The sequence below is a fragment of the Syngnathus typhle genome, linkage group LG12 (assembly GCF_033458585.1).
Source record: "Syngnathus typhle isolate RoL2023-S1 ecotype Sweden linkage group LG12, RoL_Styp_1.0, whole genome shotgun sequence".
NCBI classification, from domain to species: domain Eukaryota; kingdom Metazoa; phylum Chordata; class Actinopteri; order Syngnathiformes; family Syngnathidae; genus Syngnathus; species Syngnathus typhle.
Window position 1 is genome coordinate 13,557,827 of NC_083749.1, and position 72,089 is coordinate 13,629,915.

General features: G+C 46.1%; 1 protein-coding gene across 3 annotated transcripts; it reads left to right on the plus strand.

The window, feature by feature from the left end:
• The first annotated feature begins 1,710 nt into the window (after positions 1 to 1,710).
• Positions 1,711 to 9,095, plus strand: LOC133163396 (uncharacterized). 3 transcript variants are annotated; one of them, XM_061293244.1, is made up of 3 exons: positions 1,711 to 1,976; positions 2,112 to 2,339; positions 6,255 to 9,095. In XM_061293244.1, the coding sequence occupies exon 3, from the start codon at positions 6,649 to 6,651 to the stop codon at positions 8,536 to 8,538; it is 1,890 nt and encodes a 629-aa protein (XP_061149228.1). In that variant the 5' UTR covers positions 1,711 to 1,976; positions 2,112 to 2,339; positions 6,255 to 6,648; the 3' UTR covers positions 8,539 to 9,095. The 3 variants fall into 3 exon arrangements, with proteins under 3 accessions (XP_061149228.1, XP_061149227.1, XP_061149226.1); XM_061293243.1 differs by having other exon boundaries at positions 1,711 to 2,339; XM_061293242.1 differs by lacking the exon at positions 2,112 to 2,339.
• The last annotated feature ends 62,994 nt before the right edge of the window (positions 9,096 to 72,089 follow it).

Sequence of the window (72,089 nt, forward strand, 5' to 3'; positions counted from 1 at the left end):
AGGACACAGAAAACACACAAAATAAGACAAATAAACAGAGAGCGACTCACCGTGGCTGCCATCCGCGGCGCCATCATATGACGTCATCAGTAAACATCCAAAAATCTTCCCCCAACCAAATATTTTGGTCACGTCTACAATTTGGCCTATACCGGAACAGCCTAAATCACGCTCGAGGCATGCTACTTAAGGTTATTTTAACTAGGAAAGCTCAAACTATTTAGGTATCCAATTGCTCCCTGACAGCAATCTGAGGCCTCTCAGGAACCACAAGTAAAGAAAATTGAAGTCCACATTATCCAAATGACGATAACCACCCCCCTTAGGTAATAGCTCAACAACGTCGACCATTTGTGAAGTAACGAATTTGGCGTGGCCCGTTAGAAGCCCCAAAAAGTTGCCGGCCCTCCCTCCAGAAAAAACCCTGCCAGTCTAATGACAAGGAAAAAGAGGGAGGCCCTTTCTAACATTCTCAGTGATTCCCTCCACCTGGCGTCAGCCAGGTACTAGGAGTCCTGGCACATATCACAAGCCACAAACCAGTATGAGCTCTCAAAACAACAAGGTAAAGAAATGACGTGTCCACCGACCGCTAAACACTCAAACTGCATTGTCATAATGTTAATATGTGAGGAGGTAAATGAATGAGATAAAGTAATGCAGCATGTAGTCATTAGATGAAGTAATGAAGGATATAATGTTGACGCAATATCACAGCATACTGCAACGTTGAAGCGCCCTCAGTGTTGCCCCCCTTGCATATCTAAGTGCCTGCCGATGCAAAGTCCAGTCCACTGAATGCTCAGTAGTGAATTGCGCCGGGATCACTGCCCAGGGCCCGCCGTCCAACCAAAATCAGAGTCCCTTTCCAGGCCCCGGTCAGCATCCAGGTGTTCTGCAATACTTGAGAGCCACTGCCAGTATTGAACGATGACAACAGCACAAAACTTTGAGATGCAATGGAAAAAGCAGCAATGCCCAACGTAGGCCGGAAGTCCTCCTGGCCCCTTCGGTCACCCCTAGTAAACGACATCTCCATAACCAGTCGTCAGCAAACAAAATCTTCTCTTTTGGGGTTGATTGGGGCACGGGGACGACTGGTGGTCGTCGTCTCATCGAAGTGCTCAGTAGAACCTCCGAGTGATCCCGGCATCTACTCCTATGATTTAGAGGCCCACGTGATCCCTGAAACAAACAAACAAACAAACAAACAAACAAACAAACAAACAAACAAACACTCCCCCAGGAGTTATGAATTATCCCCCTTATTTCTCCTCTTGCCGTCAGTCTTGCAAGATCCCTTCTGTAGCAGAGTAACTTCTACCTGTTCAAGTTAGCATTTCCTGCTGCAGCTGTCACTGTCTGAAGTCCTGTCAATCACATCTCGGCAATCGCTCTTTCCCAGTCCAAATATTAATTTTTCACTCCAAATTTCCTCTTTTATTCAATTTTTTTTTCAGTATTCTCAAATGGGTATCAGTCTCGTCAGTTTTGTTCACCCAATTTGTTTATGTACATTATCTTTGTCTCCCCTTCAAGTCACCTCACTGTTAAAATCAGTCACCCTTTTGAAGCAGTGGACCTGTAATCTTCCCAAAATGATTGAACTATTCAGCTCTTTTCAATATTTGTTATGCAAATTAAGCCTCTTAAAATGTGTTCTAAATACTTTCCCTTTAATAGCAGCTTTAATGCATTCATATTGTGTTGCCTTTAAGGCTGTATAAATAATTTCATATGGTTACAATGTTGTAAAAATGTTTTAATAAGTTAAGTAATCCTTTCGATCTTGTAATAATAGATAATTCATAGTTTAAGTTGAAAAAATATTGTCGTGAAACGCTACTTCCGGTTTCGCCGCGCTACTTCCGGTTTCGCTGAGCCGTCTACAGGATGTTATGAAGTAGCCATGTTGTGGAATGCGGTCAGACTTACATCTGTTGCCATCTGCTGTGATTCATTAACGAGGCAATGCCGTAAGTCGTGTGTCGTTTTAATCTTAATGTTTACGCTGATATTTTGCTATTATTTTGTTAACTTTATTGGATGAGCGCACTTTATTTTCATGTTCTCATCAGCCATTCGCTGACACTATGTAACGTCTGTTGCAGTTTTCACCGCTCAGTAAAGAAAATTACAAGCTAGTACAGTCTCCTGGGTTCTTTGCTGGTGGTTTAGCTATGCGTTTCCTCAAGACGCTACAGTGAAAAGGCAGCATCTGATGTGTCATCGTGGTCAAAATGGCAGCAAGAAATAAATCTGCGACAAGTCAAACCGGCAGCACATGCTCATCCGTAGGAAGCGCTGCTCGTGCCCGAGCTAAAGCAGAAGCAGCAAAGGTGAGAGCGTCGTTTGCAAATAAAGAAGCAGAGCTAAAAGTGGAAAAAGCTGAACGTGAACTACAAAAAATGAAAATTGACACAGCGCTAGAAGTGTTAGCATGGCAAAGAGAAGCTCATGCTGCAGAAGCAGAGGCTGAAGTGCTAGAAAATGCAGAGGCAATACAAGATGAACATGAGAGCAGAAATTCTTTATTGGACAGTGTAAAAAGAGAAAGAACAAATTACTATGTGCAATCACAAAGCGAAATTCGACCTCCAATCGTACAAGTATCAGCTACACCAACGCAACGCAAGGCCTCAGATAACTCATTAGTAACATGGGATCCATCTGAGGAAGATGCTTTTGAGCCACCACCTGTCAGCATTAGGCCAAAGTTCACGTTCAAGAAGACAGCTTTGCCAATTCAAACCAAACTTGGGACAAAACCAAAAGTAGAACAAACAAAGAACGCTCTTAGTCCACACGCATCCCCATTCATGCCTCATTACAATAATGCAGCGAGCTTACCTCACCCAGCTGAGCCGTTTGCCCAATATATGGCACGTCGAGACCTGATCACATCTGGCCTCTATCAATATGACGATAGGCCAGAGAACTTCAGAGCATGGTACTCTTCATTCAGTGGTGCTATAGCTGAAGTCCACCTGACACCGACTCAAGAGTTAGATCTCATGACCAAATGGCTGGGAAAGGAATCTAGTAGTCAGGTGAAGCGCATACGCTCAGTACACGTCAACAACCCCAGTGCAGCCCTAAAGAGAGCATGGGAGAGGCTTTGTGAGTGTTATGCAGCCCCCGAAGTGATCGAAAAGTCACTCTTTCAGCGATTGGATAGCTTTCCAAGATTAACAACAAAGGACAATGTCAAACTGCGCGAACTAGGGGATCTCCTCCAAGAGATTCAAGGAGCCAAGGAAGACGGCTATCTTCCTGGTTTGTCGTATCTGGACACTTCACGAGGAATAGGTCCAATAGTCGACAAGCTCCCGTACCCACTCCAAGATAGGTGGATGACTCAGGGTTCTAACTACAAAGAAGATCATAATGGTTGTTTCCCACCCTTTCATTACTTTTGTGCTTTTATCTGCAAAGAGGCAAAGAAACGCAATGACCCAAGTTTCACCCAACAAAATAGTCAAACGTACATTAAACAAGAAAGATCCAACCCTAAGAGCTTTAACTCACCCAGACCTATCGCTGTGCACAAAACAAACATTACAACTACAAACAACGACATAAACAACAACTGCCCACTGCACAGTAAGCCACATCCACTAAAGAAATGCAGGACATTCAGGTACAAACCATTGGAGGAAAGAAAGGCCTTCCTCAAAGAGAGAGGAATATGTTTTAAATGCTGCTCTTCAGACACTCATCTCGCTAAGGACTGTAAATCTACAGTAAAGTGCACTGAATGTGACAGCACACGCCATGACACCGTCATGCATCCAGGTCCTCCACCTCAAAACAAGGCTCCTTCACCTGCTCAAGAGGACGGCGGGGAGGGAGAAAAACAACCCGACAATGTCGATGTAACATCAAGCTGTACCGAGGTGTGTGCCCAAGGTCAATGGGGTCGCTCATGTTCGAAAATATGTCTCGCCAGGGTGTATCCAAAGGGTGAAAAAGAAAGTGCAGTTAAAGCTTATGTAATCCTGGACGACCAGAGCAATCGTTCCTTAGCTAGGCCTATGTGTGCCTGACTTCATAAGACCAAGTCGGGTTGTTATAATGCGTCTAGTGTGTTGGTGGAGTGCCCAGTGCATGTCACTTCTCACTGTCAACCCTCACCGCTGGCTAGCAGTATGCGAACGGGAGAGCCGAGTGCGTAAGTCTCTCCCTGCCAGTACAAAGCCTCTCTAACAGCAAGCCCTATGTAGTGCCTCCACGCGGCGACACATGGTAACTGGGTACAACACGGACCCAGGCTAAACTACAAGGGACTCGGAGGAGGTTTGGCCCCTAGACGTGCCCACCGGTGTGCGGACACGCCCTGGTGCCCACGAACCAGCCCCCAACTATGGGTTAAATAGTACCACTGCCCAGTGGGCTCCTCGGGAGAGGAATGGGCTAAGGGAGTCAACCCCTACAGAAAATCAATTTCCCCTTGGGTTGGTGTCAGGAAGGGCATCCGGCTGTAAAAAAGTTTTGCTCCAAAAATTTTCTTGGTATAGGACTCTCAACCACGAGATGGCCATGGACTGTCCCCGGTGGAAGAAAGCCATACTGAGAATCGAGTCCAACCCAGCGGCGCCTGGAACACGGACTTTAAACCGATGATGATGATGATGATGATGATGAGCTAGGCCTGAGTTCTTTGAACTTTTTAATATTAAAACCAAGCCTTTCTGCTACAACTTAAGAACATGCTCCGGGCTTGTTGAAACACAGGGCAAGATGGCTGAAGGTTTCCTGATCGAGTCGCTTGATGAATCAGTCATCATCCCACTACCTCCTCTTATTGAATGTCCAGACATTCCCAACAATAGGAGTGAAATCCCAACTCCAAGCGCTGTGCTGCACCAGCCTCATCTTCGTCTCATAGCCAAATGCATTCCTGAGTTAGATCCTCAGGCTGAAATTCTCCTGTTGCTAGGTCGAGACATCTTACGTGCACACAAGGTTAGAGAACAACTCAATGGGCCTCATCATTCCCCGTTTGCCCAACGGCTAGATTTAGGGTGGGTCGTAGTTGGAGAGGTGTGCCGGGGTAAGGTTCATAAACACACGGTCAACACGTTCAAGACGACGATTCTCGAAAATGGCCGTCCAACAGTTTTCGGACTCTGTGACAACTTTCTGCAACTCACAGCAATGCCACGCACTAAAAGACAGGATAAGGCACCTGAACAAACTCTCGGAAAAACAGTATTCAATCGCACAGAAAACGACAACAAACCAGCTCCATCTATCGAGGACATTCTCTTCTTGGAGATTATGGACGAAGGAATGTATAGAGATGACAAGAATAATTGGGGAGCACCCCTTCCCTTCAAAGAACCTCGCCAACAGATGCCAAACAACAGGGAGCTTGCAGTCAGTCGGTTTTTGTCTCTCAAAAGAAACTTACAGAGAAAACCTCAAATGCAAGAGCAATACGTCGAGTTCATGCAAGGCATTTTCTCCAATGGTCATGCTGAAGTGGCTCCTCCACTGAAACAAGGTGAAGAGTGCTGGTATCTTCCAACTTTCGGGGTTTATCACCCACAAAAGCCCAATAAGATCAGAGTTGTTTTTGATTCCAGTGCCCAGTATTCCGGCGTCTCCCTCAACAGCGTCCTTCTCTCCGGGCCTGATTTGAACAACAGTTTGCTTGGGGTCCTCCTACGATTTCGGAAAGAGGCAGTTGCCATTATGGCAGACATACAGCAAATGTTTCATTGTTTCCTGGTGCGTGATGACCACCGAAATTATCTCCGTTTTCTGTGGCATAAGGACAATGATGTAAATAAGGAGGTCATCGAATATCGAATGAAGGTCCATGTATTTGGAAACTCGCCATCACCTGCAGTAGCCGTTTATGGATTGCGCAAAGCCATCCAGGAAGGGGCAAAGGACTATGGCGCCGACACAGTCGAGTTTGTGGAAAAGCATTTTTACGTTGACGATGGCTTGATCTCTGTGCCTTCTCCAGCTGAAGCAATTGACTTGCTCCAAAGAACAAAAGCCGCTCTTGCTGAGTCCAATCTTCGTCTGCACAAGTTTGTCTCTAATTCTCGAGCAGTCACAGAAGCCTTTTGTCCTGACGATTGTGCAACAATCATTAAAGGCCTAGATCTGGAAGGTGAAGAAACTCAGTCACAACGAAGCCTAGGTCTCATTTGGGAAATAATGACAGACACTTTCACCTTCTCAGTGGCCACTGCAATTAAACCATTCACTCGCCGAGGTGTTTTGTCTTCTGTTAACAGCATCTTTGATCCTCTGGGTCTGTTGGCACCTGTCACTATCCAAGGAAGAGCGCTACTCCGTGAACTATCATCAGAGTGTTCAGAATGGGATGCACCTCTTCCGGAGAACAAGCAAAACAAATGGGAAAGTTGGAGAAATTCCCTAGAAGATCTTAAAGAGCTTCACGTCCCAAGAACCTACACATCAACTTCTCTCAGGCAAGCAGAACGCAACAAACTGTATTTATTTTCAGATGCTTCAACCAAAGCAATTGGTGCTGTAGCCTACCTGAAAGCAGTCCAACAAGATGACAAGGTTGAGGTAGGATTCATTATTGGCAAGGCAAGACTTGCTCCTCAATCAGAACCCACTATACCAAGGCTTGAACTGTGCGCCGCTGTCTTGGCAGTCGAGATGGCCGATCTAATTCAGGAGGAGTTAGACCAACAGCTGGATGCAGTTCATTTTTACACAGACAGTAAAGTAGTTCTCGGCTACATCTGTAACGAGTCAAAAAGATTCTACACATATGTCCACAACAGAGTGCAGCGTATTCGTCAGTCCTCCAAGCCAGAACAGTGGCATTATGTGCGCACAGAGGAAAACCCTGCAGATCATGCTTCACGATCACTCACACCATCTCAACTGGCAAAAACAATATGGTTCACCGGACCATCCTTCATCTATCGTTCATCTGCAGAAACAAACCAAGCAAGTGGGAAGTTTGAGTTAATTGATCCAGAAAAAGACTGCGAATTAAGGCCACAAGTTAAAACACTGGCGACTAACCTTCAAGTCCTCACATGTAAAGGCTTCCAACGCTTCTCTACCTTCAAGTCATTGGTCAGAGCGATAGCTTTCCTCATTCACATCGCAAAATCATTCAATGGCAGTAATCCAAACAGAAAATGCAAAGGATGGCACAAATGTCACTTACCTCAAACACTGGACGAAATGACTCGCGCTAAACATATCATTCTCAAGGAGACACAACGAGCAACGTTTGGAAAAGAACTGTTGGCTCTTCAAGCTGGAAAACCAATTCCCACACAAAGCCCTCTACAAAAACTCAGCCCAATCCTGGATGATGGCCTTATAGTTGTCGGAGGCCGAATCAAGCACTCTGATTTTGAGGACTTTGAAAAGAACCCAATAATCATTCCCAAGGACTCTCACATTTCTCTCCTGCTCACTCGTCACCACCATGAGCAAGTAAAACACCAGGGTCGCCACCTGACAGAAGGCGCAATAAGGGCTGCTGGGCTTTGGCTTATAGGTGGCAAAAGACTTGTCAACTCTGTGATCCACAAATGCATTATTTGCCGCAAACTACGTGGTAAACAGGAAGAACAACGCATGGCAGATCTGCCATCAGAACGCCTTAAAATGTGTCCTCCTTTTACTTATGTGGGCCTTGATGTTTTCGGGCCATGGACAATAACTACCAGGCGTACTAGAGGTGGACAAGCCCAAAACAAGCGCTGGGCCATCATGTTTAGCTGCATGAGTTCGAGAGCTGTACATATTGAGGTGATCGAATCCCTGGACACATCCAGCTGTGTAAACGCCCTGAGACGCTTCTTTGCTCTGAGGGGTCCCGCCAAAAGTCTTTTATCTGATCGAGGTACAAACTTCATTGGGGCATCCAAGGAGCTAAGAATGGACAGTACAGTACAACAGTATCTAAGTGACCAAGGGTGCATCTGGGAATTCAATCCACCTCATGCCTCCCACATGGGAGGCGCCTGGGAGCGCATGATTGGTGTGGCTCGAAGAATTCTGGACTCCATGCTGCTTCAAAACAAGGTAGAACTAACTCACGAAGTGTTGTGCACTCTCATGGCGGAAGTTACAGCCATCATAAATGCAAGGCCACTTCTCCCAGTTTCATCGGATCCAGACAATCCATTCATTCTGTCTCCGTCAATGCTCCTCACACAGAGATCGTGCCTTCTACCACCTCCTGGAGAATTCTTGGAGAAGGACTTGTACACTAAGCAATGGAGGCAAGTTCAGGCTCTTGCCAACCAGTTTTGGATGCGTTGGAGGAGGGAGTACCTGCCCTTACTACAAAAGAGACAAAAATGGACTCAATCTAGAAGAAATCTGCAAGTCGGTGACCTTGTTTTGCTCAAAGACAAGCAGGTCACACGCAACAGCTGGCCTATGGCCCGGGTCACTGCAACATTCCATGGAAAGGACAATCGTGTAAGAAGGGTCGAAGTTAAAGTCAGTGACCAAGGCAACATTAAGACATTTATGCGACCAGTGACGGAAATCATCCTCCTCCTCCCCAAAGACTGATTCTTTCAAGGTTTAGTTAAGCTTATGGTGCCCCCTACGGGCCAGGCGGGGAGTGTGTTGCCTTTAAGGCTGTATAAATAATTTCATATGGTTACAATGTTGTAAAAATGTTTTAATAAGTTAAGTAATCCTTTCGATCTTGTAATAATAGATAATTCATAGTTTAAGTTGAAAAAATATTGTCGTGAAACGCTACTTCCGGTTTCGCCGCGCTGCTTCCGGTTTCGCTGAGCCGTCTACAGGATGTTATGAAGTAGCCATGTTGTGGAATGCGGTCAGACTTACATCTGTTGCCATCTGCTGTGATTCATTAACGAGGCAATGCCGTAAGTCGTGTGTCGTTTTAATCTTAATGTTTACGCTGATATTTTGCTATTATTTTGTTAACTTTATTGGATGAGCGCACTTTATTTTCATGTTCTCATCAGCCATTCGCTGACACTATGTAACGTCTGTTGCAGTTTTCACCGCTCAGTAAAGAAAATTACAAGCTAGTACAGTCTCCTGGGTTCTTTGCTGGTGGTTTAGCTACGCGTTTCCTCAAGACGCTACACATATGTTAAGAAATTTTCCCTATCCCTTGTTTCTGGTCCAGTTTCCTATTTTACTTAATTACCTTCCAAACATTTGTTGTCTATTGTGCCACAGTCTAATCCAGGGGTGGGCAAACTACGGCCCGCGGGCCACATCCGGCCCACGGGACCGTTTAATCTGGCCCGCCAACCCTGAACAAATTGTATTATTAAACTTTTTTTTTGGGTCATTTTGCCTGCAATGACTGCGTTTCCCCAGTAGATGGGGAAGCGCTCGCCTGCGCATTTACTACCGGAAGCCGTGTCAGAAAGCTCGGTGCACACTCACAAGTGCGTGTACGTACTCAGTAGTACGGACATGGCGCACTCGCGCTCTATTTGTATCAGTGCCGAATTTAGAGCGTGGGCTGTGACGACAGCATTCTTGTAATTCGCGCGCTGAGCTTTCAGATGCAGTTTTGCGCTAAAGCCACCCACAAACCTTCCCCTGGAATCCTTCCATTAAAATGAGTCGCCCAAGGAAAAGCAAGGTGGACACAGTGCCGAGTGTTTAAAAGAGAGTGGCCAATTTGGCTCGACGTACGCGATGTGACGTTCAGCTACATGAACGTCAACATCAACCCGTCACAGATCGAGGTAAACGGACCAACACCTCGGATCTCTCCTAAGAATTGCCACAACAAATTTTACTCCAGACTATGACGCACTAGCAAAAAAGGGAGACAAACAACACTGTTCCCACTGAAAATGAACGGGAGGCGTTTTGAATATGATTTGTACACATAGCAGGGATTGAAACTAGCGACCATTCTCATTTTCAAACAATGCAGGATGCTCAAGGACATTGATGCACCACCTGTTTGCGACTACTCTTAACCTGCAAAGTTCTTAGGGCTTACTTTAAGGAAGTGTTTTCCGTTTCCTCACCTCTGTTACCAGGTGTTTGCGAGTTAAAACTCTGCTCTGATTTTCAGATACCCCTCACCGTGTTGCCGTTTCGATTACTTTATTTGGGTGTATGCTTTCACCGATTCTTCAAGATGATATATTTGGTCAGACTGTTTGCTGTTTGATGTGATCTCATAAGATAAACATCTTTCATTAATCTGACCTGCAGGCACTGAAGTGATGGAGACTGTTATTCATAATAACAGTGTCGTATTTTATGAGAATCACTGATAGCAGTTTTTTAGTGAAATCTTTTTTTTTTTTTAATGCTGTTAATAAATGCATTTGTTTTCAAAAAACTTGTTTGGAATATCCATGCTTTACTACCTACTAAAGGCCAAAATCTTTTATGCAATGACCTTTACAGGTCGCTTATATTACTTCACACAAACACTACGTCCATCTGCTCCTGGTTCGGCCCTCCGGTCCAAATTTAGAACCCAGTTCGGCCCGCGAGTCAAAAAGTTTGCCCACCCCTGGTCTAATCCCTATTAGCTGTATGATTTGTCATCATTCGTGTTTTTCCGTTGAAACACCTTAACCGTTACTGTCGCTAGATTGTTACCACGCCATCCATTCCAGATTGTTGTCTCCCATTAACTCCTTTCCTTTCGAGATGCTTCTTCTGCTCCTTCCATCACCGCCTGTTGAATTCTGGCACGTCCTGTTAAACGCTCAAAAATAAGTGAATCCGAAAAAAACATTGAATGTTACAATTACATTTTATATATACTTACTCATTCAAATGTAACCCCACCCCCCTTTGACACATTCACCCAATGTGTCATTAGGCATTCAAAAAGGAACCGGCAAAATGTCCTACACATCATCATATACTTTGCAGCGAGCCCTGTCGAAGCTTTCACTCATCCAGGACCGTCATCCCCAAGTTCCTGAAAACAACACAAACAAAAATCATCGCACTCCTGCTAGTGAGCATACAGCCCTGCTGACAGGGGACACTTGTACTCACAAAAACTACACAGGCATCGAGTATCAAAATAAAAAGACACACAATGAATCATGGCGCCCGGGGATTCTGTTCTGAAAATCATCAATCATCATAAAAATCAAAAGGGTTAGGGTTAACATTTTCCCGTGAATTCAACATAAACTCTCCAAGACTGCAATCGACAACCTGCAAAATTAATACAAGTTATAAAACAACCAGCAATCTGCAAAGCTTGCACTTGCCACAAGCAAACTTATGTTACGTAGTGACGGCTTCTCCAATGATGATGGAGGCTCTGAAATCTTTTGTGTATGTTTTACTGTTCTTTTTATTGTATGGAACGAAAAGGAAGACTATGTTGTCAGATAACAATAGACAAAGTTGGAATGCAAACATTTCCGCAAAACACCTTCAAAATAAAACACTTCCGGTGTGTCAAAATAAAATTACATAAATTCCAATCATGCAAATCAATAAATGTATGATGAGCAACTTAACAAGTTACAACATCCTCCCGCCCGATGAACAAATGTTCATAAATTTGGGCTAATCTTTAACACACTTCTAAGGGATACAATAACTGAACAGGTCTTCTTAATAAACTGCCTGTTGAAGTGCGAACATTGCATGAACGTACAAGACCATCCCTGCCTGGAAAAACATCAACAATTCTACCCATTTTCCAAATCTGTCTGGGTATTTTATCCTCTCTGATCAAAACCACATATCCTACTTTAAGGGCTGTTGGGGTAGGAGTGTCCACCTTGTGAGCTGATCTTAAGTTCATCAAATAGTCTCTGCGCCAGCTGTTCCAAAAGCTGGTCAAAAGTCTCTGCCGATATTTCCACCTTTTACTGAGCTCCTCTCGATTGGCAGTACTTACATGAGCTGGTATAGAACAGTCTTTGGTGGCAAGGAAGTCAGGCGTTTACCAACCAGGAAGTGTGAAGTAGTAAGTGGCTGGGGTTCTAAAGCATCACTATGTACATAGGACAGAGGCCTAGAATTCAACACTGCTTCAACCTCGGAAAGTACAGTTGTGAGCTCTTCAAAGTTCAGGGATGCTTTCCCTAGTACCCGCTTTAAGCAAGTTTTCGTAGATCTCACTAGCCTTTCCCAAAAGCCCCGCCACCAAGCAGCTCGCTCAGCTATGAACTTCCAAGTGATCCCTTTGTTCGCAAAGAAATCTCTGAGCTCTGACTCCTTCCTAGTGTTCCATAACTCTTTCAAATCTTTGTCAGTTCTTTTGAATGTCCACTCTAACTTATTTTGAAAGAACCACTCAGAGACAAGTGAGTCGTTTTAGACACCTGCAGGCGGAGAGTTCACTCGTCGCTGTGCTTACAGCGATGGTCGAATGAAGTCTGACTCTCGCTTCCCACAAGAGCATCTTTATTAAGAGAAAAAGGGTGGGGGTGACAGTGGACAGAATAGACAAGTTAAAGCCCTTGACCTCTAGATTAGCGGAGCAGGGGATGTTTTACGACATTGTGTAGGATGGGACAAGATAGGTTATTTATTACTGGTTACACACCAACATAAGCATAAAACTAATCTACCTAGGTTATTTATTACCGGTTACATACATTCCAACATAATCATACGATCAAGATAGTTTTGGAAAACCCTGACATATCCCTCCTGTTTTATCATATGATTATGTGAACCCGATCAACCAAACACAAGGAAGAAAATATAAAGAAGAATAGTAAAAATAATAAAAACAATAATAAAAAAGATCAATAAAAAACTGAGACGACAGCGGACGGGTCGGGGAACGTGTAGCGTGAAACACGACAAAAACAACAACCAATGATAGCAACAACTTCCAGTGAAGATGAGTTTTTTCCTCAATACTCCAGTTCAAACTTATTGTGTGATCTAAAAACCTGCTGGCCGATGTTAATATGCAGGAAAAGTCTCACACGGTCCCTCTGCCTTAGGCAACCAGAATGCTCTCAATAAAAAATGAAAATAAAGCCACGATCGGTTCCGAATGAAGTAGGTCCCGTCCAATACTGCAGCCATGTTGGCAGGAGAGCCCTTACGCCTTGAAGTGGCTCTCCCATCCTGGCACACAGCGGTGATGTCCAAAGCTCCCATCCAGTTTCCTCCTGGAGAGCAGTTGTCGTGAATGCATTTGTGGGTCTTGTTTTCTTTGATGAAACACGTGTAGTCCATTCCAGGTAGCGTTCTGGTTTAGGCCACTTGTGGCATCTGTCGTCCTCCAACAGTCACATTGAGATTACCGTTTTTTTCCATGTATAGTGCGCCCCCATGTATAATACGCACCCTAAAAATGGCATGTCGATGCTGGCAAAAAGCCTGTACCCATGTATAATACGCACCAAAATTTTGACTCCTACTTAAGTCCGTGAACTTAAAATTATTTCAGAAAAAAGATCATCTTTGGGAACAACCGGATGTTATTCTGCCGGTCAGTATCACTGCGCATGCGTTGGCATACTCAATACCGAAGAAATGTTTCGGATTTGTGTAGGGTACATTGTGACAGCAAACGAGCAGGTGATCTAGCAAGCGTCTGATACGAGAGCATTGTGTTCGTATGAAGCGTGTTTGAAGTGAACAGCAGAGAAGAAAGCGCATCTGTAATGGCGGCCTCCGTATGATATCCGGATTTAAAAAAAATATATATATATATATATTTTGTACCCATGTATAATGCGCACCCCAGATTTTAGGACAATAAATTAGTTACATTTTGCGCATTATACATGGAAAAAAACGGTAATCCTAAAGAGTTTGATCACAGATTCATTCCTGCGAGTCCAGGGCGGTAGGGGTAGCGTCACTGACTGTGACAGCACAGTGTTGCTATCCAACTTCTCCCATGGATGCCATACATTTCGCTTCAGTGACATTCATTGCTTTGGCCTCCAAGTGAACTTGTGTGGAGCAAGGGGAGTTTTTGAACACACACATAACATCCCACCTGTGTGTGCGCTCTCACAGTGACCTTCACATACCGGTACCAAGCGTTGGTTTCGTATGGGTTTCTGGGGTCTCATGACCAGTCCTCAAAGTTCTCATCGTGTGACCATCGTTTTCCACGGTCAACATTATCACTTGGTCTGTTCAGATGTGTCCATAGACCATAGCATGCTCCAACCACAACGCAGCAGAGGATCCACCTGGCATGTGGAGCCCCATTGCTACTAAGATGATAGGAACACCGAGACATACCCCCGTCTAGCGGAGTTGGGATCGTTGTTCGTAGACTTCGCCACCACCCCGAAATGAGGGGTCCAGCACTACTTGTAGCTTGCAGTGGCTAAGGTGAATCCAGCTGCGTCGTTCAGCGATCTTCACTGTGGTGGGGGTAGTCAGCAAGACTTGGAATGGTCCCTCCCACCATGGCTGGCCCAGTTCTTTCCTTTGATGACCCTGATGTAGACCCAGTCTCCTGGATTGATGGGGTTGTCGACCTGTGAGGAGGAAAAATCAGGCGGCAGTAAATTTGCATTTGACACATCCTTCAGCCTGAGTGCCCTGATCATGCTACCTATGTTCTTCGTCTGCTTTTTGCAACTCTTGTAGTCAATTGTAATGCCTTTTTGAACGAGGCAGATAGGAGTGTTTGAAAGAAGAGTTTGAGCACTTCCTAATGATTCCTCCTAACCAAAGACCGTTCATGACAGGGGCTTTCCCATTTATTGCCTCCTGTCTTAAAGGAGATTCCCTTATCCATGCCGTCTTCTTCCTAACACGTTCGCACCCACACAGGTTGTGCACAGAAACGCACACACCGAGCGGCGAGCGCGCACCCAAGGCTCAGACAAACGACAACAGCCTGACACAACTTTACAGAGATTACGCGCGAACACAGAACACAGACAAAGGGATTCTACATATCTCTCATGTAGCTTCTTTTGATAGAACCTCCTATTGGTAACTGTATAGCGGACTGTTCTGCATATAATCCCTTACTCAACTCCCTTGTGTCACAACCGTGCCAGAGCACGTGCTGCCTGCACTTCCCTCGGCCACACCCCTTTCGTTACCGTAATGTCGGTCACCTGGTTCCTCTTGTTACCCTGTGTATTTAAGCCCTGCCCGTGTATTTCTCCCTGTCGGTGTCTACTGTTGTGATCCGTCCCTGTCCGCGCCCAGTGTTCCCGTCGTTTGGTTTTCCTCGGTCTGTCTGGAGGCTCACGGTCAGAATTTTATCCTTGTCCAAGTGTCCAAGTATCCAAGTGTCCAAGTGGACTTCTGTCTGTTTGCTGGCCGTGAGTCTCTATCCCGTTTGTGTCTTCGTTTCCCCACCTGAGTCCCTTCCCACTCCCTTTCCCTTCAATAAATCCTAGTCCAAGCTGCATTTGGTCGCCCTGGCTCACCTCATTCGTGACAGAAGACACCGACCAACACAGCGACCAGCGCTTGGACCCCCCTCCACCACCAGCTTCCGTTGTCCAAGCCAAGCCAAGGAGCCAAAGCCAAGGAGCCAAAGCCAAGGGAAACCAAAGCCAAGGGAAACCAAAGCCAAGGGAAACCAAAGCCAAGGGAAACCAAAGCCAAGGGAAACCAAAGCCAAGGGAAACCAAAGCCACGGGAAACCAAAGCCACGGGAAACCAAAGCCACGGGAAACCAAAGCCACGGGAAACCAAAGCCACGGGAAACCAAAGCCAAGTGAAACCAAAGCCAAGTGAAACCAAAGCCAAGTGAAACCAAAGCCAAGCCAAGTGAAACCAAAGCCAAGCGAAACCAAAGCCAAGCAACCAAGCCACGCCAAGCAACCAAGCCACCCCCCATCCGCAACGCTGGACCCACGGCCGCCGTTGATCCTTGTGCCAGCAGCGCCCGAACCTGCGATCATCACCTGACCCCACGTCTAGGAAGGCAACATTCTCGACTCCGGCCGCTGCGCACAACTCCGCCTCCCCGAATGCCGCCGATTGCGGCATGGACTCCCCGAATGCCGCCAAATGCGGTTCTGCTCCCCCGAGTTGCCGCCGAATGCGGTTCTGTTTCCCCGAGTTGTCGCCGAATGCGGTTCTGTTTCCCCGAGTTGCCGCTATGTGTGGGTAAGACTTTGCTGCTGCTGGTTCGGACTTTGCCACAGACCAGTGGGGTCGTTTGGACTGGTGCGCAGCCCCCCCGCTTGCCACGTGGGGTTTTTTTTTTTTTTTGGGGGACGTCGGGAGCCGTCCCTTGTGGGGGGGGGGTACTGTCACAACCGTGCCAGAGCACGTGCTGCCTGCACTTCCCTCGGCCACACCCCTTTCGTTACCGTAATGTCGGTCACCTGGTTCCTCTTGTTACCCTGTGTATTTAAGCCCTGCCCGTGTATTTCTCCCTGTCGGTGTCTACTGTTGTGATCCGTCCCTGTCCGCGCCCAGTGTTCCCGTCGTTTGGTTTTCCTCGGTCTGTCTGGAGGCTCACGGTCAGAATTTTATCCTTGTCCAAGTGTCCAAGTATCCAAGTGTCCAAGTGGACTTCTGTCTGTTTGCTGGCCGTGAGTCTCTATCCCGTTTGTGTCTTCGTTTCCCCACCTGACTCCCTTCCCACTCCCTTTCCCTTCAATAAATCTTAGTCCAAGCTGCATTTGGTCGCCCTGGCTCACCTCATTCGTGACACCTTACTTCTAATTTTCCATGTCGGTGCAGTCGTAAGTGATCCCTATTGCAGTCATTGTCTTGTTAACTGTCGCCTTGTGCGACTCCTATGCATGATTGTGTGAAAGTCAAAAATTGAACGTATCCAACTTTCTGACCACCCAAACTCCACTGTGGTGCAACGAACTTACTATTTTATTGAGTAGGTACATTGAGCAACCTAGCTTCATCTTGACTGAATTCACTTTAGTCCAAATGTCCTATTCTAAAATTTATATACGTAATTCGACCTCTACTTCTTAAGCCTGATGAGCCAAAATATCAGATGTCGCGCTTGTTTCCTACCGTTTTAGCCTATTTGTCCTATCCAAATCTGTTCAGTCTCAGATTATTATGGTTTTCTCTGTAGCTTTACGCATTATTTAATTATTATTATTATTTTTTTTAACAAATCTCCTCAGTTCTGTCAAACTCAGTGCACAATGAAGCTCCTGTCCACTTTGACCCAAGCCCCACCAAGTTTAGCCACGCCACAGCAAGGAGTGCGATTTGGCCGTCGGCCACTTCATGTCCATGTGTCTTCTGCTGCAAGTTGGTGTTCTTTTGTTGTTGCTTCAGAGCCAACCCATCCATCACTCTCGAATGAGTCCATTGTTCAAATGAGTCCATTTTCAACATTGTGAGTTCCTCCGCTTCTCACTGTCTTTTCTCGTCCCCGAGGATGTCGTCTTTCCTCCGGAGTGTACTTGTCCCCCTCCGAGTACACCAACAGTCTTTCCTTGTCCTTGCCAAAGGTCATAGGTGCCTCAAAGCCAGGCACCGTTTCGTAGTCGTCCACGGCTGCAGGCGGAGTCTCGGGATCGAGTTTCAGGGATCCTGGCACTGAGAGTGACAGACTGGGACATCAAACTTGTAATCAAATGTAGCTGCTGCCATCAATTTGCTAGTAACGTTTGTTTACCAAACTTCAATTTCTCCTAGTAACAGCAATTTCGTCTTTATATTGTAAGTCCTGTAACTCATCCTATTTTCGAGCTACGTTTCGTCTATAGTTCCAATTTATTGGAACAGTACATTGTCTTCAGTATCATTATTCAAAATTAACTCAGAGGTCTGCGTTCCACATCTAGCCCTGATCTACGTCTTGACCTCTCAAACGTTATTACCTGTGTCATGCTTGCTCAAAAACTGTGACTTAGAATATGGAGTGGTGAATTTCCAATCTCCCTGATCAAATTGGATCCCGCTTCTTAGCTCTTCTTTCTCATGCTCCTGTTAGCCTGCAACTGTCCAAATTAATAATGTTGTTTTCTTTTAACTGTCTTTCTTTTGAACCTCTAAATCTCTCTTGTTGCTAACCTATCTACACCAGGAAGGGTCTTAAAGAAAGGACCAACAGTTTACTCCCAATATCTCCTCATTATTTATGAATTAGCCTCCCTTTCCTCACTCGGGTGCATATCTTGTCAGTTGTTAATGGAGACCAGATGTCTCGTGCCAATGAGATCATGGACCAAGGCCCAAACAATCCCGCACGAACCTGACCCGAAACATGACCCGGTCACACTTAGGCTTACTAGTGAGATATACATTGCATGATACCAGAATAGAAATTTACCAGTGTGACACCAAATGTATTAGAAAATCTATATGTCGTAAAGTGTTGTATTATTACTATCTTCCACTATCTGTCCTATTCACTCCCTCCTTCTGAGGCTTCGCAACGCCCATGCCACACACCTTGACAAGCTGTTTGGGAGAATGTGTTCATTACTACATATGACTCAAAATCACTCTTTCAGCAAAGTCGTTATGACAGCAAAACATCTAATTCCCACGAGAATCCAGATAGCCGCTGTCAGCATGGGTGCCACCTAACCACCTCCCCGGCCGGGGAGGGGGGAGGGAGGGGGTGGAGAGGGAGAGAAAACAAACTCCAGCCGAATCGGCCACTACAGGTTAGTTAAAGGCCATGTGATAGAAATTTGTCTTTAAACGTGTCTTAAATGTTTCTACTTAGGCAGCAGTTCTAATATCCATTGGTAGGGCATTCCAAAGCTCTGGAGCCCGGATAGAAAATGCTCTAGAGCCTGCAGACATTTTCTTGGCCCTCGGTGTCGCTAAAAGGGTAGCGTTTTGCGAACGAAGGTTACGAGACGGAACATAAGGAACAACTAGGTCGACAAGATATGAAGGCGCTAAGCCATGCAGTGATTTATAGGTTAATAGAAGAACCTTGAAGTCACATCTTAAATGGACTGGGAGCCAATGTAAGTTGGCTAGTATTGGGGTAATGTGATCAAATTTTCTTGCCCGAGAGAGCAGCCTTGCAGCAGCATTTTGTACTAACTGTAGACTTTTGATGCGGGACTTAGGAAGACCCGAAAATAGTACATTACAGTAGTCCAGGCGCGACGTGACGAACGCATGTATAATAGTTTCTGCATCACCGGTCGAGAGGATCGGACGAATCTTTGCAATATTACGAAGGTCAAAAAACGCAATTCTGGTTATATTCTTAATGTGCTTTTGAAAGGAGAGAGTTTGGTCAAATATTACCCCGAGATTAGTTACAGTATCGCTTTGAGTGATAGTACGGTTATCTATAGTTATAGCGGTTTCCTTGAATAAGTGTTGATAGCGAGTTGGACCAATTATCAACATCTCAGTTTTATCTGGGTTAAGACGAAGGAAGTTGAGAGACATCCATTGCTTGATCTCCGCAAGGCACGCCTCAAGATTACAACAATCCCGCGGATCTGTCATCGATAATGGCATATATAATTGGGTGTCATCCGCATAGCATTGAAAACTAATATTATATTTACGTATTATGTCGCCAAGCAGAATCATATAAATATTAAAAAGAATTGGTCCGAGAACCGATCCCTGTGGGACACCACACGTAACATTATAGAGCTCCGAGGACGCATTGCCATGGACCACTCGTGCTTCCTGTTTGATAGATAGGAATGGAACCAGCCTAGTGCTGACCCACACAACTTTTAAGACGCCCTAATAAAATATCGAAGTCTACAGTGTCGAAGGCAGCACTAAGATCGAGTAGTAACAGTACAGACGAATTGTTTGAATCCATAGCTATGAGGAGATCGTTAGTCACTTTAGTGCTGTCTCAGTGGAATGATCAGCTCTAAAACCAGACTGAAAAGTGTCATATCGATTATTGCCGACCATGTAATCAATAAGATGCTGCGCTACTACTTTTTCAAGAAGTTTTGCTACGAATGGGAGGTTTGAAACTGGCCTATAATTACTGAGACAGTCCTGGTCAAGATTTGGTCGCTTAAGTAACGGTTTAATGATAGCGGTTTTAAAGGCTGTTGGCACTATCCCAGAGGAGACAGACAGATTGATTATATTTAAGACGGACGGTCCTAAAATTTGAAATAATTCTTTAAGTAGTTTGGCTGGAAGAGGGTCGAGTAAACATGTTGTTTGTTTAGCCGCACTAACCAATTGTGTAAGCGTTTCAAGAGACACGCTTTTAAAAGTTGAGAGGGTTGTTGCATGATCATCAGCGTTGGTAAACGGCGGGCTCGACCGAGCGATTGGAATGGTATTCTTGATCTCATCCCTAATGGATTCAATCTTTTGAGCAAAATATTTCATGAACTCGTCAGCTGAGTGGAAGGAACTATCGGTGGTCGGCTGGCGCAGTCAGCTTTGCCACTGTATCAAATAGGTGTTTCGGATTATTTTTATTGAGATTAATAACTTGCGAAAAATACCGAGTTTTTGCTAAAATAAGCGCATCTTTATATTTCAGGAGGCTATCCTGCCATGCCTGATGGAAAACCTCAAGTTTGGTTAGACGCCATCTGTGCTCATGCTTTCTACATAATTGCTTAAGGGTACGTGTCTCATCTGTGAACCACGGAGTAGGCACTCTACGGCGAGTTTTCAGACGTAACGGCGCCACAGAGTCAATGGCATTTAACAATGTCGCATTGAATTCATTTGTAAGATTATCAATAGAGCCGGCGTATGTGAGAAATATAGCGGTTGCCGGCGACAGTATCTCAGATAGCGCAGTTGCAGTCATGGAGTTGAATTGACAGCTCCTATAATGCTGATTGCTCTCTTGTCTTTGACAAGGAACTAGAATTTCAAACTTTATTAAGTAATGATCAGACAAAACAGTAGTGTATGGCAGTACTGCTATATTTGAGGTTGCAAGTCCTCGGGATAATACCAGATCTATGGTATTTCCATTCTTATGCGTTGCTGCCTGTACGGCTTGCGTAAAACCAAACGCATCAGTTAAAGTCTGAAACGCCGAAGTAAGTGGCTCTGACGGTAAATTCACGTGGATGTTGAAATCGCCCATGATAATTATATTATCCGCATTGGTTACTAGATCAGCCACAAATTCTGAAAATTCATCCAGGAAGCCAGAGTAAGCCCCGGGTGGACGGTAAATAACAGCAAGATAAAATGACGGTAAAGCGGTGGATCGGACAGTGAGAACCTCAAATGTTTTAAATACGTTGATCGAACGAGGCCTAAAACTAAGCTCGGAATTCGAGATGAGGGCGACACCCTCACCCTTTTTTCGAGGACGCGCCACATGCGAGCTCACAAAATTTGGAGGCGAGGCCTCATTAAGCGGCATCAGTTCATTAGGTTTTAACCAGGTCTCGCAGAGACCAAAAACGTTTAGATTATGTTCTGTGATGAGATCATTAACGAGAATGGCTTTCGTATGAAGCGATGTAATATTCATGAAACCAAGTTTAAGTGTAATTGGTCGATCCGGGTGCGTATCTATCGAAGGATATTTATACGAGATGCGAGTAAGATTGTGTTCTCTAGGCCTGCCATCACCTCTCAAATGTTTGTTAGCGCGGTGGGATGATACGACCGTGGGAATCTGATAGTAAATATTTGTTACACGTGTAGAATTATCTGACCCCTCCGTGAGTCGTCACCTTATCGTGGTGGAGGGGTTTGCGTGCCCCTATGATCCTAGGAGCCATGTTGTCTGGGGCTTCATGCCCCTGGTAGGGTCACCCATGGCAAACGGGTCCTAGGTGAGGGGCCAGACAAAGCACGGCTCACATTACCCCTTATGATGCAAACAATTATTGAACCACGTTTTCCCTCGCCCGGACGCGGGTCACCGGGGCCCCCCTCTGGAGCCAGGCCTGGAGGCGGGGCTCGAAGGCGAGCGTCTGGTGGCCGGGCCTTCGCCCATGGGGCCCGGCCGGGTTCAGCCCGAAAAGGAAACGTGGGTTCCCCTTCCCATGGGCTCACCACCTGTGGGAGGGACCAAAGGGGTCGGGTGCATTGCAAGCTGGGCGGCGGCCAAAGGCAGGGACCTTGGCGGTCTGATCCCCGGCTGCAGAAGCTGGCTCTTGGGACATGGAATGTCACCTCTCTGGCTGGAAAGGAACCCGAGCTGGTGTGCGAGGCAGAAAAGTTCCGACTAGATATAGTCGGACTTGCCTCCACGCACAGTTTGGGTTCCGGTACAAGCCCTCTCGAGAGGGGCTGGACTCTCTTCCACTCTGGAGTTGCCCACGGTGAGAGGCGTCGAGCAGGTGTGGGTATACTTATTGCCCCCCGGCTGGGCGCCTGCACATTGGGGTTCACCCCGGTGAACGAGAGGGTAGCCTCCCTCCGCCTTCGGGTGGGGGGACGGGTCCTGACTGTTGTTTGTGTCTATGCACCAAACGGCAGTTCAGAGTACCCACCCTTTTTGGAGTCCCTGGAGGAGGTGCTGGAGAGCGCTCCTTCTGGGGACTCCATCGTTCTACTGGGTGACTTCAATGCTCACGTGGGCAATGACAGTGAGACCTGGAACGGCGTGATTGGGAGGAACGGCCCCCCCGATCTGAACCCGAGCGGTGTTCTATTATTGGACTTCTGTGCTCGACACGGATTTTCTATAATGAACACCATGTTCAAACATAAGGGTGTCCATGTGTGCACTTGGCACCAGGACACCCTAGGCCGCAGTTCGATGATCGACTTTGTAGTCGTGTCATCGGATTTGCGGCCGCATGTTTTGGACACTCGGGCGAAGAGAGGGGCGGAGCTGTCAACTGATCACCACCTGGTGGTGGGTTGGCTCCGATGGTGGGGGAAGATGCCGGTCCGGCCTGGCAGACCCAAACGTTCTGTGAGGGTCTGCTGGGAACGTCTGGCGGAATCGCCTGTCAGGAAGAGCTTCAACTCCCACCTCCGGCAGAACTTTTCCCACGTCCCGGGGGAGGCGGGGGACATTGAGTCCGAGTGGACATTGAGTCCGAGTGGACCTTGTTCCGCGCCTCCATTGTTGAGGCGGCCGACCGGAGCTGTGGCCGTAAGGTCATTGGTGCCTGTCGTGGCGGCAATCCCCGAACCCGCTGGTGGGATGCCGTCAAGCTGAAGAAGGAGTCCTATCGGGCCGTTTTGGCCTGCGGGACTCCCGAGGCAGCTGACAGCGGCTTCGGCGGTTGCTGAGGCAAAAACCCGGGCGTGGGAGGAGTTTGGCGAGGCCATGGAGAATGACTTCCGGACGGCTTTGAGGAAATTCTGGTCCACCATCCGGCGTCTCAGGAGGGGGAAGCAGTGCAACGTCAACACTGTTTACAGTGGAGATGGCGTGCTGCTGACCTCGACTCGGGACGTCGTGTGTCGGTGGGGAGAATACTTCGAAGACCTCTTCAATTCCACCGACACGCCTTCCATTGTGGAGGCAGGGCCTGGGGACTCTGAGACGGACTCTCCAATCTCTGGGGTTGAAGTCACTGAGGTAGTTAAAAAACTCCTCGGTGGCAAGGCCCCGGGGGTGGATGAGATCCGCCCGGATTTCTTAAGGGCTCTGGATGCTGTGGGGCTGTCATGGCTGACACGTCTCTACAGCATCGCGTGGACATCGGGGACAGTGCCTCTGGATTGGCAGACTGGGGTGGTGGTTCCCCTCTTTAAGAAGGGGGACCGGAGGGTGTGTTCCAATTACAGGGGAATTACACTCCTCAGCCTCCCTGGTAAGGTCTATTCAGGGGTGCTGGAGAGGAGGGTCCGTCAGGAGGTCGAACCTCGGATTCAGGAGGAACAGTGTGGCTTTCGTCCTGGCCGTGGAACAGTGGACCAGCGCTTCACCCTCAGCAGGATCCTCGAGGGTGCATGGGAGTTCGCCCAACCAGTCCACATGTGTTTTGTGGACTTGGAGAAGGGGTTCGACCGTGTCCCTCGGGAGGTCCTGTGGGGGGTGCTTCGGGAGTACGGGGTACCGAGCCAACTGATAAGGGCGGTTCGGTCCCTGTATCACCGATGCCAGAGTTTGGTCCGCATTTCCGGCAGTAAGTCGGATTCGTTCCCAGTGAGGGTTGGACTCCGCCAAGGCTGCCCTTTGTCACCGATTCTGTTTATAATTTTTATGGACAGAATTTCTAGGCGCAGCCGAGGCGTTGAGGGTGTCCGGTTTGGGGACCTCAGCATCGCGTCTCTGCTTTTTGCAGACGACGTGGTGCTGTTGGCTTCTTCAGGCTGTGAGCGGTTTGCAGCCGAGTGCGAAGCGGTTGGGATGAGGGTCAGCACCTCCAAATCCGAGTCCATGGTCCTCGATCGGAAAAGGGTGGAATGCCCTCTCCGGATCGGGGATGAGATCCTGCCCCAAGTGGAGGAGCTTAAGTATCTTGGGGTCTTGTTCACGAGTGAGGGGAGGATGGAGCGCGAGATCGACAGGCGGATCGGTGCAGCGTCGGCAGTAATGCGGACTCTGTACCGATCCGTCGTGGTAAAGAGAGAGCTGAGCCAAAAGGCAAAGCTCTCAATTTACCGGTCGATTTACGCTCCTACCCTCACCTATGGTCACGAGCTATGGGTCGTGACCGAAAGAACGAGATCCCGGATACAAGCGGCCGAAATGAGTTTTCTCCGCAGGATGTCCGGGCTCTCCCTTAGAGATAGGGTGAGAAGTTCGGTCATCCGGGAGAGACTCGGAGTAGAGTCGCTACTCCTCCACGTTGAGAGGAGCCAGATGAGGTGGCTCGGGCATCTCATCAGGATGCCTCCTGGACGCCTCCCTGGGGAGGTGTTCCGGGCATGTCCCACCGGTAGGAGACCCCGGGGACGACCCAGGACGCGCTGGAGAGACTATGTCTCTCAGCTGGCCTGGGAACGCCTTGGGATCCCCCGGGATGAGTTAGATGAAGTGGCTGGGGAGAGGGAAGTCTGGGAGTCCCTCCTGAAGCTGCTGCCCCCGCGACCCGACCCCGGATAAGCGGAAGAAGATGGATGGATGGATGGATAGAATTATCTGAAACCGGCACCGTTTCATCAGCAAAACCGATCGGGGTGAAATGATTGGATTTGTCTACTACCCCAGTAGAAAGTGCGTTTATGTGTACTGTAGCACTATTCAAACTATCACGCTCTAGTCTACACAAGGAGCTATGTGCATGCTGGGAGTCTAGCCTAGCGCGAGTTAACTTTATCTTAACAGACTCCAAACCCATTTTGACAGGTGGTCTAATCACCTGTGACCCGGCCTGCTCTAAAGTGACCTGTCATGTGTGGCTCAAACAGTAATCTATATTCCTAGAAAGAGTGAAGGGGCCTTCACGGTTAGGGTGAAGGCCGTCCTTCCTCAGCAGGTCGGGGCGGCCCCAGAAGGAAGGCCAGTTATCTATAAAATACAGTCCCTGCTTCTTACAGAACCCAGCCATCCATCGATTATGGAAGACTAATCTACTAAACCTCTCATCAGTGCCTCTCCCAGGCAGGGGGCCAGAGACAAATACCGTTTTTTTCCGTGTATAGTGCGCAAAATTTACCTAATTTATTGTCCTAAAATCTGGGGTGCGTATTATACATGGGTACAAAGAAAAAAAATTTTTTTTTTTTTTTTTTTTAAATTTTTTTTTTTTTTTTTTTTTAAAGAAAGTCATGGTACAACAAAACCAACAACAGGACTGACCGACAAAGTCGTGGAACAAAAAGACAGGGTGACATTACCAAAGACAGGAACAGAATGACAGTAACACATGCAATGATCCAACGGTGAGCGAGGGGCAGACAGGACTTAAATACAAAACACGTTACATCGATTGAGGTGACACAGGAAGAGAGGGGCGACGCGAACAGAAACTATGGCAACCTAGACACATAGCAAAACTGGGGACGAGACATGACAAATCTCCCCCGAAATAAAACTCACCTTTCTTCTTGTTTGTTGTCAATCGCGCATCGCATTCAGCCATCCTGGCCAACACAGTCAGTAAAATACATAATTGACGACACATCGTTTGATGCGATGGTGCAATCCTTGAGGGTGTGTTATTGTCAAATATTGTTTGTTTTTAATCTCCGTCGCGGACCGGACGTCATACGGAGGCCGCCATTACAGATGCGCAGAACGGATGCGCAAGACACGTCAGCTATATTAAGAGCGAGAGTTGTTTTCTTCCTATTAGTTTCAATTCACAGTTTAATTAGCAGTTTCAATCAGCAAATAACAAAATGCGTATTACAGGTAAAATTTTATTTCACAACACTTTGCCTTGTTCCTTTGGTCTCTGCTGTTCATCCTAAAACACAAAGGCGCTCTTTAAGCAATGCGACAGTGAGCGCCCGGCGCGCTGCGGTTGCGCGACCGCACCAAATTAAGCTCCCTGCGCAGTGCGCACTGAGGTCCACTTAAATTTTAGAAAGTACATCAGGACTTTAAAAATATCTTCTAAATTTCAGCGACGGCTCTGTCACAATAATGCTACCAGCGCGGTGCAGTTGGGCGGTCGGCGGCGTGCTACGGTTGAGCGTTCTCTCTCGCACTCTCTCTCTCGCTCTCTCTCGCTCTCGCACACACGCGCACACACGCAAAGCGGATATCATACGGAGGCCGCCATTACAGATGCGCAGAACGGATGCGCAAGACACGTCAGCTATATAAAGAGTGAGAGTTCAGTTCTCTACCTAAATCCGTATTACAGGTAATATTTTAGTTCACAACACTTTGCCTTGTTCCTTTCGTCTCTGCTGTTCACTTCAAACACGCTCCATGCGACCGCAATGCTCTCGTATCAGACAAGGCTTGCTCGATCACCTGCTCGTTTGCTGTCCCGTGCGCGCACGAGCGCGGTGGTGCGTTTACGGGCAGTCGGAGAAATCAACGACAACAAAAAAAATTACATCCAGCCTAGTTAAGACCATACCAAAGACTATAAAAATGGGACCCATTGCCTCCCTGCGTGTGTGACAATCATTGGGACTTAAAAAAAAAAAAAAAAAAAATTAATTTTTTTTTTTTTAAAAATTCATAAAAATTGGGTGCGTATTATACATGGGTACAAGCTTTTTTCCAGCATCAGCATGCCATTTTTAGGGGTGCGTACTATACATGGGGGCGCACTATACATGGAAAAAAACCGTACTCGATGCCGACTCATCTTTCTGGCGAGATCACCAAGTCCTCGCTATGTTTCTCTTTGTGATCTCCGATTGCCTCATCCTAACATCATTGGAGCCGACGTGTATCACTATGTCCGAGTAGCTAGTGTTGATGGAACTACGCTGTTGACTAGACCTATTGCGAGTCAGCTCCCTAAGATTAGCTTCTATGTCGGGTGCTCTGCCCCCAGGAATACACATAACCGTGGCTGGATTTTTAAGCGTAATATTTCGGGTAATGGAGTCACCTATGACCAAAGTGCGAGGGCCAGTAGACCGAGATGACTTTGGACGGCTATGCGTCTTACCTGGCTCATCGCGATTAGCAAGCCGCTTGGGGCTAATGCTAACTGGGCTAGCGGGCTGACTACAGCCCGCGTCTGTATCCGCCACATCTACAGTTATCGCGCAATTCTGCTCTAACTGGCGGACACGTCCCTCTAGCAGGGACAACCTCTCTAAGAGAAGGGTGCAGTTGGTGCACGAAGCCGCACAAACCTCTTGATCCGCAGCCATACTTTGCGTCCGATGATCGACGGCAGACAAACGGCCACGAAGCCTCCGCTCTCCCAGGCACTCCGGCTGTGAAAAACAAGATCGTCAGTGTAATAAAAGATTCAAACTTACTTTAGAGTCAGGGAGATGAGTTCCATGCTGGAGAAAACAAAATCGTCCAAGCCTGAAAAGTATTGGGAGCCTGGGCTGAGAAGGAAGAGGGCGTCCGGCAGAGAACCCCATTGTGTGATCTAAAAACCTGCTGGCCGATGTTAATATGCAGGAAAAGTCTCACACGGTCCCTCTGCCTTAGGCAACCAGAATGCTATCAATAAAAAATGAAAATAAAGCCACGATCCGTTCCGAATGAAGTAGGTCCCGTCCAATGGTACAGCCAGGTTGGCAGGAGAGCCCTTACGCCTTGAAGTGGCTCTCCCATCCTGGCACACAGCGGTGATGTCCAAAGCTCCCATCCAGTTTCCTCCTGGAGAGCAGTTGTCGTGAATGCATTTGTGGGTCTTGTTTTCTTGGATGAAACACGTGTAGTCCATTCCAGGTAGCGTTCTGGTTTGGGCCACTTGTGGCATCTGTCGTCCTCCAACAGTCACATTGGGATTAATCCTAAAGAGTTTGATCACAGATTCATTCCTGCGAATCCAGGGCGGTAGGGGTGGCGTCACTGACTGTGACAGCACAGTGTTGATATCCAACTCCTCCCATGGATGCCATACATTTCGCTTCAGTGACATTCATTGCTTTGGCCTCCAAGTGAACTTGTGTGGAGCAAGGGGAGTTTTTGAACACACACATAACATCCCACCTGTGTGTGCGCTCTCACAGTGACCTTCACATACCGGTACCAAGCGTTGGTTTCGTATGGGTTTCTGGGGTCTCATGACCAGTCCTCAAAGTTCTCATCGTGTGACCATCGTTTTCCACGGTCAACATTATCACTTGGTCTGTTCAGATGTGCCCATAGACCATAGCATGCTCCAACCACAACGCAGCAGAGGATCCACCTGGCATGTGGAGCCCCATTGCTACTAAGATGACAGGAACACCGAGACATACCCCCGCCTAGCGGAGTTGGGATCGTTGTTCGTAGACTTCGCCACCACCCCGAAATGAGGGGTCCAGCACTCCTTGTAGCTTGCAGTGGCTAAGGTGAATCCAGCTGGGTCGTTCAGCGATCTTCACTGCGGTGGGGGTAGTCAGCAAGTCTTGGAATGGTCCCTCCCACCATGGCTGGCCCAGTTCTTTCCTTTGATGACCCTGATGTAGACCCAGTCTCCTGGATTGATGGGGTTGTCGACCTGTGAGGAGGAAAAAACAGGCGGCAGTAAATTTGCATTTGACACATCCTTCAGCCTGAGTGCCCTGATCATGCTACCTATGTTCTTCGTCTGCTTTTTGCAACTCTTGTAGTCAATTGTAATGCCTTTTTGAACGAGGCAGATAGGAGTGTTTGAAAGAAGAGTTTGAGCACTTCCTAATGATTCCTCCTAACCAAAGACCGTTCATGACTGCTCTTGTTACTGCACATGTAAATACCGTTTTTTTCCGTGTATAGTGCGCCCCCATGTATAATACGCACCCTAAAAATGGCATGCTGATGCTGGAAAAAAGCCTGTACCCATGTGTAATACGCACCCAATTTTTGTGAATTTTTTTTTTATGAAATCTTTTTTTTTTTTTTTTTTTTTTTTTTTTTAAGTCCCAATGATCGTCACACACGCAGGGAGGCAATGAGTCCCATTTTTATAGTCTTTGGTATGGTCTTAACTAGGCTGGATGTAATTTTTTTTTGTTGGCGTTGATTTCTCCGACTGCCCATAAACGCACCACCGCGCTCCGAAAGAGGCGTGCGGACGTGAAAAAGGCGGCTCTGTATGGGAGAGACGTTGAAGAGGAATAAAAAAAAACCTGGAAACCAAAACTTGGTGATTTCAAGTTTCATTTCGAGGGACATTTGTCACGTCTCGTCCCCAGTTTTGCTATGTGTCTAGGTTGCCATAGTTTCTGTTCGCGTCGCCCCTCTCTTCCTGTGTCACCTCAATCGATGTAACGTGTTTTGTATTTAAGTCCTGTCTGCCCCTCGCTCACCGTCGGATCACTGCATGTGTTACTGTCATGATGTCTGTTTGCTTTCTGTTCCTGTCTTTGGTAATGTCACCCTGTCTTTTTGTTCCACGACTTTGTCGGTCAGTCCTGTTGTTGGTTTTGTTTTCTAAAAAAAAAAAAAAAAAAAAAAAAAAAAAATTTAAAAAAAGAAAAAGATTTTTTGTACCCATGTATAATGCGCACCCCAGATTTTAGGACAATAAATTCGTTAAATTTTGCGCACTATACACGGAAGAAAACGGTAGTGCAGTGTATGCCTTTACAGGCTGATGCCCTTTAATTTTTACATACAAAGGTCCTGCAAAATCTACACCAGTGACTTCAAAAGGAGGTGACTCAGTAACTCTGTCTCGCGACAAAGGAGCAGTGATCTGTTGTGCTGCTGTAACCCTTAGTTTTCGGCAAATGCAACAGCCTGAAATGAGACGTTTAACCAGCTGCCTTCCTCTCAAAATCCAGTAATGTTCTCTTAGTTGAATCAATGTGTCTCTGACACCAGAATGCATCACCCTTTCATGGCATGATAGAACCAACAACTCTGAAAACTTGTGATTTATTGGGAGTATCCAGGGATGCTGCTCTCTGAAACTAATATCAGAGTTCTGTAGTCTACCTCCAACACTAAGTAGACTGTTTTCATCTAAGAATGGTCTCAAGTCTCAAGGAGTTTAGATTCTCCCTTCACATTCTGTTTTAACCTTAGCTGGGATATTTCAGAGCTAAAACATCTTTCTTGTGTAATCTTGACCCAGTGGGTTTCAGCTGCAATTAGCTTTTCTGCAGTTAATGTTCCCTGAACCTTCTGACTGGACCTTATGTTAGTAACAAATCGTTTTACCCATGCAGTGATTCTTAACACAGTTTTGAGCCTGCTGTACTTCTCTAAGTTTAACAAAGTTTCAGTCTGTTCAGCGCTGGTGAGTTGGACAACAGCTTGATGCTTAGATTTCAGTTCAGTGTTTACCTCATTTACCACGTGGTCATTGTCAATGTCCTGGGCTGTGTCAGCTGCATGCAGTGAAGTGGGTCCACTCCACCACAGCTGGCTCTCAATGAGGTACTTCGCATGCTGACCTCGTGTAGGCAAGTCAGCTGGATTCATTTTGCCAGCACAGTGGGACCACGACTCCGGGTTAGTAAGCTCTTGTATTTCAGTCACTCTGTTGGCAACAAATGGCTTCCATCGCTGAGCTGGGCTGCGGATCCAGTGAAGAGCAATCATTGAGTCAGTCCTCATGTTGAGCTGGTTCTTCTCCAGGTTCAGCGGATTGAGAAGACTGTGTCCCAGTCTTGCTCCAATAAGTGCACCCATAAGCTCCAAACGAGGCAGTGTCATTTTCTTCAGTGGTGCAACTCGTGACTTAGAAGCCACAAAACTAGTAACAGTCTCTCCTTGTTTGTTTCGTCCATGTAGATATGCCACGGCACTGTAAGCCTTTTCACTTGCATCACAATAAACGTACAGCCTTACAGTGTGTGACTCTTGGTGTTTCTCAATATGGTATCACCTGGGAACAGCCACTAGGTGGAGAAGTGGTAGCTCTGAACACCACTGTTCCCATTTCTCAGTAAAATCATTAGGTAATGGTTCATCCCAACTGAGCACTCTCTCCCACATTTCTTGGAAAAGGCACTTAACTCTGACAGCAAATGGAGTGAGAAACCCGATGGGGTCAAATATACGGGCTGATGTCTGTAGGACGCTTCTCTTTGTGTCTTGCTTGTTTTTCAAAATGTCCATTAGTCCTCTTTGATCAAAAACAAAATCATCATTCTCAGGTCTCCAAACAAGACCGAGCACTTTGAGCACGTTTCCACAGGACTCTGCATCTCCAGTGAACTCTGCTCCAGTCTCCTTACACATAGCACTCAAATCAGGTGAGTTGGTGACCCATTTGCAAAGATTCATGCCTGCCTGAGAAAGAATGTCCTTTGCTGCAGTTGTCACATATAGAGCTTCCTGTACAGTGGGTGCGCTTGAAATAAAATCAACCACATACAGACAGTCACTGATTGTTTGTACTGCCTTTGGTTGCTCTGCTTCAAACCCTTGGAGATGTTTTCTAATGGTGGCAGCAAGCACGAATGGGCTGGGAGACACGACAAAAACAACTCTGTTCATTCTCAGGATGCGAACTTCGTCTTTGCAGTCCTTGGTTGGAGGTCCGTGCATCCACAGGAACCTAACAGCATCCTTATCCTTTTCCGCAAGAGAAATCTGAAGAAAAGCCTTGGTTATGTCTGCAGTGAAGGCTATCTCATATAATCTGAATTTAATGAGCACATCCAGCAGGTTTGGGTTTAGGTTAGGCCCAGTGTGCAAACAGTCATTAAGAGAAGGGCTGTCTTCGTCATGTGAGGAAGCATCAAATACCACTCTAAGTTTTGTCGTGGACTTGTCCTCTCGCAAAACAGCGTGATGTGGCATGTAATATTTTACAGTCTCTTTGTTATGTACCTTCTCCTTGTCAACCTCTTCACAGATCCCTTGCTCTAGATAGTCTTGTATTACATTGTTGTACCTAGAATACAAGGTTGCATCCATTTTCAGTTTTTTCTTAAGACTCTCAAAGCGTCTCGTAGCTACCCTGAAGTTATCTGGAAGTCGGTCTTTGTCAGATCGCCACGGAAACTCAACTTGGTAGCGTCCATTTTCAAATGTTGTTGTCTGTTCAAAGTTTTGTAGGACATCTGTGTCCTCTGGGCTTTCCACAGGTTTGTTTATAATGCCCAAGGACTCCACTTCCCAGAATGCATGCAACTGCGTTGAGATCTGGGTGTCTTCAGACAAACTAATGTGCATGCAAGTGGTGTCTGTAACACTGGAGGTAGTCACTGGTCCCTGTAAAGCCCATCCAAAAATGCTTTCAACCGCCACCAGTGTATTTGTGACTCTTTGGACTTTACCAGTAACTGCTTGCCAGTAGTAGTCTGCTCCTATTAACACTTGCAACTCTTGGTCTTTTGCGCCCTCTAGAGGGAAGTCTGCAAGTTGCAATCCTCTTTTCTTTATTTCTTCTTGAATGGGCTCACTCTGAACCTTTATCACAGCAGTACACACCTGAGAAGTCTCTACAGCTTCAATCTCAAGTCCCCATTCAGTGTTCCACATATTCTCTAGCTCAACCTTTACAACATTACGTTTCTCTGTTACTGGAGTAGTGGAACCGAAGACATGGAGGGTTAGTGTCTCTTGTCTTATAAATGGCAGTCCCAGAGCTCTGACGACACTTTTGTGAATGAAACTACGCTGACTGCCTCCATCTAACAGACAACGAGTTATCTTTCTCTCTTTTGGCCCTACAGTCCATGTTTTAACAGTCTGAAGCAGTACAGTGTTTTGAGTGTTTGTCTTGACCTTTACAGGACTTGCCACTGAAGACAACACAGCTTCTGTATTTTCATTACCTTTGGTAGTGTCAATATCGGTCTTGGATTCAGTCTGCTCACACACTGACAAGTGGTGTTTACGGTTGCATAGGCTACACAAAACTTTCACTCTGCAGTATTTTGCGATGTGTTTTGGGCCTAAACAAACATAACACCGTCCAAGTTTTTTCAGCTTATCCTTACGTGCACTTACAGTATATTCAGGACAGTTCTCTGGCTTGTGTTCGCTACTGTCACAATACATGCAGGTCCGGGGCACGGTGTTGGCTGTATGCAAAGCGGTTGCTGACGGAATGCTCCACTTTCTGGGTTTGTCGGCGTAGGATGACTTACCCACGTTTGTGTTGTGGGCTAGAGGCTTTGGAGCTTTGGCCAGGTCTTGTAAGCTGAAGCGCCCGTTCTCTGCTTTGCACTTCATTTTGCAGAAACTTAATCAACTCTTGTACCTTCCAGTCGTTGGTGGAGTTTGGTTGGCGAGTGTAGGCAAGTGCAATGTCCTCTGGGACAAGCTGTAAAAGCACTGGACAAAGCAAGCAGCCGTACGTGTCACTCTGTACTCCCAGAGACTCCAAGCTGCGTATCTGGATCTCACATTCATCATATAAATGTCTCAGAGCAGCAACATCAGAGGATTTTTTAACAGGTGTCAAGTTCAGTAATTTGGACATGTGGGCACAATGTCCTTTCTCCCAAAACGGCTTTGGAGTAGCTCTATTGCAGCATCATAGTTAGCTTCTGTTATGGTGAGCCCTGCAATAGTTCTGGCAGCTGCTCCAGTCAGGTAGGATCTGAGAAAGGTAAATTTATCTGTCTTGCATAGTGCATCATTCTTGTGAATAGCTGTTTCATACTGTGACCAAAATTCCTGCCACTGGCTTATTTCACCATCGTACTTGTCTATCATGAGCTTCGGAAGTTTAACAGTCTGTCTGGACTGTGACGCAAATGAGCCCGTGCTTACATCGCTAACACGCATCCTCGGGACATCTCTGATGTTCTCCTGTGACCCGATGAAGGAGGTGCCGCGGACTTTCCACGTGAGAACCCGGTCCATGTAATCCATCGTGTTTGCGATCTCAGTGTCCAGATCGTCTGTGGGCGTTTCATTTTCTATGCCCTTGTCCAAGTCCAGTAAACATTCCTCTTTTGATGATAAAACTGCCAGTAGCTCACGCACCTTGTTAGTATCTGGTATTTCCTTTCCCATCTCCTCTTCGAGACGGGTAAACAGCTTCGTTGTAGCGGCGCGGATAGTCGCTCGCTTCCTTTTCAGTCGTTCCATTCCCTTCGTTATGACGGCTACTACTCCACAGAGCCGTTGGCTGTTCACTTCGTTCGAAGCACACGTTAAGTCCTTACTTCCCGGGTTTCGGCACCAAAATGTTACGTAGTGACGGCTTCTCCAATGATGACGAAGGCTCTGAAATCTTTTGTGTACGTTTTACTGTTCTTTTTATTGTATGGGACGAAAAGGAAGACTATGTTGTCAGATAACAATAGACAAAGTTGGAATGCAAACATTTCCGCAAAACACCTTCAAAATAAAACACTTCCGGTGTGTCAAAATAAAATTAAATAAATTCCAATCATGCAAATCAATAAATGTATGATGAGCAATTTAACAAGTTACAACAACTTAAGTTTCAAATGTTTGGTTGTCATCCACATAGTCAGTCATCCCATGAGTCCAAGTCTGTCATGTCATTTTTTTTTTTTTTCATATGATGGCGCCGCGGATGGCAGCCACGGTGAGTCGCTCTCTGTTTATTTGTCTTATTTTGTGTGTTTTCTGTGTCCTCTGCTGTCCATCCCGGATCACTTTTACCAGAGAAGCTCTGTTAAACATCGGACAGACTTCTTCTGGTATTTTCTCTCCTGTTCTCTCCGATTCAGACTGTTTGTCGGAGATTCTAGCCGGAGCGGCGGTGCTGTACAAGCTAGCGCGACGACGGCAGCGCGGTAACGAGCCGGCGCACTCGTAAGGCTGAGGCAGAAAGGGTTCCGTTCTGCCCTACCGTCAATTCATCTGGCGAATGTCCGCTCCTTGGCGAACAAGATGGATGAACTGCTGCTCCTCACTTCAAGGAACACGGACTTCAGCAGATCCGCCGCGCTGTGCTTTGTGGAAACGTGGCTTAGCGAACGAACCCCCCACCACGCCGTGGAGCTAGCCGGGTTCAGGCTAATGCGAGCAGATCGCAGCGCGGAGCTCTCCGGAAAATCAAAGGGAGGTGGTGTCTGTTTCTACATTAATGAACGTTGGTGTACTGATGTCACGGTGTTGAAAGAGTTTTGCAGCCCTCTCCTAGAAACACTTTTTATAAACTGCCGGACTCCCCTCCGGACGGCGTTATAGAGCTCGGTACGCCAAAACCAGCAGACACAGAGACAGCTTCTTCCCCCAGGCTGTTGCTCTGATGAACTCACACCACTCATAGAGTCTCAGAGACATTACTGTGCAATAACATCCTGCTCTTCACACCTTTTTGAATTTGTCTACACTGTCTTTGCCATTATTCACATGTCCTGAATGTTGTTAGTCACCTAAATGTAGAACAGAGGGTGTGTTTCTACCGAAGTCAAATTCCTTGTTTGGCAAGCTCAAACATGGCGAATAAAAAACTCTTGAATCTTGAATCTTGAATCATATCGTCCATTGTCCTAGTGTTTGATATTAGTCCTGTCTTGTCCATCAGTGTTGCTGAAATGGGCCTTCTCCATGAACTATTTTGTTGTTCATGGTGCCTTTGATTAACCATCAGGTGTTGGTTAAGGTTACAACTCATCACTCATCAATCTTGGGTGTTCCAGTCTCATGTGAGAGGAATCCTACCCTTAACTGTGACCCTTTCATCCCAACTCCAAAATACTTTGGCCTTTCACCCTGTCCCAGACACACATACACATTCCTAACCACACAAGTGCCAATTCAGTCACTGTCAGGGTTTTCCAAACTATCTTGATCGTATGATTATTTTGGAATGTATGTAACCAGTAATAAATAACCTAGCTTGTCCCATCCTACACAATGTCGTAAAACATCCCCTGCTATGCTTTGACTAGAGGTCAAGGGCTTTCTCTTCTCTATCCAGTCCACTCTCACCCCCACCCTGTTTCTCTTAATAAAAATGCTCATGCAGGAGCCGAGAGTCAGACCTCCATTCGATCATTGCACAGTACTGTACGCACAGTGACGAATGGACTCTCCGCCTGCTGGTGTCTAAAACGACTTAATTGTCTCCCGTGTGGTTCTTGCAAAATAAGTTGGAGTGAGCACCACTCTAACATTTTGGTGCCGAAACCCGGGACCCTCATACCCGCCATCTGGCTGACGGAGGAGGACGTGCTGCATTGTCAACAAGCCAGCGTCCTTCAGGAGGACCTGGAAAAGAAAGTCCTGGGAAGAGAATTCTTCTTTGGGCCAGCATTTTAGGTCTGCCTTCGTCTGACAAAGGTGGATTGACGGGACCCGGCAGTGCAACGAACCAGGGAACAAGTAAGTTAAAGAAAAAAAAAGCGCTTGGTTTGTCCGAGCTATGAGATACGGCTTTGGTTTGTCCGAGCTATGAGATACGGCTTTGGTTTGTCCGAGCTATGAGATACGGCTTTGGTTTGTCCGAGCTATGAGATACGGCTTTGGTTTGTCCGAGCTATGAGATACGGCTTTGGTTTGTCCGAGTTATGAGATACGGCTTTGGTTTGTCCGAGTTATGAGGTACGGCTTTGGTTTGACCGGGCTATGAAACAGCTGGGATTCTAGTCCCAGTGGAAGGAACGGGCTAAGAAAAGAAAGAAAAAAAAAGACTTTCTTTTTCTTAATTGAAGAAGGGCGTAGATCTTTTTTTTTGTCCGTTTTTCCAAGCTGTTTGAATGAAAGTTGTGTGGTTGAGAGTGTGTCTGGTAGGATAAATTGACTAAATAGCAGTTCTAGCATTGATCCACGGCAATAACACAGGCTAGTAGTTTGTTGGAAGGTCAATTTAAACCTGCATTGAGGATCCTCAAAAAGAAAAAAAAATGAAAAAAAATTGGAAAAACTAAAACAAGTAAAATTAAGATGGGAAAAAGGAATGATAAATCTCTAGCTCTTGAAGGAGATGAGAAGTTCATGGCGAGTAGATTTCTTAATTGTATGCAATACATGCCGAAGCGGAAGAAAAAGTATGAAGTACAAGGAAAGTTGAAATGTGAAAAAAAAATACAAAGGTGAAAAGTGATGCGGCTGCGAGTATAAAAAAAGGCAAAAGTTCTGATGTCTTTCATCTAGATGATGATGGTAATGATCAAAGGGGGAGAGGAAGAGTTAGAGACCAACAAGGCCGAAGGCCACCATACAATTCAAAACCCCCATCAGATTCTGACAACTGTTGGAACTGTGGGAAACGTGGACACTGGTCAAGAGAGTGTTTTAGAAAAGAAACGGTACCAATTAAGGGCGGAGGAAGAGGCAGAGGAAAAGTCACATTTACAGCATGACAAGCTTCCTCCACTTTGACCCCTCATGCTAATACAGAGAAAGAAAGAATAGATGCCCATATGACAGCAAAACATGTCATTGTCAGATTATTGGAACATTTTTGGGATTATTAGAGCTCCTGTCCATACAAGAAGTATGACAATGCTGTTTGTATGCCCAATGACAAATGACCAGAGATCAAATTGTGTGCACACAAAAGTTAATATTTGCAAATCAAGTGGTAAATAAATGCAACTTGCTTCTACAAGATAAATAAAAAAGTTAGAATGTGCTGTCCTCGTGTGCGTGGGAGGGACCAGCTCATGATCGACCACAGGAAATGGCCAGCCTGTGACGAATCATTTGTGCTGGGACATACCTTATGCGCGCGAGAGCTGTGCATGTGTCTTAAAATGATGAAAATTGGCTAAACTTTTAGTGTAAAGAAATTTGCTAGACTGTGGTCTATCCAATTTGCACCGCAGAACAGAAATGATTTGGAAAGATAAAAACAACCCTGTTTGCAAGCAGAAACTGATCCACACTAGTGCATGTTAAGTGTCGAGCCCTCATGAGAAATGTGGAAAAAAAAAAAAACGACAGAACATGCTTTCAGGAATTGGAAGAAGCAAAATTGTGAATTTAAGACATTGCAACGCTACATTTAATAGGAATAATTGATTGGTGGTGTTATAAAATTATACAAACTTCTATATGCGAGCTAAATCTGAGAGATTGAGTTCTTCAAATTTAAAAACAAAGAAACAATTCACATTGATTTGCCAGTAGTTTTTATGAGCAGCAAAACATGTCATTGTCAGATTATTGGAACATTTTTTGGATTATTAGAGCTCCTGTCCATACAAGAAGTATGACAATGCTGTTTGTATGCCCAATGACAAATGACCAGAGATCAAATTGTGTGCACACAAAAGTTAATATTTGCAAATCAAGTGGTAAATAAATGCAACTTGCTTCTACAAGATAAATAAAAAAGTTAGAATGTGCTGTCCTCGTGTGCGTGGGAGGGACCAGCTCATGATCGACCACAGGAAATGGCCAGCCTGTGACGAATCATTGGTGCTGGGACCTACCTTATGCGCGCGAGAGCTGTGCATGTGTGTTAAAATGATGAAAATTGGCTAAACTTTTAGTGTAAAGAAATTTGCTAGACTGTGGTCTATCCAATTTGCACCGCAGAACAGAAATGATTTGGAAAGATAAAAAGAACCCTGTTTGTAAGCAGAAACTGATCCACACTAGTGCATGTTAAGTGTCGGGCCCTCATGAGAAATGTGGAAGAAAAAAACGACAGAACATGCTTTCAGGAATTGGAAGAAGCAAAATTGTGAATTTAAGACATTGCAATGCTACATTTAATAGGAATAATTGATTGGTGGTGTTATAAAATTATACAAACTTCTATATGCGAGCTAAATCTGAGAGATTGAGTTCTTCAAATTTAAAAACAAAGAAACAATTCACATTGATTTGCCAGTAGTTTTTATGAGTTGAGGTTTTTTTGGATTAGTGGATTGTTCTATCAGGAACCTTGAGTTGAAAATGGTATATAAATATTGTGTGGTGAGCTTGGATAAATTGGGACCAATGTGATGGAAAGACTCTTTTTTGGAGACTGTGTGTGAGATGCAAATGAGCATTGATGAATGATTCCCTGAATGAAAGGAAAATACAGGTTGAATGGTTGGAGTTGTTGGCGACTACTATGGAAAATTAGTAGAGTGACTTTGCTGAAAGAGTGATTTTGAGTAAGTTAAATGCTAAAATGAAAAACGTAGCTTTTGGATTGATAATTAACTAGAGAAAAAACTGGAGAACCAGGAACACATGCAGAAGATGTGTGAACTGGGAAATTGAGAAGCGTTTTGGAAAGAAAGTCAAATAAAATGATGATGGGATCATATGTAGTAAACACATTCTCCCAAAAAGTTTGTCAAGGTGTGAGGCATGGGCGTTGCCAAGCGTCTGAAGGAGGGAGTGAGTAGGACAGATAGTGGAAGATAGTAATAATACAACACTTTACGACATATGGATTTTCTAATACATTTGGTGTCATACTGTGGTAAATTTTTATTCTGGTATCATGCAATGTAAGTATATCTCACTAGTAAGCCTAAGTGTGACCGGGTCATGTTTCGGGTCAGGCTCGTGCGGGATTGTTTGGGCCTTGGGCCATGATCTCATTGGAACGAGACATCTGGTTTCCATTAACAACTGACAAGATATGCACCCATGTGAGGAAAGGGAGGCTAACTCATAAATAATGAGGAGATATTGGGAGTAATCTGTTGGTCCTTTCTTTAGGACCCTTTAAATGGTTTCCTGGTGTAGATAGTTTAGCAACACGAGAGATTTAGAGGTTCAAAAGAAAGACAGTTAAAAGAAAACATTATTGATTTGGACAATTGCAGGCTAACAGGAGCATGAGAAAGATCCAATTTGATCAGGGAGTTTGGAAATTCACAGCACTATATTCTAAGTCACATTTTTGAGCAAGCATGACACAGGTAATAATGTTTGAGAGGTCAAGACATACGTAGGTCAGGGCTAGATGTGGAACGCAGACCCCGATGCGTTAATTTTGAATAATGATACTGAAGACAATGTACTGTCCCATTAAATTGGTACTATAGACGAAACGTAGCTCGGAAATAGGATGAGTTGCAGGACTTACAATATAATAACGAGATCGTTGTTACTAGGAGAATTTGAAGTTTGGTAAACAAACGTTATTAGCGAATTGACGGCAGCAGCTACATTTGGTTACAAGTTTGATGTCCCAGTCTGTCACTCTCAGTGCCAGGATCCCTGAAACTCGATCCCGAGACTCCGCTTGCAGCCGTGGACGTCTACAAAACGGTGCCTGGCTTCGAGGGATCTTTGACCTTTGGCAAGGACGAGGAAAGACCGTTGTTGTGCTTGGAGGGGGGCAAGTACACTCCTGAGTAAAGACGACATCCTCGGGGACGAGAAAAGAGTGAGAAGCGGAGGAACTCACAATGATGAAAATGGACTCATTTGAACAATGGACTCATTCGAGAGTGATGGTTGGGTGGCTCTGAAGCAACAACAAAAAAACACCAACTTGAGAGGGTGAGGTGCGGCAGAAAATATGGACTTGAAGTGTCCGACGACCAAATCGCACTCCTTGCTGTGGCGTTACCAAACATGGTGGAGCTTGGGTCAAAGTGGAAGGGAGCTTCATTGTGCACTGGGTTTGACAGAACTGAGGAGATTTGTTAAAAAAAAATTAAATAATGCGTAGAGCTACAGAGAAAAGCATCATAATCGGACACTGAACAGATTTGGATAGAACAAATAGGCTAAAACGGTAGGAAACAAGAGGGACATCTGATATTTTGGCTCGTCAGGCTTAAGAAGTAGAGGTCGAGTTACGTACGTACGTATATAAATTTTAGAATAGGACATTTGGACGAAAGTGAATTCAGTCAAGAGGAAGCTAGGTTGCTCAATGTACTTACTCAATAAAATAGTAAGTTCGTTGCACCACAGTGGAGGTTGGGTGGTCAGAAAGTTGGATACGTTCAATTTTTGACTTTCACACAATCATGCATAGGAGTCGCACAAGGCGACAGTTAACAAGACAATGACTGCAATAGGGGTCACTTACAACTGCACCGACATGGAAAAGTAGAAGCAAGGGAGTTGAGTAAGGGATTATATGCAGAACAGTCCGCTATACAGTTACCAATAGGAGGTTCTATCAAAAGAAGCTACATGAGAGATGTGTAGAATCCCTTTGTCTGTGTTCTGTGTTCGCGCGTAATCTCTGTAAAGTTGTGTCAGGCTGTTGTCGTTTGTCTGAGCCTTGGGTGCGCGCTCGCCGCTCGGTGTGTGCGTTTATGTGCACAACCTGTGTGGGTGCGAACGTGTTAGGAAGAAGACGGCATGGATAAGGGAATCTCCTTTAAGACAGGAGGCAATAAATGGGAAAGCCCCTGTCATGAACGGTCTTTGGTTAGGAGGAATCATTAGGAAGTGCTCAAACTCTTCTTTCAAACACTCCTATCTGCCTCGTTCAATAAGGCATTACAATTGACTACAAGAGTTGCAAAAAGCAGACGAAGAACATAGGTAGCATGATCAGGGCACTCAGGCTGAAGGATGTGTCAAATGCAAATTTACTGCCGCCTGATTTTTCCTCCTCACAGGTCGACAACCCCATCAATCCAGGAGACTGGGTCTACATCAGGGTCATCAAAGGAAAGAACTGGGCCAGCCATGGTGGGAGGGACCATTCCATGTCTTGCTGACTACCCCCACCACAGTGAAGATCGCTGAACGACCCAGCTGGATTCACCTTAGCCACTGCAAGCTACAAGGAGTGCTGGACCCCTCATTTCGGCGTGGTGGCGAAGTCTACGAACAACGATCCCAACTCCGCTAGGCGGGGGTATGTCTCGGTGTTCCTATCATCTTAGTAGCAATGGGGCTCCACATGCCAGTTGGATCCTCTGCTGCGTTGTGGTTGGAGCATGCTATGGTCTATGGACACATCTGAACAGACCAAGTGATAATGTTGACCGTGGAAAACGATGGTCACACGATGAGAACTTTGAGGACTGGTCATGAGACCCCAGAAACCCATATGAAACAAACGCTTGGTACCGGTATGTGAATTGCTCGTGATTGTTCAGCCGTTGGGGGCTTGGCACGCCCACTGGTCGCGGGTGAGCACGATTCTCACCCCCTTTGCAGCTCTGCTCCGTCCGGGGAGAACTTGGAAATATCTGCTGCGTGGTTGTTGTCTTCAGTGGCTCAGGGTGGACTACCTGGCCACCAAGGGGGAAGAGGATTATTCTGCATCTGTTTGAACTGGGGGCGGGGACGCTGTCGATGGCGGATCTGGTTCTTTGCAGGAACCCTTCACTGGGGCGTACTGGGACAGATGATACCACGTATCTCCTTTGCCGGCCAGCCGGACGGCATATGAGATGCGGTCTACCAATTTATAGGGTCCACCCCACGCAGGCTCCGTCCCCCTCCTTCTTGGGACCTTCAGCCAGAACATTGGGGTGATCTGGACCCTCACAAGTATGAGCACAAATATTTCCACCAAAAAGGATAAATGTTGCGACATCATCATTCGGAAACACACAGATCTGGGAAGAAGTCTGTAAACTCAAGTGCAAAAATTGCATCATCATCACCGTTATCATCAACATGCTGGCGTTCAGACATTAGGCATACCCGGGCCATCTCGTCGTCCATGGGCGAGATTGCTGTAGTGATAAGACGATTAAACAGAGCACGGAGACATGGAATACAATAACATCCACACAAGGTGAGTATAGCAGTAATTGAGGACACAAGGGCTTTATACTTCCCAAAAGCAGTCATCCACTTGTTGTGCTCTTTCATCCTCGTGTTGAGGGATTGCAAGCTTGCAATCACCTTCGTCAGGCTCCCATCAGGGGCGGTGTCATTCTGGATGAAGGTGCAGCATCGTTCCCTGATCATTGCGCAGACCCTTCCTTTTCCAGACAACAACATAACAAGAGGATTGCGGTTCTGGATTGACATTAGGGAAGGCGTGGCTAGCTGTTCGTGCACTGCCTCAAGTCCCGCTTGTGTCCGTTTGCCCAATTTCTGCATGTTGTAATGGATGTAATTTATCCTGTCAACGTTCTTGTTCATCGTCCACCAGCAGCAAATGGAGGACTCCCAACCCGCTGCAATTTGGTTAATTAATTCTTATTAATCAGGAACTCCTCTGGGGACTCTGATTGCATCAATTTCAGTCAGATCATCGTCGCTTCTCAAATTTAAAGACATTATGTTTTTGTTTTTTTCCAGCTTTTTCCCAGATCTTGGCATGTCGGTACATATACAATTTTGGCTGACTACATTCTCTAAAAGCAATGGTTTCTTTTCTTTTTTTTTTTTTCAACGGATATTATTTAGAACACTGTCGCACATTTCACAATCAGTAGACGTGATAGATTTCACACAATCTTTTGTCAATTGCAACGGTACAACATAAAGAATCGATCATAAACCCATACACATGACATTCATTATTTTTCCTGTCTTTGCAGCTTGTTTTGCCATTAGCAATCAATTGTTTCTTTTACCAGTTACTCTTATAGTCACCTGAATCAAGCTATCCACATTCATTTTAGAGATTTTAATTCCATTCTTTAACATCTACAGCAGTTGTTGACAAAGTATTATCTCTTTACATAACATTTTTGCCACTGTTAAGGCATTCAGTGTTTATTTTGAAGCCAATTCAATTCATTTTGAGAATGCAACTATTATGACCAGGCATTATAACCCTGTGGATTGTGTTTAGCACATGTTAAACAAGCTCTACAAAAAATTGTTTATAAACGTTTTGAATATGAATCAAATTCAGATGTTGTATAAAGCTGACTGAACTGCCCTTCCATCCCCCCTGTTGAGCCAGGTGTCAACGCCACGTGACAACAACATGGCTCAATACAGCTGCCCATTTGTATCGTTTCTTTTCCTTTCTCAATGTGCCAACCCAACCACCAATCGAAAAAAAATAAAATAAATCAACATAAAAACTGCCGGTAAAGTAATATAATAGTTAACTGTTGTAGTTTCTTAACTTTAACTAACTCAATTGCTCTCTTATTCTCAAATTTTAAATTTAGCTTTGAAATGTCGTTATTTCATAATTGTTCACCATCCAGTTCCAGAAAGCAAGTTCTTTCCATCTCTCAAATTTTGTTTAATCAAGGATAGGCATTAAAGGAGTGTGGACCACTTTCTGCCCATAAACAAATCGCTCGCCTTCTTTTTTTTTTTTTTTTCTTTTTCTTCTTCCTATCTTTACAAAATCGTTTTTGTTTCGTGGTGCAAATCAGACTACAGACTAATAAATTCTTTAGTGCACCTATATTAGCCAATTTCATCCTTTTAACACATAACACTTACCGTTTTTTTCCGTGTATAGTGCGCCCCCATGTATAGTACGCACCCCTAAAAATGGCATGCTGATGCTGGAAAAAAGCTTGTACCCATGTATAATACGCACCGAATTTTTATGAATTTTTTTTAAAAAAAATTTTTTTTTTTTTTTTTTTTTTTTTTTTAAGTCCCAATGATCGTCACACACGCAGGGAGGCAATGGGTCCCATTTTTATAGTCTTTGGTATAGTCTTAACTAGGCTGGATGTAATTTTTTTTGTTGGCGTTGATTTCTCCGACTGCCCGTAAACGCACCACCGCGCTCCGTGCGCATGGAGCGTGTTTGAAGTGAACAGCAGAGAAGAAAGGAACAAGGCAAAGTGTTGTGAAATAAAATATTACCTGTAATACGGATTTAGGTAGAGAACTGAACTCTCGCTCTTTATATAGCTGACGTGTCTTGCTCATCCGTTCTGCGCATCTGTAATGGCGGCCTCCGTATGATATCCGGTTTGCGTGTGTGCGAGAGCGAGAGAGAGCGAGAGAGAGAGCGTGCGAGAGAACGCTCAACCGTAGCGCGCCGCCGACCGCCCAACTGCACCGGGCTGGCCGATTATTGTGACAGAGCCGTCGCTGAAATTTAGAAGATATTTTTAAAGTCCTGATGTACTTTCTAAAATTTAAGTGGACCTCAGTGCGCACTGCGCAGGGAGCTTAATTTGGTGCGGTCGCGCAACCGCAGCGCGCCGGGCGCTCACTGTCGCATTGCTTAAAGAGCGCCTTTGTGTTTTAGGATGAACAGCAGAGACCAAAGGAACAAGGCAAAGTGTTGTGAAATAAAATATTACCTGTAATACGCATTTTGTTATTTGCTGATTGAAACTGCTAATTAAACTGTGAATTGAAACTAATAGGAAGAAAACAACTCTCGCTCTTTATATAGCTGACGTGTCTTGCGCATCCGTTCTGTGCATTTTATTTCACAACACTTTGCCTTTCTTCTCTGCTGTTCACTTCAAACACGCTCCATGCGACCGCAATGCTCTCGTATCAGACGCTTGCTCGATCACCTGCTCGTTTGCTGTCCCGTGCGCGCACGAAGCGCGGTGGTGCGTTTACGGGCAGTCGGAGAAATCAACGCCAACAAAAAAAATTACATCCAGCCTAGTTAAGACCATACCAAAGACTATAAAAATGGGACCCATTGCCTCCCTGCGTGTGTGACGATCATTGGGACTTAAAAAAAAAAAAAAAAAATTAAAAAAAAAAAAAATTTTTTTTTTTTTTTTTGTACCCATGTATAATGCGCACCCCGGATTTTAGGACAATAAATTAGTAAAATTTTGCGCACTATACACGGAAAAAAACGGTACAACACACAGACAACACAAAAACAGCAGAGACACAGCTCACAAACAATACCAACAAACAACGCTGCGCAAACGTCATCCTCTATTTTGACGTTTTGGTTATACTTTTTCTTTCTTTCTTTCTTTCTTTCTTTCTTTCTTTCTTTCTTTCTTTCTTTCTTTCTTTCTTTCTTTCTTTCTTTCTTTCTTTCTTTCTTTCTTTCTTTCTTTCTTTCTTTCTTTCTTTCTTTCTTTCTTTCTTTCTTTCTTTCTTTCTTTCTTTCTTTCTTTCTTTCTTTCTTTCTTTCTTTCTTTCTTTCTTTCTTTCTTTCTTTCTTTCTTTCTTTCTTTCTTTCTTTCTTTCTTTCTTTCTTTCTTTTTCTTTCCTCAGTGCCTTTTATCCTTCGTGCAACTATTGTCACACCTTCCCTAAGCATCACCCTGCTTCAATATCACTTGCTACCACGCCCTCAGCACACCCCTGGAGTGGGTATGACCCCACTCCGCGCGCAGCCACAGCAAGGGAAGCAAGAGGGGGGGCCGGCATTTCCATACTGATTTATCCCAGCCTGGCCAGTACTGGGACAATCAATGCCGTCGTCCCCCACCCGCGCCAACCCAGCAAAAAGCTACCCGCAGAGTCCAGAGCCCCACGCCTACATCAATCTCCCCCACAATCAAATTACAATATCAATCACCCCACTCACCTTCCAACATCCGTAGAGACAATGGAACAGAACGGTTCAGGTGGAACACCACAATACCACACTCCCCCTTCCACAGTCCAGTCTCAGTGGAGACAATGGAAGGCAGGAAGGCACAGGTGAGACACTGGAGGAGCAAGCTCCTGCAGTCCTCCCACAAACCAATTACAACAAACAACAAAAGCCCAAATCATTTATTTCTGTTTGGGAGGATCACAATGGCCAAATTTTACAAATGACAAACCACAAGACACAGGTCTTGGAACCACATCGACGACCGCCAAACGCAAATGCCGGGTCAAGGACTGTTCTTCGTCTGTTCTTTGAAACTCTTGTAGTCAATTTTATTGCCCTTTTGAACTGGGCAGATAGGGGTGTTTGCGAGAAGAGTTTGAGCACTTCCTAATGATTCCCCCTAACCAAAGACCATTTATGACAGGGGCTATCCCATTTATTGCCTCCTGTTTTAAAGGAGATTCTCTGGTCTCGGTCGGATCTGGGCTGGGGGAATGGATGTTAAGTCCTGTAGCAAATGGTTCCTTTGATCAGTCAAACAAATGTTGATTAGCCTAAGTGCGTGCCCTTCCAAACACATACACCACTTCCTCATAGCTTCTTTAGTCATTTTTCAATCATCTTCCAATTGTTTACAGCAAAAATTTAAAAAGCTCGAGAAAACTTAACTTAATAGCATGACGCCAAATGTATTAGATAATCCAGATGTCGTAAAGTGTTGTATTTTTACTATCTTTCACTATCTGTCCTACTCACTCCCCCCTTCCGAGGTTTGGCATCGCCCATGCCTCACACCTTGACAAACCTTTTTGGGAGAATGTGTTCTTTACTACATATGAGTCCATCATTTAATTTGACTTTCTTTCCAAAACGCTTCTCAATTTCCCAGTTCACACATCTTCTGCATGTGTTACTGGTTCTCCAGTTTTTTCTCTAGTTAATTATCACTCCAAAAGCAACCTTTATTTTCCTTTTTTCTTTTTTTCTTTCTTAGCATTTAACTTACTCAAAATCACTCTTCCTTCAAAGTCGCTCAACTAATTGTCCATAGCAGTCTCCAACAACTTCAACCATTCTACCTGTATTTTCCCTTCAGTCGGGCATTCAGTCATCAATGCTCATTTGCATCTCACACACAGTCTCCAAAAAGGAGTCTTTCTATCACATTGGTCCCAATTCATCCAAGCTCTCCACACAACATTCATATACCATTTTCAACTCAAGGTTCCTGATAAAACAATCCATCAATCCAAAAAACTCAACACAAAAAAACTGCTGGCAAATTAATCAGAATCTTTCCTTTGTATTCAAATTTAAAGAACTCAATCTCTCAGATTTAGCTTCCATATAGAAGTTTGTATATTCTTACAACACAACCAACCAATAATTTCTATTAAATGTAGCCTACAATGTCTCTGTATTAGCATGAGTGGTCAAACAGGGAGGGGGGGTTTGACATGTTGAAAATTTGGCTTTTCCTCTGCCTCTTCCTCCACCCTTTGATTGGTATTGTTTTACACGACGACACTCTTTTGACCAGTGTCCACGTTTCCCACAGTTCCAACAGTTGTCAGAACCTGATGGGGGTTTTGAATTCATGAACTTCTCATCTCCTTCAAGAGCTAGGGATTTACCGGTTTTATTTCCCATCTTAATTTGGTATTTTAGGTTTATACAATTTTTCCTTTTTTTTTTCTTTCTTTGAGGATCCTCAATGCAGGTTTAAATTGACCTTACTCCAAATTCTCTTTGCAGTCAATTTATCCTACCAGTCGCACTCTCAACCACACAACTTTACTTTACTAGCCTGTGTTATTGCTGTGGATCAATGCTAGAACTGCTATTTAGTCAATTTATCCTACCAGACACACTCTCAACCACACAACTTTCATTCAAACAGCTTGGAAAAACGGACAAAAAGATCTACGCCCTTCTTCAATTAAGAAAAAGAAAGTATTTTTTTTTCTTTTCTTAGCCCGTTCCTTCCACTGGGACTAGAATCCCAGCTGTTTTATAGCTTGGAAAGACCAAAGCCGTATCTTATAGCTGGGAAAAACCAAAGCTGTATCTCATAGCTTGGACAAACCAAAGCCGTATCTCATAGCTCGGACAAACCAAAGCTGTATCTCATAGCTCGGACAAACCAAAGCTGTATCTCATAGCTCGGACAAACTAAAGCTGTATCTCATAGCTTGGACAAACCAAAGCCGTATCAGCGCTTTTTTCTATGACTTACTCGTCGCTTGGTCCGCTGCACTGACGGATCCCGTCAATCCACCTTTGTCAGACGAAGGTAGACCTAAGATGCTGGGCCAGCGAAGAAATTCTATTCCCAGGACTTTCTTTTCCAGGTCCTCCTAAAGGACGCTGGCTTGTCGACAATGCAGCACTTCCTCCTCCGTCAGCCAGATGGCGGGTATGAGGGTCCCGGGTTTCGGCACCAAAATGTTAGGGTGGTGCTCACTCTAACTTATTTTGCAAGAACCACACAGGAGACAAGCAAGTCATTTTAGACACCTGCAAGTGGAGAGTCCATTCATAGCTGTGCTTACAGCGATGGTCGAATGGAGGTCTAACTCAGGCCTCATCAGGTGCATATTTATTGAGAGAAACAGAGTGGTGTTGAAAGTGGGGGTGTGGGAACACAGGATGGGGTGAAGCCGCTTCCCTGCTGATCAAAGCATAGCAGGGGGCCTTCTACAACGTTCTGTAAACAAAGCAACTTTGATTGCTTCCTCTGCAGCTAGTGAGTTTTATTTTTGTCATTTGTACTTGATTTTATGTCAATCGTATCATTTTATTTCATCGTATTTATATATTTATTATAAATGTATTATTTATTTATTTGTATAAATGTATTATTCATTTATATAAATGCCGGTCCGCGAAAATATTTCTGACATGTAACCGGTCCGTGGCGCAAAAAAGGTGAGGGACCTTGCGCTATACAGTTACCAATAGGTGGTTCTATCAAAAGAAGCTACATGAGAGATGTATAGAAGTTGTGTCAGGCTGTTGTCGTTTGTCTGAGCTTTGTGTGCGCGCTCGGTGTGTCTGCGTTTATGTGCACAACCTGTGTGGGTGCAGAAGAGCGATCATTGAGTCAGTCCTCATGTTGAGCTGGTTCTTCTCCAGGTTCAGCGGATTGAGAAGACTGTGTCCCAGTCTTGCTCCAATAAGTGCACCCATGAGCTCCAAACGAGGCAGTGTCATTTTCTTCAGTGGTGCAACTCGTGACTTAGAAGCCACAAAACTAGTAACAGTCTCTCCTTGTTTGTTTCGTCCATGTAGATATGCCACGGCACTGTAAGCCTTTTCACTTGCATCACAATAAACGTACAGCCTTACAGTGTGTGACTCTTGGTGTTTCTCAATATGGTACCACCTGGGAACAGCCACCAGGTGGAGAAGTGGTAGCTCTGAACACCACTGTTCCCATTTCTCAGTAAGATCATTAGGTAATGGTTCATCCCAACTGAGCACTCTCTCCCACATTTCTTGGAAAAGGCACTTAACTCTGACAGTAAATGGAGTGAGAAACCCGATGGGGTCAAATATACGGGCTGATGTCTGTAGGACGCTTCTCTTTGTGTCTTGCTTGTTTTTCAAAATGTCCATTAGTCCTCTTTGATCAAAAACAAAATCATCATTCTCAGGTCTCCAAACAAGACCTAGCACTTTGAGCACGTTTCCACAGGACTCTGCATCTCCAGTGAACTCTGCTCCAGTCTCCTTCCACATAGCACTCAAATCAGGTGAGTTGGTGACCCATTTGCAAAGATTCATGCCTGCCTGAGAAAGAATGTCCTTTGCTGCAGTTGTCACATATAGAGCTTCCTGTACAGTGGGTGCGCTTTTTAAAACTGTCAATTAAATAACTAAAAAATTCAGTTGTTTCTACTGCTGAGCTTGTTCAAGGGTGAGCATGGGGAAAGAAGCAGCCTCAGATGGTCCTTGGAAATTTTATCCCAATCAATCATTCTGATTGAACAGCTGGGGAAAGATACTCAAAAGGCTCCCTCCGACAGTCTACTCCACTGTGGTGTTTTCACTTTGCCTTGTCAATGCATTTGTTATTTGTGGCTCTTGTAATCTTGAGGCATGCCTTGCGGAGATCAAGCACAATAATGCGACCAGCGCGGTGTAGTTGCGCGGTCGGCGACGCGGTATGGTTGCGCGTTTGGCGGTGCGCTGCAGTTGCGTGATCAAACAAAATTAAGTTCCCTGCGTACTGAGGTCCACTTAAAGTTTGGAAAGAAATCAGGACTTTAAAAATATTTTCTAAATTTCAGCGATGGCTCTGTCACAACAATGTGCCCAGCGCGGTGCAGTTGCTCAGTCGGCAAAAATGCGCAAATGAAAAATGCTTAAAAAAGGCGTTTTCTTTGCTTGGAACGGATTTTCTTTTCCCATTATTTGTAATGGGAAAACATGATTCGGAATTCGAACAATTCACTTCTCGAACATCCTAATGGAACAATTTGTCAAAGTTGTCACGGATGGAGTGGAGAAATGGAGCAGGGCGACCAAGTGCAGCTTGGACCAGGGTTTATTGCAGCAAACACAAAAGACAGACTCGGCAAACTGACGTGACTTCACATCAAAACTAAGAGGACCGACCGACAAAAACGTGAAACAAAAGACAGGAACCAAACAAACCTCGTGACAGTGACACATGCATTGTGCACATCGAGTGGCACACAAATAGAACTTAAATACAACACAGGCAACAAGAGGCAGATGAGTGTGATTACACTAATCAAGGGCACACAGGAAGGGAGGGGCGAGCACACAGACACAGAAACGATGACGACCTATACACATCACAAAACTGGGGACGAGACATGACAAAAGTCAAAGTCAAAATCAGCTTTGTTGTCAATCTCTTCACATGCCAAGACACACAAAGAAACCGAAATTACGTTTCCACTATCCCACGGTGACATAGTACACGACATACATACAAGCCAACAACACAAAATAAAAACAAGAAGGCACAAACAATGAATAATAAGAGTGAGGAATAAATAATAAATAAACAAATAACACAATAAATAAGATGAGCAAAACGGAGCAAGTGTGCATACAGCAGACAGTCAGAATATAGTGCAAAAGTACAGGACGCTACGCAAAAGGGGGGAGAGAGTTCAGGATCCCAACAGCCTGGAGTATGAAGCTGTTGGTGAGTCTGGTGGTGCGGGAGCCCAGGCTCCTGTACCTCTTCCCAGAGGGCATAAGGATGAACAAAGAGTGAGCGGGGTGACTCACATCACTCACAATCGTGGTCGCCTTGCGGGTGAGATGGGAGGTGTAAATGTCTTTCAAGGAGGGGAGTGAAGCACCAATAATCTTACCAGCCGTGTTCACTATGTGCTGGAGGGCCTTCATGTTGTAGTCAGTGCAGCTACCACCCCAAACAGCAATACAACTGGAGAGGACGCTCTCAATGGTGCCACGGTAAATGTAGTCATGACGGCCGGAGGACCACACGCTCGCCTGAGTTTCCGCAGGAAGTACAGGCGGCGCTGGGCCTTCTTCGCCAGTGAGGCGGTGCTGGTGGACCAGGAGAGATCCTCACTGATGTGCACCCCCAGTAACCTTGTGCTGCTCACTCTCTCCACCACAGCACCGTCGATGGTCAGCGGCAGGTGTTGGGTGTGACCGTTCCGGAAGTCAACAACAATCTCCTTGGTCTTGTTGACGTTCAGCAGGACGTTGTTGTCCTTGCACCACGTGGTCAGAAGGTCAACCTCCAACCTGTATTGAATTTCGTCACCCTTGGTGATGAGACCCACCAAAGCCGTGTCGTCAGCAAATTTCACCATGCGGTTGGTGCTGTAGGTCGCAGCGCAGTCATGCGTCAGCAGGGTGAAGAGCAGCGGACTGAGCACGCAGCCTTGGGGGGCCCCCGTGCTCAGCGTGATGCTGGCGGAGATCTTGTCGCCAACACGTACCACCTGAGGTCTCTGACTGAGGAAGTCTAGTAGCAGAGTAGCAACTAGTAGTTGCAGAGGTAGGTACTGAGGCCCAGCTTGGCGAATTTGCAGATGAGTTGTTGTGGCACATTTGTGCTGAAAGCAGAACTGAAGTCCACAAACAGTAATCTCACATACGAGTCCCTACCCTCCAGGTGGGTGAGGGCCGAGTGGAGGGCAGAGCAGATGGCATCCTCAGAGGACCGTTTAGCTCGGTACGCAAACTGGAAGGGGTCTACGGTGGGGGGTAGAATGGATCTGATGTGCTCCATGACAAGCCGCTCAAAGCACTTCATGATGATGGGCGTCAGTGCCACGGGGCGGTAGTCATTGAAGCAGGACGGGGCAGGTTTCTTCGGCACAGGTACGATGGTGGCAGCCTTGAAACACGAAGGGACGACAACTTGCTGCAGGGAAATGTTGAAGATGTTGAAGACACCTGTCAGCTCCCCAGCGCAGTCCTTCAGCGCTCGACCCGGGATGTTGTCAGGGCCCGCCGCCTTACGAGTGTTGATAGCGGCAAGCGCCCTTCTCACGCTGTCGGCAGAGAGGCACAGGGGCTGCTCGCGTGAAGGGGGAGTGGCCTTTTGCGGGCAAGTGCTGTTCTGAGCGTCAAAGCGAGCAAAGAAGCGGTTAAGATCATTGAGCAGACGGACGTCGCCTTTACAGCTCTGCGGCGCCGGTTTGTAGTCCGTGATGGTCTGAATGCCGTGCCAAAGGCTCCGTGCGTCCCTGCTAAATTTGCAAGAGAACGCCCTCTTCGCTTCCTTGATGCCCCGGGACAGGTCGGCCCTCGCAGTCCTCAAGCCAGCCTCATCCCCCGCTCTAAAGGCTTTGTCCCTGGCCCTCAGCAGCCCGAGGAACGCCCCTGTCAGCCATGGCTTCCGGTTAGCCCGAGTGACGATGGATTTCGAGTGAGTCACATCATCAATGCACTTCGTGATGTAAGAGGAAACAGAGTCAGTATACTCCTCAATGTCTGTCCGATCGTTGCAAGTGGCGGCCCGCCTAAACATGTCCCAGTCAGTAGTAACAATAACTGGGGCGTTGATACCTAAACCCAAAACCATGAAGAGCATGTAAGAAGAAAATGTATACATTCGCGGTTGTTGTGCGCAGCAATTCCGATCGGCCATTGCAGTTTCAACAGAGAGGAAGTTTGCAGCTTTCGCGTGGCCGTTGCGTGCGGCCGTTCCGATCGGCCATTGAGCGCGGTTTTGCGGGCAGCAATTCCGATCGGCCATTGCAGTTATAACCGAGAGGAAGTGTGTGACTTTTGAGCGGCCGTTGCTCGCGGCTGTTGTGCGCGGCCATTGCACGCGGCCATTGCACGCGGCTATTGCACGCTGAATGTACCAGGGCCGTCGCACGCACAAGCGCAAGCGCCCATGCACACGCGCATACACACACACACACGCACAGACACACACACATAGTATCGTGAAGTTTGCTGACGACACGACTCTGGTGGGTCTCATCACCAAAGGAGACGAGACTCAATACAGGCTGGAGGATCACCTTCTGACCTTGTGGTGCAGGGACATCAACCTCCTGCTGAACGTCGACAAGACCAAGGAGATTGTTGTTGACTTCCGGAAGGGTCACACCCAACACCTGCCGCTGACCATCGACGGTGCTGTGGTGGAGAGAGTGAGCAGCGCTACGTTCCTGGGGGTGCACATCAGTGAGGATCTCTCCTGGTCCACCAACACCGCATAGCTGGCGAAGAAAGCTCAGCGCCGCCTGTACTTTCTGCGGAAATTCAGGCGGGCAAGTGCTCCTTCGGCCGTCATGACTACATTCTACCGTGGCACCATTGAGAGCATCCTCTCCAGTTGTATCGCTGTTTGGGGTAGTAGCTGCCCTGAATACAACATGAAGGCCTTGCAGTGCATAGTGAACACGGCTGGTAAGATTATTGGTGCTTCACTCCCCTCCCTGAAGGACATTTACACTCCATCTCACCCGCAAGGGGACCACGATTGTGAGTGATGTGAGTCACCCCCTCGCTCTTTGTTTGATCTTCTGCCCTCTGGCAAGAGTTACGGGAGCCTGCACTCCCGCACTACCAGACTCACCAACAGCTTCATACTCCAGGCTGTTAGGATCCTGAAGTCTCTCCCCCCTTCTGCGTCGCGTCCTGTACTTTTTGCGCTATATTCTGACTGTCTGCTGTATGCACACTTGCTCCCTTTTTGCTCCTCTTATTTATTATGTTATTTGTTTCTTTATTATTTATTCATAGCTCTTATTTATTCATTGTGTGTGCCTTCTTGTTTATATTTTTTTGTGTTGTTTACTTGTATGTATATTGTGTACTATGTCTTCTCACCGTTGGATAGTGGGAACGTAATTTCGATTTCTTTGTGTGTCTTGGCATGTGAAGAGATTGACAATTAAGCAGACATTGACTTTGACTTTGAGATCTCGTCCCAGCAGGTTTATGGGACATTTTGGTGATAGGACAATCGAGACTGAAGCTACTACTCCCGTTTCATCATTTCTCACTACAACTGAATTGGAGATACCCTCCTTGTGTAACCTTCCCATCAACAGATTTCACCCAAATTGTATTTTCAGAGGCCTTTAGATTTCGGACCTTAGTTTTTATTACGGTTTTACAAGCCCCGGTATCACACAAAAACTCTACATAACTTCCTCCAACGTTTAAGGTAACGTGGTTTTTCTTTTAATGCACTCAGAATGTCCCATGCTGTATGGACATCTACTATTTCTTCCTCTGTAGGAGCACAAGAGGTCAAAGGGGAGGAATCTACCGTTTTTTTCCGTGTATAGTGCGCAAAATTTAACTAATTTATTGTCCTAAAATCTGGGGTGCGCATTATACATGGGTACAAAAAAAAAATATATATATATTTTTTTATTTTTATTTTTTTAAGTCCCAATGATCGTCACACACGCAGGGAGGCAATGGGTCCCATTTTTATAGTCTTTGGTATGGTCTTAACTAGGCTGGATGTAATTTCTTTTGTTGCCGTTGATTTCTCCGACTGCCCGTAAACGCACCACCGCGCTTCGTGCGCGCACGGGACAGCAAACGAGCAGGTGATCGAGCAAGCGTCTGATACGAGAGCATTGCGGTCGCATGGAGCGTGTTTGAAGTGAACAGCAGAGAAGAAAGGCAAAGTGTTGTGAAATAGAATGCACAGAACGGATGCGCAAGACACGTCAGCTATATAAAGAGCGAGAGTTGTTTTCTTCCTATTAGTTTCAATTCACAGTTTAATTAGCAGTTTCAATCAGCAAATAACAAAATGCGTATTACAGGTAATATTTTATTTCACAACACTTTGCCTTGTTCCTTTGGTCTCTGCTGTTCATCCTAAAACACAAAGGCGCTCTTTAAGCAATGCGACAGTGAGCGCCCGGCGCGCTGCGGTTGCGCGACCGCACCAAATTAAGGTCCACTTAAATTTTAGAAAGTACATCAGGACTTTAAAAATATCTTCTAAATTTCAGCGACGGCTCTGTCACAATAATCGACCAGCCCGGTGCAGTTGGGCGGTCGGCGGCGCGCTACGGTTGAGCGTTCTCTCGCGCACTCGCTCTCTCGCTCTCTCTCGCTCTCGCACACACGCAAACCGGATATCATACGGAGGCCGCCATTACAGATGCGCAGAACGGATGAGCAAGACACGTCAGCTATATAAAGAGCGAGAGTTCAGTTCTCTACCTAAATCCGTATTACAGGTAATATTTTATTTCACAACACTTTGCCTTGTTCCTTTCTTCTCTGCTGTTCACTTCAAACACGCTCCATGCGCACGGAGCGCGGTGGTGCGTTTACGGGCAGTCGGAGAAATCAACGCCAACAAAAAAAATTACATCCAGCCTAGTTAAGACCATACCAAAGACTATAAAAATGGGGCCCATTGCCTCCCTGCGTGTGTGACGATCATTGGGACTTAAAAAAAAAAATAAAATAATAATAATAATAATTTTTTTTTTTTTTTTTAAATTCATAAAAATCGGGTGCGTATTATACATGGGTACAAGCTTTTTTCCAGCATCAGCATGCCATTTTTAGGGGTGCGTACTATACATGGGGGCGCACTATACACGGAAAAAAACGGTAGTCATGCTGAAAATTTGGCTTTTCCTCTGCCCCTTCCGCCACCCTTTGATTGGTTTTGTTTTGCAAAACGACAACGACTCCTGCAAAGTGTCCTTGTTTCCCACTGTACTGGACTTCTAATAATGTGACCCTGACCTATTTTGCTGTTATAAGGGGGAGGGTGCAGGTCTGTTAAACTTGGATACAAGTTTTGCATACGAGCGGAAAGCCCCTCTTGCTCCTCTGCTTGAGCTGGGTCTCCAGCTGCAGCTTGAGCTGTGGGCGGGACAAACATAGTCGCAGCCTCGTCACATTTAATCTTTCTATCTTTTGGATTTGTTCTCTTCTCTCCTGTGAAGCTTTCAACCACACTCTAGTACAATTCAATGCTCTCTCTTTTCTATCCTTTTTCAGTCCCTTTGTCTTCCTAGCCACACTCTCCTCCAAAACATTAACCACTATCTTCCACACTTCAACTTTCAACTTTCCTCCTACTCCATACTTTTCCTTCCACTTCGGCATGTATTGCATACAATCAAGAAATTTACTCGCCATGTACTTCTCATCTCCCCCAAGAGCTAGAGATTTACCGTTTTTATTTCCCATCTTAATTTGGTATTTTAGGTTTATACAATTTTTTTCACTACCGTTTTTTTCCGTGTATAGTGCGCAAAATTTACCTAATTTATTGTCCTAAAATCTGGGGTGCGTATTATACATGGGTACAAAGAAAACAATTTTTAATTTTTTTTAATTTATTTATTTTTATTTTTTTTTAAAGAAAGTCATGGTACAACAAAACCAACAACAGGACTGACCGACAAAGTCGTGGAACAAAAAGACAGGGTGACATTACCAAAGACAGAAACAGAATGACAGTAACACATGCAATGATCCAACGGTGAGCGAGGGGCAGACAGGACTTAAATACAAAACACGTTACATCGATTGAGGTGACACAGGAAGAGAGGGGCGATGCGAACAGAAACTATGGCAACCTAGACACATAGCAAAACTGGGGAAGAGACATGACAAATCTCCCCCGAAATAAAACTCACCTTTCTTCTTGTTTGTTGTCAATCGCGCATCGCATTCAGCCATCCTGGCCAACACACTCAGTCAGTAAAATACATAATTGACGACACATCGTTTGATGCGATGGTGCAATCCTTGATGGTGTGTTATTGTCAAATATTGTTTGTTTTTAATCTCCATCGCGGACCGGACGTCATACGGAGGCCGCCATTACAGATGCGCAGAACGGATGCGCAAGACACGTCAGCTATATTAAGAGCGAGAGTTGTTTTCTTCCTATTAGTTTCAATTCACAGTTTAATTAGCAGTTTCAATCAGCAAATAACAAAATGCGTATTACAGGTAAAATTTTATTTCACAACACTTTGCCTTGTTCCTTTGGTCTCTGCTGTTCATCCTAAAACACAAAGGCGCTCTTTAAGCAATGCGACAGTGAGCGCCCGGCGCGCTGCGGTTGCGCGACCGCACCAAATTAAGCTCCCTGCGCAGTGCGCACTGAGGTCCACTTAAATTTTAGAAAGTACATCAGGACTTTAAAAATATCTTCTAAATTTCAGCGACGGCTCTGTCACAATAATGCTACCAGCGCGGTGCAGTTGGGTGGTCGGCGGCGTGCTACGGTTGAGCGTTCTCTCTCGCACTCTCTCTCTCACTCTCTCTCGCTCTCGCACACACGCGCACACACGCACACGCGCACACACGCAAACCGGATATCATACGGAGGCCGCCATTACAGATGCGCAGAAGGGACGCGCAAGACACGTCAGCTATATAAAGAGTGAGAGTTCAGTTCTCTACCTAAATCCGTATTACAGGTAATATTTTATTTCACAACACTTTGCCTTGTTCCTTTCGTCTCTGCTGTTCACTTCAAACACGCTCCATACGACCGCAATGCTCTTGTATCAGACGCTCGCTCGATCACCTGCTAGTTTGCTGTCTGTCACAATGTACCCTACACAAATCCGAAACATTTGTTGCGGCTCCGAGTCACGACGAGGGGCAAGTTTTGGTTTCCAAGGGTGTTTTTATTCCTCTTCAACGTCTCTCCCATACAGAGCCGCCTCTTTCCCGTGTGCGCACGGAGCGCGGTGGTGCGTTTACGGGCAGTCGGAGAAATCAACGCCAACAAAAAAAATTACATCCAGCCTAGTTAAGACCATACCAAAGACTATAAAGATGGGACCCATTGCCTCCCTGCGTGTGTAACGATCATTGGGACTTAAAAAAAAAAAAAAAAAAAAAAAATTAAAATTTTTTTTTAAAAAAATTCATAAAAATTGGGTGCGTATTATACATGGGTACAAGCTTTTTTCCAGCATCAGCATGCCATTTTTAGGGGTGCGTACTATACATGGGGGTGCACTATACACGGAAAAAAACGGTATTTCTTCTTTCTTTGAGGATCCTCAATGCAGGTTTAAATTGACCTTTCAACAAATTCTCTTTGTAGCCAATTTATCCTACCAGTCACACTCAACCACACAAGTTTCTTATCCCTGCCTACACCAAGTCCTGTTTAAAAAAAAGAGCTGCTTCATCTAGATGGGGGACTCTACAACACCCCCTCCTTCCCTGGGAACTAAAGACAACAGTCCTGTTACCCAGCCCTGCCAACGCAAAGTAGTACTCTTTAGAACAGTGGTTGTCAAATGAGGGTACACGGAGGTTTTCTAGGGGGTACGTGAGATTTTACAAAAATATAGTATAAAACAGTTTGAGAACCACTGCTCTAGAAGAGCCACTTCATCCGGAGAGGGACTTTACAACACCCCCTCCTTCCACAAGACTTAAAATCTTCTGTCCTGCCTATTTACTTGTACTTTTCCCTGTGCACTTTTAGTTTTACGCGTTTCACAACAACACAACCACACAACTTTAGGGCTTTTACTTACTTGTCCCCTGGTTCGTTGCACTGCTGGATCCCATCAATCCACCTCTCTCAGACAAAGGCAGACCTAAGATGCTGGCCCAGCGGAGAATTTCCTTCCCAGGTGTTTCTTTACCAGGTCCGGCTAATGGACGCTGGCCCGTCGAAGGTGTACAGCGTGTCGTCCTCCGTCGGCCAGATGGTGGGTATGAGAGGATCCCGGGTTTCGGCACCAAAATGTTAGAGCGGTGCTCACTAACTTATTTTTGCAAGAACCACACGGGAGACAGTATGCCCTTTTTAACCATTTGCAAATGGAGAGCCATTCATCGCCGTGCGTACAGCGATGATCGAATGAGGTCTGACTTAGTCCGCTTGCAAGAGCATATTTATTGAGAACAAGCAGGGTGGGGGTGACATTGGACATGTTTGGTGGTCACCTCAGCAACTGGTTAATAAGTGCAGAGGGTCCCAGCTCATTGTTTTACAAGGTCGTGGAAACAGAAACTAGTGGAGCATTTTAGATGACTAACTAAGCAAGAATGTTTCCACACCATTTGGAAAGTTTCAACAACTGAATGGTTAAACTTTTCAGAGTCAAGGAAAGGTAAAAGGTTTAAACAAAGTTAATAATTTTAGTCTACATTCCAACATAATCATACGATCAAGGTAATCTGTAAACCCTAACAGCATTCCAGGGCTGCTCTTCTGCAATGGTGTGTTTTTTTTTGTACTGAGCAATATGGTACGCTGCTTTATATGATTATCATTGCTTTCTGATTGACTAACGTTAACTAACTAAAGTGGGATGATTGTTGGAAATATTCAGCCCGTTTTTGCTGAAAAACCTCAAGCATCTTATTAGCGTGATTGGGGTGCAATGACTTCATAAGTGTCGCCTTAATTTATATGGCTTCATACTGTCCATTGCCAACATTGTAAGGCACAGTAAACACACTGGTCTTTCCTCGTCTACGTAGTATCGTCACACTGAAGTGGAGCACTACGTACGCTTCGTTTTATTTTCTTGTCTTAGCTTTCGTGTGACTATCAATTCTCTTATCTCCGTCTCTCTCCGCTGTTCTTTTCAACCCTGTTCAATATTTTTCCATGGCATCCCACTGCACTTTTTATCGCCTGTTCTGTGCTGTGTGTGCGAATGTTCCGTGTGCTCTCCACTGTAGAGCGGATACTCTTCCAGTGATACCGCCACTCCCACCTACTGCAGTGGATGTCTAATTACCCTTTCATCTCGTACAGCCAAAAGAAAAGCATGTTCCCTGGTGTCACACGTGCACCCATTGGTATCAGGCGAGGCGCGCCCCACTATTTGAGAAGCACTGCTCTAGACCCTGCAGACGTTTTTTTGGCCCTCGGGGTCCCTAAAAGACTAGCGTTTTGAGAGCGGAGGTTACGAGACGGAACGTAAGGAACAACTAGGTCAGGCGTCTGCAACCCGCGGCTCCCTGGAGCTCTTGCAAAAATGCGTGAAAATGGAAAATTATGTTTTTTTTTTGTTTTGTCTTTTTAAATATGATTTTTAGATTGTATTCATGACACCAACATTCTTATGCTGTAGAAAATGTATGTATATAGTTTTAAATACATTAAAAATACAGAATTTCAGAAAGGCGCAAAATTGCATCATGGCAAGTGACACAGCACAGGCAAGTTGTAAACAAACAGGTGTTTGAGTGACGGGCCATGATTTCAAAAGACAAAAGAAGAACGATTGCTGATGAGAACAGAGGGTTTAAGAAGATATGGTCTCAACTATTTGCTTTCATTGCTAATGCTGAAGGATTACCTGAATGTTCGATTTGCAATGAGAAGTAGTCAAATATAACAAGAAGAGCAATTTGGAGCAACATTTTCAGCTAAAACATGCTAAATTTGCTGCTGATCACCCAGTTGGAACTGAGAGGAAAGGTGCAATTTAAGGAATGAAAAAACTGTTTCAAGAAGTGGATTGCATATCCAAACTCTACTACTACTGCTCCGAATTTTGTTCCAGCCCGGGGGATAATAAAGCGAAGAAAACCATTCACCTATCGCGAGTACATGAAGGATGAAGGATATGACGTCATGATGGCGCCGCGGATGGCCGCCACGGTGAGTCGCTCTCTGTTTCTTTGTCTTATTTTGTGTTTTCTGTGTCCTCTGCTGTCCATCCCGGATCACCTTTACCAGAGAAGCGCTGTTAAATATCGGACCGTCTTTTTCTGGTATTTTCTCTCCTGTTCTCTCTGATTCAGACTGTTTGTCGGAGATTTTAGCCGGAGCGGCGGTCCTATACAAGCTAGCACGACGACGACGCGGAAAACGAGCCAGAGCCCTCATAAAGCTGGAGCAGAGAGGGTTTCGTTCTGCCCTACCATCAATTCATCTCGCGAATGTCCGCTCCCTGGCGAACAAGATGGACGAACTGTTGCTCCTCACTTCAAGGAACACGGACTTCAAAAGATCCGCCGCGCTGTGTTTTGTCGAAACGCGGGTTAGCGGACGCACTCCTCACCACGCCGTGGAGTTAGCTGGGTTTCGGCTAATGTGTGCAGATCGCAGCGCGGAGCTCTCCGGAAAATCAAAGGGAGGTGGTCTCTGTTTCTACATTAGTGAACGTTGGTGTACTGATGTCACGGCGTTGAAAGAGTTTTGCAGCCCTCTCCTAGAAACACTTTTCATAAACTGCTGGCCGTTCTATTCACCACGGGAGTTCTCCTCGATTGTGATGGCTGCTGTTTACATTCCACCACACGCACGTGCGAGTGAAGCCACGCAGATGCTGGCTGACCAGGTGACAGACATGGAGAAACTTTTACCAAATTCACTAATCATTGTTCTGGGTGATCTTAACAGGGCAAACCTCGCACAGGAACTCCCCAGATACAGACAGCACATAAGCACCAGAGGGGCACAGAGACTGCTACACCGTAATTAAGGATGCATAACACTCTGTGGCTCGTGCAGCTTTAGGACTGTCTAAATCATCTGATCCCGGCCTACAGGCAGAAACTAAAAACTTCTAAGCCTGTGGTGAGGACTGTGAGGAAGTGGACAGTGGAGTCAAGGCAGGACCTCCAAGCCTGCTTTGACTGCACTGATTGGGGAATTTTTGAAACTGCTACTTCAGACCTGCATGAACTCACTGACACTGTCACATCATACATCAGTTTTTGTGAGGATCTGTGTGTGCAGACTAAGACCTTCTGCACGTACAAAAATGACAAACCTTGGTTTACACCAAAACTCAGGAGGCTGCGCAAAGTCAAGGAGGAGGCCTACAAGAGCGGCGACCGGGACCTGTTCAAGCAGACCAGAAACACACTGAACCGAGAGGTCAGGAAAGCCAGGAGATGTTACGGGGAGAGCCTGGAGAGACACCTCTCTGACAATCCTGATCCCTCAACAGTGTGGATAGGTCTGCAGAGCATCACGGGCTTCAAGAAACAAACCCCCCGTCCTGTGGAGAGCCCAAGGCTTGCTAACCAGCTAAACAGGTTCTACTGCAGGTTTGATCGGTCATCCCACACAACAGGACCTCCTGCAGGACAATCTACATACTCACCTCCCCCCACAACCACTCTGTCCACACCTCCATCATCGTTGTCACCTACTCTCTCTCTTGCAGTGGCCGCGCCCACACTCCAGATCCGCGAGGAGGAAGTGCGCAAGATGTTCCGTAGACAAAAGATCAGGAAGGCACCGGGCCCAGACGGCGTGTCACCTTCCTGCTTGAAAGTCTGCGCTGAGCAGCTGGCGCCCACCTTTGCACGGATCTTCAACCGTTCTCTGGAGCTGTGTGAGGTGCCCTCGTGCTTCAAGAGCTCCACCATCGTTCCAGTGGCCAAGAAGCCCACCATCACAGGTTTGAATGACTACAGACCTGTCGCACTGACATCTGTGGTCATGAAATCTTTCGAGAGGTTAGTGCTGAACCACCTGAAGGATGTCACGGGCCCCCTGGTTGACCCCCTCCTGTTTGCCTACCGGACAAACAGGTCAGTGGATGATGCGGTCAACATGGGACTGCACTACATCCTGCACCACCTGGACACCCCAGGAACGTACGCCGGGATCCTGTTCGTGGACTTCAGCTCGGTGTTCAACACCATCGCTCCTGACATCCTCCAACAGAAGCTCATCCAGCTTGCGGTGCCTGCCTCCACCTGTCAGTGGATCACCAGCTTCCTGACCAACAGGAGACATCGTGTGAGGCTGAGGGGCATCACATCTGACACCCGGACCACCAATACTGGAGCCCCTCAGGGGTGCGTCCTCTCCCAACTGCTCTTCTCTCTTTACACCAATGATTTCTCCTCGGGTGACTCTCCTGTGAAGCTCCTGAAGTATGCAGACGACACCACTCTCATCGGACTGATCCAGGACGGTGATGAGACTGCATACAGACAGGAGGTGGAGCGGCTGGTGCAGACAAAACCACCTGGAGCTGAACCCGCTCAAGACCGTGGAGATGACAGTGGACTTCAGGCGAGACCCTTCACCACTTTTACCCCTCACTATCCGCAGTAATACTATTCTCTCCACAGACACCTTCAAGTCCCTGGGAACCACAATCTCTCGGGCCCTGAAATGGACCGGCCACATAGACTCTGTCCGGATGAAGGCCCAGCAGAGGCTGTACTTCCTGAGACAGCTCAAGAAGTTCAACCTGCCACGAGAGCTTCTGAAGACCTTCTACACTGCCATCATCCAGTCTGTCCTGTGCACCTCCATCACTGTCTGGTTTGGATCGGCCTCCAAACAAGACAAGCACAGACTGCAACGGACAATCAGGACTGCAGAAAAGATCATTGGAATCAACCTCCCATCTATCCAAGACTTTTACCTGTCCAGGACCAGGAAACGTGCAAGGAACATCTCTACAGACCCTTCTCACCCAGGTTGCAGTCTGTTTGAACTACTCCCCTCCAGACGCCGTTATAGAGATTGGTACGCCAAAACCAGCAGATACAGAGACAGCTTCTTCCCCCAGGCTGTTGCTCTGATCAACTCACACCACTCTTAGAGTCTCAGAGTCATTACTGCACAATAACATCCTGCTCTCCACACCTTTTTTGAATTTATCTACACTGTTTGTACTATGTGTCCTCTCTGCATCCATTGCAGCCTGGTCATCCTGGAAGAGGGACCTTCCCATCTGTGGCCTCTTCTCAAGGTTCCTCATTTCCCCTAGCTGGAGTTTTGAGTTTTTCCTTGCCCTTTTGGAGTTTAAGATCAGGGGATGTTTGAGAATATTTGCCATTTTTCACATGTCCTGAGTGTTGTTAGTCACCTAAATGTTGAACAGAGAGTGTGATTTACCGAAGTCAAATTCCTTGTTTGGCACACTCAAACATGGCGAATAAAAACTCTTGAATCTTGGATATTTTGTGGAAATGCTCGTCGGTTGTCGAGAGCCGTAGCAGCCGCAGCCGACTGGGGTTCCGCCATCTTGCGAAGATTGGAGCTGAGACAGGGGCTGTCATCTTTTGGAATTTATAAGCGCACGTTATAACATGGTTGTTATTCTCACAAAACTGTCCCACGTTAAAATAACAAGAATTTAATCTACTAAAAGACCTCTGACAATCCTAAAATACTGACTTCTCGTTTTCGGGCAGGTTTTTTGGCACACGGTTAAGACGACGCTTGCTTATTGAATAATTTTGTGCTGTTTCTCAAACTAAATCCAAAAAACTCCAGCACAGCTCCCATCTGGGAAAAGTGCCGTTGCATGTGGAGTTTTTCATCGGGGCCAGGGATGAAAATTCCTCCGGCCTTTTACTACCTTTTTCCCAATAACCATTTTTCGATTCGGGTAATGGGACACACGAAACATTACTGTACCACTTTGCTTGCTCACTTCCTTTTTTGAGAATCCAATTTCTTTTAACAATTCTTTCCTCACGTTTGTATTTGCAAATCAAACCTATTGTTAGATTAGCAAGGTTTTCGGGCGTGTTGAAATTACTAATGTCACAAGCACTAATGTTGCTCTTTGTTCGCCTCGTCCAATTTAGTTTTTTTTCTTTTAGCATGTCACTCCTCTTGCGCATTGTCCATGCACTCCTTGCCGTCATCATCTGGTTTTCTTTCTGTTATAATTATTTTCAGTCTATTTATAAAACATTGTTACATTTTTTACAAGTTGTCCACGTCAGGGGAGTCTGGCCGACTCCAAAGCCTAGTCAACTCATTTACAGCGGGCGGCCCGTCTTTCTTCCTCTGACCGCCTCGGTGGTGGTTTTTTAAACCATAGCGTACAATAGGAAGCAGCTCGAGCCAACACATCTACCTCTACCTATCAGAGGTAGACGGCCCTGGTTCTTTAAGACTGGCGCTTACCGTGTCTTCTGACACGCTCCCCTCGTGGCTGCCGGTCTGTCTCCCGGTTTCATAGGCCCTTTGCTTCCTTTCCGCCAACACTGGACACGTTCTGATGGAGTGGTGGCGGTCCGGTCCCCATCAGGATGCCCCACTTCCATCACGTCCAGTAGTGGGGCACGCCACGAGCTGCATACACCGGACACGCTCTGAATGAGAGATGGTGGCTTGACCCAGGTCGGGTGCTACCACTCCCGTTACATCCTGGAGTAGGGCAAGTTCCTGAGTACATCATTGGACAGCCAGAGGGAGTCCAGTGCTGTGGAAACTTCCCGGTTTGGTGACCTACGCCACTGCATCCTGGGGTTGGGCACGTCGATGAATTTTCCATTTGATCTTTTGTCTCTGCGGGAGAAGAAGCAATCAATTATTTCACCTGCGCCGCGTTTTTCAACATCGTCTTCCTCCGCCAATAACGACTTGCGCAGGCTCCCTAAAACTGGGTATTCCTGTGCCAACTTCTGCTCGGGGCTTTGTTCCCGATCTTCTTTTTTCCTTTCTGGCAGGTCAGAGCCATTCATCTCCTCAACAGTTTCTTCAGGTTCCACCGCCACTGCTGTGGCTTCCTCCTCTCTTGCTTTGCTGAGAGGAGCCAGGATTTGTTCCTGATTCTCTCTTGCTTGTCTTGGTTCACTGAAAGAAGCCAGGATTTGTTCCTGATTCTCTCTTGCTTGTCTTGGTGCACTGAGAGGAGCCCGGATTAGGGCTCGGGTGCTCCTCATGACCAAGAAATGGCTAAGCCTCGTGGCCTCCAATTTGATTCCTACTGAATATACCTTCATAGGGAATAATTGCCATCATTACTGTAATCCCTACTAATCCTGCTTGATCTTCATTTACCAAAAGGCCTGATCCGACCTTGTTTCCTGGGGCAAGACAGAATATCCCCTTCTTGGTCACATATTGAAATTCTTTGGTACTCGCGGTCCGGTTGGTCACTGTAGGGGCTGCTGCCACTTTGACCAATGGTGTGTCCTTGTACGCCACTAACTGGGCTATTGCCCGGGCCCAAGTCATTGGCTTCCATGGTCCTTCAAGCAGGTCTCCCAATGCTGCTCTACCCCCCACTTGAAAAACCGGCGCACGAGTAAATAAGGCCATCGCATTGGCCTTTTCTGTATAACTGGCGAGGGCAGGTCGGCCACCTGGCCTCAGCCAGGCCCAACAATGCCCCAAAGCCACATACAAGTTCTTCATGGCCTCATTGCGATCATACGCAGGCCAAGATGTTCCTCCCAAAACTGGATAGAGGGTTGCCAGGGGAGTCATGGCCTTGGTGATCTGCCATCCTTCTGCCTCTCCGACCTTCAATAATTTCCCTCTTGCCATGTGATCCAAACACATGGAGCAATATTTCAGCACACCGCCGTCCCAAATGCATGTACACGAGGCCATTTGTCATCCCCGTGCATTGGTGGTTGGTCCGATGTCCCACTGTGAAAAGAACACCATTCTTGTCAAAATGTTTATTCGACAATGGTAGCACATCACGGCATCCAAGCACTTTGACCGGGAGCTTGTCTTCGTTCCGTTGGGCAAACTCCAAGTCCCTTACGTTGGTCGTCAGAATTGGTGGCATCATGAAACCTACTCCTGACCACATAGTAGGCAACAGGTTGGGTGTCAAACAAATGACACAAGCTTCATCGACCCATGTCCAGCGAAAATGTTCTGGTCCACCGGGTGTACAACCCCGCTTGGCCAATTCCACTAGATTTAGGGCCCTTCCGGTCTGAATCCTATTAGGTGTTCATCTTACGATGACCACACCTCTGTGTGCGGCCAAGCGCACAAAGGCCGGGATTGTTCTGTAGTCAGTTGCCATATGTTTTTCGAGTTACTCCTGGGCTTGAATTGGGTCATCCGGTAACGGCTTCAGCTGTTCAACTCCCTGGATACCTTTCTTCTTTAGTCGTACTGTGTTCCTATCCAAGACTTTAATGACGATGTCCAAGCAGTCGTCTTTTGCTTTCACTGCAGTGTTGCTGTTCAGGTCTCGCGACTTGATCCACACCTTCTGTCCAACGCTGAACCGACACTTCTCTTTATGCTGGGATGAGCCGTCTTGGGTCCTGCCCACTTCCTGTGACACAAAGTGCCGTTGGTTGAGCTCTTCAGACGGGGAGGGCCGGTTGGTCCTACTCCTCACATTCTGGTCTGCAATCAAATCAAGCAGTTTAGTACTCCATTCTTTCCCGTTTGCATTTTTTCCCAACCAGGTTTTAACCAGACCAATGGTCCTTTCCGCCACCCCGTTGACTTGTGGCGTGTAAGGAGGCGGATAGACTCTGACTATTCCCCACCCACGACACCATTTGTCCACCTGTGCGTTTTTTAAATGAGTTCCATTGTCTGTTCTCAGCTCTTTGGGAATCCCTAGCCACATGCACCCGTCTTCTAGTGTTTTGATCACGCTGTTTGCGTTGGCCTTTCTTACTGCTTTTAGCCCGACATGTCCTGACATCGAGTAAACAAGCACAACAAGGTATTTCTCACCCTTTGCGCCACCTACTCCCATGAGGGCCAGCCACGTCCATACAAACTGAGCCCCACAGCACAGTACTCCTGATCGTCTGTCCGTCCGCCGTCCTCTCCGCCCTGCGTTATACTTGTGACATGGATTACAATCACGCAGAACCGCACGAATCGTTCTGTCAGGGACCCAGAGTTCCAACTTCTCTAACTTTTTGCATAGGCACTGGACCAGTGTGGCCTAGTGCTTCATGCATTGCCGACATGACCTGCCTCACGCTCTCGTCTGGGACCACTTTTCCACGAGGGGTCTTGCCCCTACAACTATTCTTCTTCTTTCCTGGACGTATCGATCAACTTCATCTTCCCTCTCCAATGAGCTCCTTCTTTCACATGAGATTTTTGGTGGACCACATCAAGACAGAAATTTAGCCGCAATTCGGCTATTTTCTTCCACACTTCATAGTGGGCCACTAAATTTGCTTTCGCGCCCTCAAAGCCATTTTCTTCCCAAATGGCTAGGTCGAATTTGAGATCTTGCGCGCAATAATGACTGTCAGTTATGGGCCTTACGCGTCCGGCGTGATTTTTTTCCGCTTCTACCAGTCCTTCCAGCACTGCCGTGGCTTCTCCTGCCTGTGCGCTGCCGAGTGTTTTATTTTTGCGGCGGCAACGCTCCACACCATTCTGCTTCAGAATGAAACCCCAATGGGCATTCTGTTCTCCTTCGTTCTTTGACCCGTTGGTGTAAAGGATCCACTCATAGGGCTTTTCTTTGTTTGTGTCTTTTCTTAATATCTGTTTCTCGGTGGAGGTTGTCGTCGGTCCAATTTCCAAGTCGGGATCCAGTAGGATGTCTTCCCATCTGCCCCACCTAGTATTGGTCGTTTTTGTGCTCTCGATCGTTGACTTTCTGAGAAAACGATGCACGTTACTTTCGGTTTGGACTTTGATACCTTGCCCCCTGAGCCAGGTCTTTTAAATTACTCAAGTTCTTGGCTAATACTGCAAGTTCCTTCTCCTCCTGGAGAATTCTTTTCTCGACGCTGGAGAGGGTGTAGGTCCACAAAGCCACCAAGCCAGCACCTTCGTTGCTGACTGACACCATTGCATTATTTTCCTCCCAATGCACCTTCGCGACAAGTCTGACTGTCAAACTTCGTGGCTCAAGCCGCAGTGCTTCTCGGACGGCTTGTTTTAAGTCATTCAAATTCTTATTGTCACTGGCTCACTACTGCCACTTAGCTGTTTTTTGGCTTTCTGGATTTTTCCTCAAGCGCACGTACAGTGGCCTTGCATGTTTCTGATAGAGATGAACATGATTCTGCACATAGTTGCACAGTCCAAGTATCTGCTGCAGTTCTGTCTCTGATCTCGGAGGCGAGATCGGTTCGATTTTCTGTCGAAATCTCTCTGAGATGCCCTGGTCCTCGGTCACTTGGAACCTCAAGTAATCAACTTGAAATCGGGCTCGTTTGCATTTCTTGATATTCAGCTTGAGACCAGCAGCGGAGACTCGTTCCACAACCTTTCGTAACAAGTCCAAATGTCCCTCCTCTGTGTCATTTGAAACGAACACATCATCAATGTAGACCAGTGCTTCTCAATTATTTCCTGTGACGCCCCCCCTAGGAAGAAGAAAACATTTTGCGCCCCCCCCCATGTTATTAACAATAAAGGAAAAACAAAAAATAAATAAAAAAGAAAGATCAACTTACAATAAAGAATAACTTTATTAATAACAGTGTTTTTTAGTCTGTAACAGAACAGATTCAAAGTGCTGCTGTAGAGCAAATACTCTTCCAGTGATACCGCCACCCCCACCTACTGCAGTGGATGTGTAATTACCCTTTAATCTAATACAGCCAAAAGAAAAACATGTTCCCGCGCCCCCCTTGGTATCGCACTACGCCCCCCCAGGGGGGCCCGCCCCACTATTTGAGAAGCACTGATGTAGACCGTGACATCCAAGCCGTCCAGAACTTGTAAGACGGCAGATTGAAAAACATTCGGGGAATTCTTGTATCCTTGCGGCAATCTTTACCACACGTATGCCTTTTGTACATTTTCACTCTCAACGTCTTGAGGGATGCCTGGGGATTTATGAGACTCGCTCGATTAGCCACCGTCCGGCGGTTAAAAGTTTTAAAGTTTATAACCAGTCTCCGGCCTCCAGCCTCCCCTCGTCGCCTCTGTTTTTTTCACTGCCTGAATTGGTTTGTTGGTAACTGAGATAGGCTTTTCTCGAATGATGCCAAGCTGTAACAGTTCTTTCACAATTGTTTCCATTTCAGCCACTGCTTCGGGGTTCAGGGGATATTGTCTTACCGGTGGATGTACTCCCCCCTCGATTGTGTGGATGTACTTGGAGCCAAGGTCGCCACAGTCGTTCTTGAAATGTGCCACGGCTGCTTTCTCCAATATCTTGGTCAGTTTCTGCTTTCCGTCTGGGGACAGGTTTCTGTCCTGGACCAGTTGGATCTTGACAGACTCCACATCCACGGCTCTGTACCACTCATTAAGCGGCATGGTTTTGGTCGGGCCTACACGGATTGTTTTTGCTCTTATCATTTCCAATCTTGCTTTTGCTGACAGACGCTGGCGTTTCAGTTTGTTTAAGTCCTCTGCATCCCTCAAAGTCAGTAGATTATGGGGCCCTCTGACCCAAACTATTCTTTTCCAAATTCCAATTGGCACATTAGTCACTGATCCATCTGCAACCATCACATTTAGGTGTCCTATTTCGTTTAAAAGGCTTTGCGGGTCTTTGACACCTCAGCCCCGGTATCCACTAAATATGGAACTCCTTCAATTTCAGCGTAGAGATTGTCCCCATTTCTGTAAACACCCGTCAGGGTGACCCGCGGCTCCTCTTCACCTATTTTCTGGGCCCGGCAGGGGCTGCAGCTTTACAAGCCTCCGCAAGGGCCTTTCTTTCTTCTGGTGACATCTTGTCATATACTTATTTCGCCACGTAGCTTGTTGAATTTATCTTACTATATATTAATTTGGGCTTGCCCTGGGTGTTTTGCCCCTGGTCATCTTTTGATTTTTGCCCCTTCACATAAGTTGGCTTTGGTTGTGGTTTCTGCCCGCCCTGCGTCTCCTGTGCCCGAGAGCGAGTATTGTTCGATGAATTTGGCTTTCGTCTCTCCATGTAGTGTTTTGTTACTCTGTCCCATTTCTTTATGGATTCTTCGATCCATGCTAGAGTGGCATCCGCACCTAGTTTCACGAAAGCAGTGTCCTTGTCTTCGGTAAATGCTCTCAAAATTCGCACATATCTGTTTTTGCTTACCGCTTGCTTCAACTTATGCCACACATTCAACAATGTGAGACCCTATTTTAGTGCTTCTTTACCTCTGGCTACATGCACATCCTCGTCATCTTCTTCGTCATTCACCCATCTTTGATAGGCTTCCGGTGCTGTCTCGCCAGGGCCAATAGGTTCGGCCGTAATGTATTGTAGCCACATCTTTTTTGACAATTCTCCACCCGGACCATCTTTGATAACTGGCCAAGTTGCCAATAAGTATTATTTAACGCTTTCCTTCTGGTACTTGGAGCGGACCATGCCTTTTAGGGTCTTAAAGGCTCGTGTTTTTCTTTCCAGATCATTTCCAGGCAACCCTGTGTTGTCTAAGCAAGTCGCTCCCATCTGCGTGGTGTTCGGCTGAGCTTGATGGGTGGAGTTTCCAATTATGTTAGTTTGTGTGGACATAGCGGGATTAGGAGTGTGTGTGTCCAGGTCAGGGTTGGGCAAACCTTTTGACTCGCGGGCCGAACTGGGTTCTAAATTTGGACCGGAGGGCCGAACCAGGAGCAGATGGACGTAGTGTTTGTGTGAAGTAATATAAGCGACCTGTAAAGGTCATTGCATAAAAGAT